This window comes from Vicia villosa, linkage group LG7 (assembly GCF_029867415.1).
Source record: "Vicia villosa cultivar HV-30 ecotype Madison, WI linkage group LG7, Vvil1.0, whole genome shotgun sequence".
In the NCBI taxonomy this organism is placed as follows: domain Eukaryota; kingdom Viridiplantae; phylum Streptophyta; class Magnoliopsida; order Fabales; family Fabaceae; genus Vicia; species Vicia villosa.
The window spans coordinates 134621005-134693093 of NC_081186.1; the positions used below are offsets into that span (position 1 = coordinate 134621005).

General features: G+C 36.0%; 4 protein-coding genes across 4 annotated transcripts; 1 reads left to right on the plus strand and 3 right to left on the minus strand.

Moving 5' to 3' along the window:
- Positions 1-37083: 37083 nt before the first annotated feature.
- On the minus strand, positions 37084-37686 carry LOC131620230 (protein RMD5 homolog). Its single transcript, XM_058891232.1, has one exon. The coding sequence runs from the start codon at positions 37684-37686 to the stop codon at positions 37204-37206; it is 483 nt and encodes a 160-aa protein (XP_058747215.1). The 3' UTR covers positions 37084-37203.
- A 9317-nt stretch (positions 37687-47003) lies between these two features.
- On the minus strand, positions 47004-51025 carry LOC131616831 (succinate dehydrogenase subunit 4, mitochondrial-like). Its single transcript, XM_058888277.1, has 3 exons — positions 50750-51025; positions 49273-49337; positions 47004-47454 (listed from the first exon to the last, which is right to left on the minus strand). The coding sequence occupies exons 1-3, from the start codon at positions 50963-50965 to the stop codon at positions 47175-47177; spliced, it is 561 nt and encodes a 186-aa protein (XP_058744260.1). The 5' UTR covers positions 50966-51025; the 3' UTR covers positions 47004-47174.
- A 6911-nt stretch (positions 51026-57936) lies between these two features.
- Positions 57937-58922, minus strand: LOC131618584 (21 kDa protein-like). Its single transcript, XM_058889774.1, has one exon. It carries the CDS (start codon positions 58857-58859, stop codon positions 58281-58283), a length of 579 nt encoding a protein of 192 aa, XP_058745757.1. The 5' UTR covers positions 58860-58922; the 3' UTR covers positions 57937-58280.
- Positions 58923-67207: 8285 nt separating this feature from the next.
- Positions 67208-67600, plus strand: LOC131620231 (uncharacterized). Its single transcript, XM_058891233.1, has one exon. The coding sequence runs from the start codon at positions 67208-67210 to the stop codon at positions 67598-67600; it is 393 nt and encodes a 130-aa protein (XP_058747216.1).
- Positions 67601-72089: the final 4489 nt, after the last annotated feature.

Genomic DNA, 72089 nt, shown 5'->3' on the forward strand with positions numbered 1-72089 from the left:
GGATTCCATTACTTAGAAAGAATTTGGCAGCAAATCTTCTTAGAAACTTTCTATCGTTAATGGATGCCCCTTCAGGGTATTCTTGGACTTCGAGATATCTTTTTACTTCATGGAACCATGGTTTTTCTTCCATTCCTTCGGTATCAATCTCATTGCAATAGGCTGGTTCATCCTGTCTGTAAATGGTGATCATTGGCGCCTCATTATCCCACCTGACTTTCAACATGGATGACATGGTAGCTAGGGCATCAGCTAGTTGATTTTCTTCGTGCGGGATATGTTCAAAAGTGATTTCTTCAAAGTAGGGAATCAAACTTAGCACATATTCTTTGTATGGAATTAGATTCGGGTGCTTCGTGTCCCATTCCTCTTTGACTTGATAAATTACAAGCGCCGAGTCTCTGTAGACCTCCAGGAACTTGATTCTTAAATCAATTGCAGCTTTGAGACCCAGAATACATGCTTCATATTCGGCTATATTATTAGTGCAGTTGAAGCATAATCTGGAAGTGAATGGTGTATGTCCTCCTGTAGGAGAAATGATCACAGCTCTGATGCCATTGCCAAGTGCATTAGAGGCTCCATCAAAAACCATAGTCCATTGGGATCCTGGCTCGGGTCCTTCCTCTGATCCTGGTTGTTTGTAGTCAGTAACTAGCATAATGTCTTCATCTGGGAAGTCAAAATTCAACGCTTGATAATCATCCACTGCTTGATGAGCCAGATGATCAGCTACCACACTTCCTTTGATCGCCTTTTGTGAAGTGTACTGGATGTCATTCTCTGTTAAGATCATTTGCCATCTTGCTATTCTTCCAGAGAGAGCAGGTTTTTCGAACACATACTTGATAGGATCCATTTTGGAGACCAGGAAAGTGGTATGGTTTAGCATATACTGCCTTAGTCGGCGAGCCGCCCATGCTAAGGCACAGCAAGTTTTCTCGAGTAGTGAGTATCTTGTTTCACAATCGGTAAACTTTTTGCTAAGATAGTAGATTGCATGCTCTTTTCGGCCAGACTCGTCATGTTGCCCTAGTACACACCCCCATTGAATCTTCTAACACTGTTAGGTACATTATCAGAGGTCTTCCTTCGACTGGGTGTAATAAGATTGGCGGTTTTTGGAGATATTCTTTGATTTTATCAAAGGCTAACTGGCATTTGTTGTTCCATATTTCCACTTGATCTTTCTTCAACAATTTGAAGATTGGCACACAAGTAGTAGTCATATGGGCAATAAATCTGGCTATGTAATTCAGACGTCCCAAGAATCCTCTGACTTGTTTCTCGGTACGGGGTATGGGCATTTCTTGAATGGCTTTAACCTTGGCAGGATCAACTTCAATACCTTTGCTACTGACGATGAAACCTAAGAGTTTACCGGATCTTACTCCAAAGGTACACTTGTTCGGAATCATTCGCAACCTGTACTTCTTGAGTCTATCAAACAGTTTGTGCAGATGACCTAGATGTTCTTCTTCGGTGTTGGACTTTGCAATCATATCATCCACGTAAACCTCTATTTCTTGATGAATCATATCATGGAACAGAGCTACCATTGCGCGTTGATAGGTTGCTCCTGCATTCTTTAAGCCAAAGGGTATTACTTTGTAACAAAAGGTTCCCCAAGGTGTTGTGAAGGTTGTTTTTCCATGTCTTCGGGCGCCATCTTGATTTGATTGTACCCTGAGAATCCATCCATAAAGGAGAATACCTTGCATTATGCAGTATTGTCAACTAGTACATCGATGTGAGGTAAAGGGAAATCATCTTTGGGGCTTGCCCGATTCAGATCTATGTAGTCTACACACATTCTGACTTTCCCGTCTTTTTTAGGCACATGCACTATGTTAGCTATCCATGGAGGATAACTCACAACTTTTAGAAAGCTAGCATTGAATTGCTTCTCAACCTCGTCTTTGATCTTCTTGGACATATCGGGCCTACTCCTCCGCAGTTTCTGTTTAACTGGAGTGCTACCTTCTTTGGACCAGGCGAATATCTCAACGTAGTCTTGTAACATTTGAACCAGTCTTTGCTTGACACTGTCTTCTAGATCAGCCCCTATCTTGACTTCTTTCTTTTCTTCGTCACTGCCCAAGTTGATAACCTCAATTGGTTCTTCATGCGGCTGTATAGTCTTTTCCTCTTGTTCTAACAGCCTTGTAAGTTCCCTTGGTACTTCACAATCTTCCTCACTTTTGTCCTCAGTTTGGTAGATCGGATTTTAAAAGTCATGACTGGCAATAGCAGAATCGTTATCAACAGGATCCAGAGTGAATGTGAATCTGCATTTATTATGTGGGTGTGTGTAAGAACACATAGCTATTTGAAAATGAATGAAAGCAAAGAAAGAAAAAGGATCACAAAATTTGAATATGCAAACGTCCCATGATTTTATTGAATGAACATGATCATGATATGACAAACCCTTATAAAAAGGACCAGTGTGCTTCGGGCAAGGCAAACGGCTTTCAAGTTCATGGTTCGATAGTACAGGAACCATTTTTATCTTTGCACATATAAACAACAAAAACAGGAAATTGCATTTACTCCTGGTCAAAGAAGATCACATCCTCAGCTTCCCAGTTGTTCAATCCATTGTTGTGAGCAGGGAGTATCCAGCTGTTCCAGTTGCAGTTATCTTCTTCGTCTTCCACAACATTGACTTCTTTGGTGGAGAAATGAGCTGTTGATCCTTCGGGATAGGCAAGATACTCTGCTGGATACGAGAGCCCAGGCTGAGATACCTCTGTTGGCTGAGCGAGATACCCGATAAGATCGTCCCATCCAGTTGGAATGATGTCTTTGAGGGAAACTTGTGCATTCTGGGGAGCAGTGTTTTGTGTCAGGAGATCATTCTCGTTATTTGGTGTTTCCCAGACTTCTTCAGGAGCGACAGGGCTTGTGAATGTCATATTGTCTTCGGAATGATTGTCCCATCCAGTTGGGGTGATGTCTTCAATAGCGATTTGCGAGCTCAGGGGAGCAGAATATTTCACCATAAAGTCATACTTACCACTTGGTTCTCCTAGTGTATCCCAGACTTCTTTTGGACTAGGTGGACTTTGGTATTGCTCAGTGATGGAACTTGTGAAACTTTTGCAATCTTCAAACTGATCACCCCATCCAGTTGGGACAATGTCTTCAATGGCAATAAAAGAACTCTGAGGTGCAGTGTATTTTACTAGAAAATCATACCCGCCGCTTGGTTCTCCCAAAGTATCCCAAACTTCCATGGAAACAGGTGGAATTTCATTTGGATATTGCTGAATAATATGGTTCAAGATCACTCCATCGTCTTCAATAGCATTCACTCCTTGGCTGATGAAATGTGACATTAATCCTCCAGAACGAGGACTTTGATCGTTCTTTTGATTTCTATTAGAATAGCCCAGGCCTAGCTTATCGAACTTGTAAGGTACATCGAGGAGCTGTCCCCATACTGTGCAACCACCTTCTTCGATCACAACTTTGGCATCTTTGAGAGAAGCCATAGTTGGAGTTATTTTTGTAGCAGGATTAACGGAAATGTGTTTGGCAGTAGAGACATCTGGAGGGACCACCTCAGAAGATTGGCAGGGAGTTTCGATGAATTCTCCATCCATCTCAACATACTTGGAGTTGCTCAGGTGGCTAACCACATACTCTTCTTCGCCATAAACTGTGACGACCTTGCCTTTTACCGGATACTTTAACTTCTGATGCAGGGTAGAAGTTACAGCATTTGCCCCATGTATCCAAGGGCGTCCTAGTAAACAGGAATATGCTGGGTGAATTTCCATTACGTAAAAGGTAGAATCAAAGATCTGAGAGCCCACTCTGATTGGGAGCTTCACCTTTCCGTACACTGTTCTTGTTGACCCGTCGAAGGCTCTTACCACAACATCGCTTGGTTGTAACACAACTCCTTCGAAGTTGAGTTTTTCCAGTACTGCTTTTGGTAACACGTTCAAAGAGGAACCGTTGTCCACTAGCACATGAGACAAAGTGGTGCCGTTACATTCAATGGAGATGTACGGGGCTTTATTGTGATTTTTCCCAGCAAGGGTTAAATCAGCATCAGAGAAACCGAGACCATTGTTCACTGTTAGACTGGCAACACAATTTTCAAATTGATCGACTGAAATCTCCTGTGGTACATGTGCAGCTTTCAGGAACTTCATCAGGGCCTTGGCATGAGCCTCTGAATATTTTAGCAAAGACAACATTGAAATCTTTGAAGCAGTGTGCCCCAGTTGTTCGACAATATTGTAATCACTTTTGCAGATGATTTTCAATATTTCCTCCATTTCTTGCTTCGACGGATCTTCAACAGTGACTTCCACCGGTACTTGAACTGGTTCAACTAGCGGCTCTTTGCCTCGAGCGTTGATATCTTGATTAGGAACTGGGACCTGTACTGGATTAATAGCAACATTTGGAGAAATTTCTGGTGAAAAGATCCTTCCGCTTCTCGTAATCTTACTAGTACCCACAATATTGTCAACAGTTGGAGTAGTAAAATTCATGGCCTCTTCAGTCAAGGTATCTTGCTTAACTCCATGGATATAAACATTAGTGTCATAACTCCACGGGAAAGCTTTGTCTGAGGAGTATGGGAATGGAGTCGGACTGGTAATGATTACAGATGCCACTTTGGGTGCATCAGAAATTTTGAAAGGAGCTTTGGTAGGGATTTTCAATGGTATGTTAGAAACCACTGAGACGTCCTCTATTCTCATCCCGTTTGAAAAAACTTCGCATAAATCCTCCATAGAAGGGAGCCTTTCAAACATAATGATACGGCGATCCATCCACTTTTGAATTACTATTTTCAGATTCTCACAACCATTGAGTAGGTGTACACAATAAAAGCAATCAGGGTCACAACCTGGAAAGAAACCAACTCGGATTAGCTTTCTTTTGACTTCAAGGAGCGGAGTTGACAATTCTCTCACATCATAGATATAAACAGTGTCTATGATAGCATTAATTGTCTTGTCGTGCTTCGGCATAGGTGCAGTAACGACATTTGGAGTCTCTGGAGGATTGAACTCAATTTCCCCATCATCTATCATGTCTTGTATTTTATTTTTTAGGGTCCAACAGTGATCTGCGTCATGGCCAGGACAGTTGGAATGGTATGCACATGTTGCATCGGGGTGATAACTCGGAGAGGAAGTGTTGACATTCTTTGGAGGATCTTTCAATGTAATCAGATCTGCTTTTAACAAGTGCTGCAATGCTTGAGAGATTGGCATATAGATTCTGGTGAAGTTTCTTCTTGGTGCATCTGGTCGACGCGTATACTTCGACGGTTGATCTTTTTGAGGTGTGGATGCAGAGATCAGAACAGCCCCTACAGATTGGTGATGCTCATTTTTGCGACCTTTCTGACTGTTCATTGTATTGACTTCATTTCTCCCACTGATGGGCCTCTTTGTAGTACCAGAGGAGGAGCCTATTTGAATTTTTCACCTTTGAATGCCGCTTTCGACATGCTCTCCTGTTAATATCAAGTCAGTGAAATCTGATGATGAGCTTCCCAGCAAATGACTGTAGAAAGGGCCAGTTAAAGTACCCATGAACATGTCGACCAACTCGCGATCAGATAAGGGTGGTTGAACCCTTCCAGCTAGATCTCTCCACTTTTGTGCATACCCTTTGAAACTTTCTTTTGGTGCCATAGACATGCCTCGCAGTTGAGTACGGGTTGGTGCAAGGTCAGCGTTGTATTGATATTGTTTGTAGAAAGCAGCAGCCAAATCTTCCCAGGTATGAACTTTTGTACTTTCCAGTTGGTAGTACCACTCGAGTTGTGTACCCGACAGACTTTCCTGGAAGAAATGAATCCACAATTTGTTATCTGCTGTATGAGGTAGTATCTTCCTTACATAGGACCTCAGATGCAGCTTTGGGCAAGAAACTCCATCATACTTTGCAAAGACAGGAACTTTGAACTTTGGAGGGATAATAATATCTGAGACGAGTCCAAGATCTTTGAAGTCTAACCCAGGTATTTTTTGTATCTCTATAGCGTTCATGCGTTCTTCCAACTGCTGGTATTTGTCATCACCCTGTTCGTCTTCGGAATGATAATCTTCTTCGTTAGAAGAGAGAGAGGGTTTGGTAGAACCCTGGTTGCTGTGATTGTCTTCTCGATCACCTTCATCGACTATTTCAGGGATCGGCGCCTTTTTGGACCTCTTGACTGGGATTTTGACCTTCCTTGCAAGGTGACTTAAGCCTACAGATCCTTTGGGCTTCTTTTTCTTCTTGATTATCAGGGCTTTCAGTTCTTGTTGCCCCTTTGCTAGCTCCAGAATTGCTACCTGAACTTGGGCGTTCTGTGCTTCGAGAATCTTGATACTTGTTTCGGAATCCATCTCTTCTAACTGAAATAAACAGCGAGGAGATGAGAAACCCATCATGTGAACCTGTTATGCAATGTTTATGAATGAAATGCATATGCAATGTTTTCAAGGATCTTAGAATTTAGATTTGTTAAAACAAAAGAGAAACAAACATTTATTAGTCAAACAATTTATTTCTTTTTTTCTCTTTATTTATTTATTTTCTTTTTTCTTTTTTTTCTTTGCCTCTTTCGGGCTTTACAAAATAAAGAAAATAAAGGATTCCTCAAGCCTCCCATGGACGCTTTCTCTTCACACATAGGAACGTGTTGATCTGCTGTTCTTCCTGGAGTTGTCTGGTGAGCACCAATACTTTCCTCTCATAGTCTTGATAGCGTGCTTTGAAGGTGTCTCTTTCTTCTCTTAGTTGAACCCAAGATTTCTGCAGCTCTTCCAGGTCAGTTGGCATGTCCGGATGTAGAATAACTCGAGGTTCGCTCCCTTCGACTTCTGGCTCAATAGTCACAGGTAGAATAGCGGGATATGGCATGATGAGTTTCTAAGCACGAGCCCGCACCCATCTGAGGTAAGGCTCCATAGGAATAGAGTTCCATTGTTCTAAAGTATTGCTTTCTACTTTATAAACACTGCCCCACGCATGTATAAACCTTCGTCGATGTCTTTGGGAATCATCTTCGTAGTCAAACACAATGCCACGGATAATCATGTCGTGAGGACCGTTTCTTCGTGTATACCCGAATTGGCGCAAAGCTAAAGAGGGGTTATAAGTGATGCCTCCCCTGATGCCAAGGAGTGGCACATTAGGGTAATCTCCACAATGGTTAATGATAGTAATGTCTCTTTGGAAGAAGTTGTTCCACCGGATATCTGAATGAGACAAAGACATAATCCTGCGAGACCATTGCATCCTTTGTTCATTTCTCAACACTGATCGGGGAAGGTGTAATGTAAACCATCTAGCCAGTAGTGGTACACAGCACATAAGAGTTCCTCGTTTCTTCATGGTACTAGTGTGTAAAGAATGTAGTATGTCTCCCAGCAAGGTAGGTACCGGGTTGCGGGTTAAGAAAATGTTGATAATGTGTATACTTATGAACTGGTCGGGATTAGGGAATAAACCAACCCAAGGTAACTTCTGTTTTTTAGTAGTAATCGAGCCTTTTCCATTAAGAACTTAGCAAGCAAACCCTGGACTCCACTCTTTGTTTCCCAATTGGACTCGATTTCTGACTTTCGCAAATGTAAGGCAGCAGCAATGATTTCAGGTTTTGGAATCTTTTCTAAACCAGTGAAAGGTAATTGATCTCGAACAGGTAATCCAATCAGTTCAGAGAACTCTTCCAAAGTGGGTACTAACTGGTAATCAGGAAATGTAAAACAATGATGTTCGGGATCTAAGAACTGTAAAAGGACCCGTATCATGTCTTCTTCAAATTTTGAGGTAACCAAATGGAGTAGGTAACCGTGCTTTTCAGTGAATTGAGCATTTATGGGAAATTCTGATATTAAATCCTTAAGTTCAGATGGTACTGTCAAGATGTTGATCTGGATATAATCTCTGGTAGTGGGAGCCATTACCTGTAAAAACAGAACAAAGGTAAACTCTTCGATCCTTGAAATGATTAGTGAGAAAATGATATGTTTATGATGCTTATGATGTCATGATGTCAAACATGTGGCAAACACAAACAAATCAAACAAATAGCCTTAGGTTTAAAGGCTTGCATGAGGTTGATAGGTGATAAAGAGCGAATAAAACTCACAAAAGTTTTTAAAATCAAAACTAATAAACTTATCAGAGATTTGGATAAGGGGGTTTATTATACAAGGAGAAGGTTTTAAGCACCCCTTATATCCATGGTACTCCATGGGAACCTCTTTGAAAATATTATTATTTTTGTGTACATGTATTTTGAAAATCATATGTGACCTTGTTTAAAATAGAGGGTGGGGATGGGAAAAGAAGTTTTTTGAAAGTGAGCTTGATAAGACATCGTATCTTAGGCCTACATACCCCTTTTAAAGAAAAGGGAAGTCAAAGCTTTTGTAGTTCCTCTTAAAAGGAAAATAAAAGGGCCAAAGTGGCCAAAATCTTTTTGGGTGTGAGCTTTAAAATACTCACAAGTTTTTAAAAGAGGGTTAAGCTTTAAAATACTTAACATGTTTAAAAGGGTTAAGCTTTGACAATACTTAACAATTTTAAAACAAGAAGGGACCAAGCTTTAATAATACAAGATCAATGGGTTAGGAGAAGTTTCACTGGGAATAATTATCCTCTTAACACCAAGGTTTTAAAACAAAGAGACCTAGCTTTAATAATACAAAGGTCAATGGACTAAGAGTAGTTTCACCGGGAATAATTCTCCTCTTAGTCCAAGGTTTAAAAAAACAAAAGGGTTTGGTTGCGATTTAACAATACAAAACCATAAGACAAGTGAAAATCTTTAACAATACTTTAACACAAAATTAAAGGAGATTGGAAAAGAGTTTGAGGACCTTGAAAATATTAATCAATACCATTCCCATTCCTTTGGATTTTCAACAAACAACTTAAGCAAACAATCAATGGATACCTCAAGTGTGTGTGTGATAACATGTGTCACAAAAGGACAAACAAGTAAGTGTCATAATCATCAATGATAATGAACAAGGATATTTGTACCTTTTGATGGATTCATATATGAATGAATGATGGATGATGAATGTTTAACTTATACACAATGGTTAGATAAACAAAGTATGATGATAACTGTAGCAACCTGCCCTAAAATTAAAGGTTTAGAGTCGCCACCTATTCTGAAGGGCGAATCGGAAACCCTACGCAGTATAGAGATCGGGGTAAGTTATTATAATCAGGTTGAGGGAAGGTGTTAGGCACCCTCAACCCTTTCCTAAGGTTTGTTCTAAGGTCAAGTTTTATGGCTAAAATATTAGGATTTAATAGCTAAAGAAATGAAAAGGGCGAAAAGTGAGATTTGAACTGAATGGAGGTTTTAGGGAAGGGGACTCGCCTTGGTTATCCAAGTGCCTACGTATCTCCTTAGGGAGAATCAGAGTCAACGTAGTTCGGGCACAAGGTTGTACGCCTTTGGATTAGTATGAGGTTGTTTGAAGGCTTTTGGAATGGCCTATCGTAGTTTTTGAAATGCGAAGTTCGAAGGTATTTTGAATTACCTTATCGTAGTTGTGAACATCGCAATATTGAAGAGATGAAAATCCGTAGTATCGTGGTTTAGTGTGTTTTGAATGTTTGGGCGTACAACCCTGATTTAATATGTCACCGTTAGTTGCGATGATCAATAGGTTTGATCATTATAGTTAACGGATTGAATTGTGTATCGCTGGTTACTCTGACCAATAGATTTGATCGTCACGGGCAGCAAATGAAATGTATTTTAATTTTATTGCTTTACTTGGATATTTGATCAGTACAAAATAGAGAGTCGACCAATTCGAAGACGGGATGAAATAGATATTCACCCGTCATTTATTCGTTAAAGGGGAGTTAGAATTGACGTTTTTATTATTGGATTTGATTAATTAAATTAATCGATTATTAACCATTGCGACTAATAGATTTAGTCGGAACGAATAACAAATTAAATCCTAATATCTTTGCCAAGTGGTCAATGGGATTGGGCGAACCCTAATGTATTGGTGAACTTCTTTACGGGTTTTTTGTGATTATAATAATTTAAAATTGATTAAACTAATTAACCGACGTAGTCGAATAATCGGAAAATAATCCTAATATTAATTATTAGCCTAATCCTATTTTAATTTCTAATCCTAAGTAAATTAACTAAACCTAAATTTAATTAAATAAACCTAAATACAATTAACCAAATCTAATCCTAATAATTAAATAAGAAAGCAAAAAATAATATATGAAAACCTGGCAGTGATCCTGTATTGTATGCCTGGGAGTGTCCACGGTGGAGGTGCGTTTTCTGGGCATCAGATCTACCGCTTGGTGGATCCTACGGTTGGTGCTTGCTGGTATACCATGCGCGTGTCTAAGTATGCTGTATGAGATCTATAAAAAAATTGTTACAAATATTAATAAAAATCTTGTGACTCGCGTGGCGTTCGAACCCCCAACACAAGAGTCACCAGCGTTTTGCAATTACCAACGGTTCCATCTTCATCTGCTGATAATTCACCCACGAATATAATAGATAAACAAAAAATATTTAAATTCCTAAATCGAAATCTCGCGCCAGGGACATCGTCTTCTCCCTTGCGTTTTTTTGAAACAGTGTAAACCTTTTGGCCACGGTTTTACTTCGTAACCGTAGGTCTTCCACCCTCTAACCTGCGAATTATCAACCAACAATGCCAAAAAATAACACAGACCAAACATATACCACCTTACGAAACCAATAGGACTATTGATTCCGGCCAATTTCTTGTGTAACTTGATACCCCCAAATCAAAGTTTTAAAACCCTAACTATGGTGATTCCTTCAACCTGCATGCAGACTTCAATTAAATGATCCAGAAAGAAGAGAAACATGGTTATAAACATAAGTGCACACTCAAATCATGCCAAGAATTCGTATATATGTGGAATCGAAGTAAACTTCTTTTGATGCAAAACGTGACTTAACAATGTCGGTTCTTGAGGCTTCTGGCTTTGTTTGCGATTGGGATGCGATCGATAATGCTTCAGGAATATGCGTAAATCTCCAAAACACCTTGAAGCAGTCTCCAAATCCAAAAACGACTTTGGCCTTTTTCTTGAATTTTCTTGAATATGTCTGTATTCGGTTTCGGTTCTAGGAGGCAAAATAAACCTCCCTCTGTCTGCAATTGTTGTCAGTTTATATATGCTCTGAATTAGGTCTTTTAATTTGAGAAAGAATCAAAGATTTCAAAGGCTGAATTCTTGATTGAAGATTTGCTTCAATTTGCATATAATTCTTTCCATTCTTGCACCAACATTTTGCCAAATCTTATCCCACGATACTGTCTTGACAATCAGCCCAATATTTGCAAATATTATTTTATTTTATATTATTTATTTTATTTAAATGAATAAAAACTTCAATATAAAAGAACAAAAATGATGAGAAATAAAATAATGGACTTATGGGCCTTTGGTGAGATTAAGATCATTTTTAGAGACCAAAATTTAGGCCCATTAATCAAAATAATCAAACTTGCTTACTTTGCATTTTATTCATTATTTTTAAATGAGTGAGAAAAATCAAATAATTATAAGATAAAATGACAAATAATCAATAATTTAAACTAATGATAATGATAATCCTATTAAAATTAATAATACTACTAATCCTAATACTACCTAATAATAATCCTATTAATATTAATATTAATAATAGAATTCATAATGCTAAAATAATAATAATAATAATAATAATAATAATAATCGAAACAAATGTCGGTAAAACCCATAATACCCCCAAAAAATGATAAAACCTTTGTAACAGTTGGGCCCAATGTTCGGGTCCTAAACATCTGTTACTTACGCCCTTGTTTTAATTCAACCTAGTTTATAAGAGAGCGAGTTTGACAATAGAAATGTCAAACCCCATGGCTCTTAATTTTGAACCTTGATGGATTAACAGACGTAAATTTGATCGGGCAAATTTCGGGGTATGACAGTTGCCCCTGTTCAATCTTCTTAAACCTGAAGAGTCAAGTAGGCACGTCTGCTATCGTGATCTAAAGGTACAAGATGATTGAACACCGAGATGCCCTGAAATTTGCATTTGTTGGGAAGAAATTCCGTGGGAGATGGGCTTAAAGATGCCACCCAAGGTGAATACCTCTCTTTTTTAATGTGAAATAGATGCTTTCGAAAGGAACCACTGTGTTTCGATTGTAGCACAGCCTAAAAAGGCAACCTAAATTTTATGCAATGTTATGATGCACGTGATGTATGATGCGGTAAGCTTCTCAAAATAAATGAGAGCGATGTATGTATATGCCTTATGTATGAATGAGGTATGCAGTTGAATGATGCATGACTGTTAGTTATGTTAGTTGAAATATGTTAGTAACTTTGAAAAAAGAAAATAAAAGCTTTGTGTGTTATTGATGATTTTTTGGAGAAGATCACTGCCGAGGGACTAACGTGATAAACCCAATTGAGAAACCCTTGAAAATCTTGTTGTAGAACCCTTTGCAAAACCCCTTTGTTTTTTTTCCGAAGTAGATCACTGCCGTGAGACTAACGTGATAAACCCCATTGAAGAAACCCTTTGTAGTCTTGGAGAAGATCACTGCCGAGGGACTAACGTGATAAACCCAAAAGGATCACTTGCTATAGCGCTAGCAAGCTTTCGTAGTTTGTGAACCCCACTTACTATAGTTCTAGTAAGTTTCCGTAGTTTGTGAATCCCACTTACTATAGTTCTAGTAAATTTCCGTAATTTGTGAACCCCAAAAGGATCACTTGCTATAGCTCTAGCAAGTGCACCTGCACCAATAGGATTACTTGTCATAGTTTTGACAAGCTCACCTGCACCATTTGGATCATTTGCCCTGGTTCGGATAAATTTCACCTACACCATTTGGATCATTTGTCCTGGTTCGGAAAAATTTCACTTGCACCATTTGGATCATTTGTCCTGGTTCGGACAAATTTCACCTGCACCATTTGGATCATTTGCCTTGGTTCGGACAAATTTCACCTGCACCATTTGGACCATTTGCCCTGGCTCGGACAAATTTCACCTACACCATTTGGATCGTTTGCCCTGGTTCGGACAAATTTCACCTGCACCATTTGGATCGTTTGCCCTGGTTCGGACAAATTTCACCTGCACCATTTGGATCGTTTTCCCTGGTTTAGACAAATTTCACCTACACCATTTGGATCATTTGTCCTGGTTCAGACGAGTTCACCTGCACCATTAGGATTGTTTGCCCTGGTTCGGACAAATTTCACCTGCACCATTAGGATCACTTGTCATAGTTCTAACAAGTTCACTTGCACCAATAGGAGTCACTTGTCCTGGTTTGAACAAGTTTACCTGCACCAATAGGAATTATTTGCTATAGTTCTAGCAAACTTACCTGCACCAAAGGAATTACCTGCCATGGTTCTGACAGGCGTAGCTGCATAAGATGAATCATTTGCTATATGTCATGCCCTCGGTTTTTTACTACCTCTCGTGTGAGATACGAACTGACTCTTCTTTTGTTTTTGAGTTTTGAAAATCAGAGAGTCGCCACCGACTTTTATTTTATCCAATTAAGGAAAGGTTTATAAAAGAAACAGAAAAAGACCTTTAAGAGATTTTGGGTAAGGGGGTAGGTTATACAAAGGGAAGGTGTTAGCACCCTTTGTATCCATGGTTATCCATGGGCTCTTAATTGCTTAGCTCACTTGTTTTGAATCATTTGTCTTGCCTTGAAATGCTTGTATGTGGTCTTAAAATTCATTTTTTGTAAATTGACTTTGTAATGTCCTTGTGCGGATGTATACAAAGTGTTTTATCTTTCGAAAGATGTTTTGAAAAAAAGATCTTTAATTTCGTAATGATCCTTGTTTGGATATATACAAAATGTTGTCTTTTTTTGAAAGTTTTGTTTTGAAAAACAACAATGATATATGAGACATTTGTTTGTTTTGATTCGAGCAAGCAATTAGGAGGTCTACCCTAAGGTTATAAGGTCCTTTCCTATTTCTTTTAGAAAATTCTCCTTTTACCGGATGTAAACAAAGGTTCGATTTTGTATTTGAAAAAGTGAAATTTAATTTTGAAAAGAGTAACAGAGGGATTACCCTAAGAGGTGCAAGTGTGATTGTGTTTTTTGATTCAGATATTTTTATCTTTGAAGTTAGTGATCTAACGCTTCGTTTTTTATCTTTGACATACACACATTTTTATATGTACTGGAATTAAAATGCGGGAATGTAAAATGCGGAAAATAAATCTACGCTATTACATCGATTGTGCGGGAAATGTAAACTACGCTATTTACATGAATTTGACAACCTATACACTTTATCTAGGAATTTAAATTGCAATAAGATAAAAGAAATATTTTTGGACTTTTTGTATGGTTGATTTTAATTAGAATTAATGCATAATTAATTTAATTAAAATGAGAAAAGGTAGAAATAAAATTTAAACCTAAAAATTAAGTCTAAAATATGTTCATATTGCTTGTTAATTAATTTAAAATAAAAACTATTTTTTTTTGATTTTTTGAAGATGTTTTTGAAAATCATTAAGTTAAATTAACATATAATTATACAAATAATTAAAACTTAAAGAGAAAAATATTCTAAATATGTACAAAATTAGTCTATAATATATAAACCTAATTTAATAAAAAGAACAAATTTTTTTCTGATTTTTTGATAGGTTGAAATAATTAAAAAGCAAATATATAAATATATACTAATTAATTAGACAAAATATTTTAATTATTAAGAAAAATAAAATATTTTTATGTCAAAAATTAATAGATTATTTTATAAACCTAAAAGTGAAATTAAAATTGTTTTTGGATTTTTGAAGGTATTTTTAATCAATTATGCAAGAAAAAACAAATTAATTAAGAAAATACTAATTTATATGATTCAGTGTGGCAAACCCTTAGGGTCTATGGTGAACCTGCAAGACAAGGAACGTTAGATGAGAGAATCAGAATGATCTGATGGTCATAGATGCGTGGCACATGGAAATAGCCTAGTAAGCGAAGCACCAGATCTGGGGATAAAACAAAACGCGCGTTTTTTAAACTGGCCAATCAAATGGCGCCACGCAGTCACCTTCAACCTCCAGCCCGTCGCCTTAGGTCTGTAACTGTAGGTAAAGGTTTTACCTATAGTTTTTGTCCGTCGCTACAAACCTGCAACTTATCAAAACTCCATACAAGCATAAAAAATTCATTATGAAACCATGGTTGAGTTCGCATGGACCTCACGAACTCATTAGAACCCTTATTTTTCTGGAATTTTGCTTAAAACGAAGACCCCTCTTTTAAAACTTGAAAACCCTAAAATGGTATCTACTTCGTTTTGCACTTAAACTTTAATTAAACCACCCAGAAAGCATCCATACTTCATCATTAGTACAAATACAAGGTTAAATTCAATTATAATGACATGTAAGTATGTGTTAGAACTTGATTTAGTTCTTGACAAACCGTGGCTTATATAGCTCAATTTGTGATGCTCTGAGGCTTGCAATTGATCTGAATATGTTCAATGATGTTCAGGGATGATGTTTGAATGTTTAGTTTAGATTGAAACTTGCTTGAACTTAAAATTCGAATTTTAATTTTCTTTGAAAATTTCAAGTTCATACAAGCATGATACAAGTATATGATAGGCTCTGAATTCGTGTCTCTCTTGCTACTGAAATGTTCTACTCCATTTATAAAACATGGAGGGACTTAAATCTTAAGCTACCAAGCATTAAGTGCCTTTGAATTTTTGACCTTTTTTAATAATATATGGCTTTGAATTCAAGCAACCATGGCTTGATTTTTCTTCACTCTCTTGCCCTAGGCCTGCTGTACCTTCATGCTGCAGAGCTTTGAATGATTCTTGGTGACTCATGCTTAAGAACAAAGCTACATAACATTATCCTTCACCATTTCTTTTTCAATTTAATTTTAAATGAAATAAAATTAAACCAAAAAAAGAAATAAAATGTTATGGGCATTAGGTTGGTCGTGGGAGGCCCTTATCATTATTGGGAACATGCTTGGATCATGTAAACTTGGCCCCTTTTGGAAAAAAAACATTTTTGATCAATGTTGATTTCATGCATTTTCCCAAAAAATAGCCAACTTCAACAAGGCATAAATCCCTCAATTTTTATCATATGAAGGAGTTCTTGTACTTTTTAGAAACCTAAAGATGTCCTCTACAAGCCACTTTGGAAACTTTTTTTCATTTGGAGAATTTATCTTGATGTTATGGCCTTTGACAAAAAACCACTTTTTGTTAACTTTGAAAAGGACCTGTAATGTCTAAGCTCATATTTTTCAAATGGTGAATCCAATGACCATGGGACCAATTGCATTTGAAAGATAATTGAATTTACTTCAAAACAAGCTTTGGTTGGAATTTTTTGAATGAACGATGAGAGAATTATGGCCAGTCAAAGTTCAGTTGACTTTTTAGGAGAAAACCCTAATTTTGAAACTTAGGGTTTTGTTGATTTTTGATCTTTCCTTGATGAATTATGATCAACCAATGATCAAATGATGAATCTTTTGACAAAATATGGATGTTGACAAAAAAAATTTAGATCAGATCCGAATTGAATCCGTAGATTTCTAGAAGACCGTACGTCAGGTCGAAGAATAAGTCGTGCGTTAGACTACTCTCATTTGCATCCTTAGATGTCTGGAAAACCGTGCGTTAGGTCGAGGAATGAGTCGTGCGTTAGACTAATCCCAATTGCATCCTCGGATGTCTGGAGTGTCGTACGTTAGGCTGGAAATTTTTGTATTGAGGAATATTTGTTGGAGATGGGCTTAAAGATGCCATCCAGATGTCGAGACTGAAGTGTTTGAGAAGTAGTTGTTTGAATGTTGATCGTATAGTAGATGAATTAGATTTTTGGAGAGTTGGTCGTGTCAGCACCGTTCATAGTAACTGAATTAGACTTTGGAAGATGATCGTGTCTACACCGTTCGTGATGATAGAATTAGATCTTTGAAGGTCGATCGTGTCAGCACCGTTCGTAGTAACTGAATTAGATATTTTTGTCGTGTCAGTACCGTTCGTAGTAACTGAATTAGATCTTGGAAAGATAATCGTGTCTACATCGTTCGTGATGATAGAATTAGATTCTCTTGTTGTGTCAGCACTGTTCGTAGTAACTGAATTAGACTGGGAAGGTCAGTGATCGTGTCTACACCGTTCGTGATGATAGGATTAGATCTCTGAGAGTTGACCATGTCAGTACCATTCGTAGTAGCTGAATTAGATCTTTGAAAATGATCGTGTCATTACCGTTCGTGGTAAATGAATTAGATTCTCTTGTCGTGTCAGCACCGTTTGTAGTAACTGAATTAGATCTGGGAAGGTCAATGATCGTGTCTACACCGTTCGTGATGATAGAATTAGATCTCTGAGTGTTGACCGTGTCAGCACCGTTCGTAGTAACTGAATTAGATCTTGGAAAGTTGGAGATTTTGTTCATTTGTCTGTACTGTGTTCTGCAATAGGTGTAGCAATTTATATAATGTCATGATGCATGTATTATGTAATGAGTCTCTCAAAATAAATGAGAAACTTTGTATGTTATGGACGAGTTCATTACGAGGTAATGTATGCAATGTATGAATATGTTTATGACATATGATATGTGAATATGATTTATGTTGTCTTGATTGAGAAAATAAATCTATTTGTCTTTGATGTCTGGTCTTATTTGAAGATGCTCAGCTGGGAATTTATGATTCTTGCTTGGGGATGCTCAGCTGGTCAAAGTTCAGTTGACTTTTCCTATGCAAAACCCTAATTTAGAAACCTTTTGATTTGTTGATTTTCGATCTTTCCTTGATGAACCATGATCAATTCTTGATAAAATGGTGGATGATACTTCAATATGAGGATCTTGACAAAAAATCAGGAGTTTTGACTTTACTTTGACCACAGTTGACTTTTAGGTTAACCTAGTCGACTGTTGACTTTCTGAACAATTGAGTGACCAATTCTTTGAGATGAGACTTGATACTTGTCATGGAGATGATGTGAGATATATTGAGCCATATGAGATGCCTTGGAGCCATTGATTTACTGATTCTCCTTTGAACAATTCAAACCCTAGTTTCTAAGCTTTGTTTAGGAGAACGTGTCTAGGAGCTTTGTGTATTGACTTGAATTTGTATAAGGAAGAATAGTATGGGCAAATTTTGGGGTATGACAGTAAGGAAAGAGGTCACGGGTGAAGAAGGTGTAGTCAAAGAAAAAGTTACTACACCTAAACCAGCGGTTAAACTTCCTTTCCCTACAAGGAATAAGAAGAAACAACAACATGAGAAAAATTTCGAGAAGTTCTTAGAGATGTTCAAGAAACTTGAGCTAAATATTCCATTCTTAGAGGCACTGGAGCAAATGCCTACCTATGCGAAGTTCATGAAAGATATCATTTCAAAGAAGCGAACAATCGACAGTGACCCAATTATTCTAACTGAAACTTGTAGTGCTATTTTGCATGGAATGAAGATCCTAGTTAAAAAGAGAGATCGAGGTTTGGTAACGATTCCATGCACAATTGGTGATAGGTCTTTCAAGAAAGCTCTGATCGATCTGGGAGCAAGTGTGAGTCTTATGCCATTATCCATTTACAAAAGATTGGGAATAGGTAAAGTACAGGATACACAAATGACACTTCAGTTTGCTGACCAATCCGTTAAAAGACCCTACGGAGTGGTAGAAGATGTGTTGGTAAAAATCGACAAGTTCGTATTTCCGGTGGATTTTGTTATTCTAGAGATGCCCGAAGATGAGGAGATACCAATTATTTTGGGAAGACCATTTCTAGAGACCGAGAGATGCTTGATCGACATAGAAGAAGGTACAATGACTTTGAAAGTTTATGATGAAGAATTGAAGATTAATGTGCGAAACACTATGAAGTACAAGGATGATGTTGCCACGAGTCAACACATTGAGGTGATTGAGCAAATTTGTGATGAAGAAAACTCTTTGACAACAAAGAAGTTACCCTTGGAGAGAGTTTTGAGTCTATCAATCTTCGAAGAGGAGGAGGTAATTGATTAAAAAGATAGTGAAGTTTTAGCCATGATGGAAACATCATTTGTCAAAGATTCTCGCCACAACCGATGGGAGGATCTAAGGCAACCGTTAGTGGAAGAAAGTAAAGATGAACCAAAGAAGGGGGCTGAACTAAAACAATTACCGGAGAACCTCAAATACGTCTTTTTAGACACTGAAAGTAAGTGCCCGGCTATCATAAGTTCTCACCTTGAATTCCTTCAAGAAGATAAGCTTGTCAAAGTCCTTAAAAAGCATAAAAGTGCCCTTGGATGGTCAATTGAAGACTTGAAAGGAATAAGTCCAACACTTTGCATGCACAAAATATTAATGGAAGATGATCACAAACCGGTTGTCCAACCTCAACGATGACTAAATCCAGCAATGAAGGAGGTGGTTAGAAAGGAGGTGGTAAAACTTTTGGACGCCGAGATGATCTACCCAATATCTGACAGTTCATGGGTGAGTCCAGTTCATGTGGTGCCAAAGAAAGGTGGAACTACCGTTGTTAAGAATGAAAAGAATGAGTTGATTCCCACAAGGACAGTTACAGGGTGGAGAGTCTGTATTGACTACCGAAGACTAAATCTGACAACAAGAAAAGATCACTTCCCGTTGCCTTTCATCGACCAGATGTTAGAAAGGTTGGCAGGTCATGAATACTATTGTTTCCTCGATGGCTACTCGGGGTATAATCAGATAGCTGTTGCACCAGAGGACCAAGAGAAGACCGCTTTTACATGCCCTTTTGGTATTTTTGCCTTCAGAAGAATGCCATTCGGGTTATGTAATGCACCGGCCACATTTCAACGATGCATGCAATCCATTTTTTCCGATATGCTTGAGAAGCATATGGAAGTATTCATGGATGACTTCTCGGTTTTTGGTAAGTCTTTTGATAATTGCTTAATTAACCTTGCTATTGTTTTAGAAAGATGCCAACAGACCAACTTAATCCTCAACTGGGAGAAGTGTCACTTCATGGTGCGTGAAGGTATAGTCTTGGGCCACAAAATTTCTCATAAGGGAATAGAAGTTGATCAAGCCAAGATAGAAGTCATTGCAAAATTGCCTCCTCCCCTGAATGAAAAAGGTATCCGAAGTTTCTTAGGGCATGCGGGTTTTTACCGTAGGTTCATAAGAGATTTCTCAAAAATAGCAAAACCTTTAACTACACTTTTAGTTAAGGACAAAGCTTTTAATTTTGACAAAGAATGTGCCGTAGCATTTGATACAATAAAGCAAAAATTAGTGTCGGCACCAATTGTTGTAGCCCCGGATTGGTCTCTACCTTTTGAGATCATGTGTGATGCAAGTGATACTGCAGTGGGGGAGGTTTTGGGACAGCGTAGAGAAAAATTGTTACATGTTATTTACTACGCTAGTCATGTGTTGAACCCTGCACAGATGAACTATGCAACTACTGAAAAGGAGTTGTTAGCGGTTGTTTATGCCTTTGATAAATTCAGGCAATATCTGTTGGGTTCTAGACTCATTGTTTATACTGACCATGCTGCCTTGAAGTATCTTTTTGCTAAACAGGACTCTAAGCCAAGACTGCTAAGATGGATCCTACTCCTTCAAGAGTTTGATGTAGAAATTCGTGACAAGAAAGGATCTGAGAACATTGTGGCCGATCACTTGTCTCGAATGTCACCGATTGAAGAGACAGAATCCACACGCCCAATAAAGGATGAGTTTGCAGATGAACATATCCTCGTTGTTATTGGTGTACCTTGGTTCGCCGACTATGCGAACTATTTGGTAGGTGGTATTATCCCTGATGATTTTGACTATAACCGTAGAAAAAAGTTTTTACATGATTGCAGGTTCTACTTGTGGGGTGATCCTTGCTTATACAAGAAAGGTCTCGATGGTTTGATTAGAAGATGTGTACCCGAAGAGGAACAACGAGATGTGATGAAAGCATGCCATGACTCAGAATACGGCAGACATTTCAGTGGTGATAGAACAGCTGCAAAGGTCCTACAATCTGGTTTATATTGGCCCACATTATTCAAAGACGCTCAAAGTATTGTGAAGGAATGCGACAGGTGTCAGAGAACGGGGAATATCTCAAAAAGAAATCAGATGCCTCAGAAGGGTATTCTTGAAGTGGAGTTGTTTGATGTGTGGGGTATTGATTTCATGGGACCTTTTCCACCATCATATGGGAAGAACTACATCCTTGTAGCGGTGGACTACGTCTCTAAATGGGTTGAAGCAGTTGCTCTTCCTACAAATGATGCCAAAGTGGTGGTGAATTTCCTCAAGAACAACATATTCTCCAGATTCGGTGTCCCCCGAACACTCATAAGCGATGAAGGTACTCATTTCTTGAATAAGTTGATGGAAAATCTACTAAAGAAGTATAATGTGAAGCACAAGATTGCAACAGCTTACCACCCTCAGACTAGTGGTCAGGTAGAGGTATCGAACAGGCAAATCAAGCAGATTCTCGAAAAGACTGTTAGCACCTCAAGCAAAGATTGGGCTGTGAAGCTTGACGATGCATTATGGGCATACAGGACTGCATTCAAAACACCCATAGGCATGTCACCCTATCAGTTGGTTTATGGTAAAGCTTGCCATTTGCCACTCGAACTTGAACACAAGGCATTTTGGGCTTCTAAATTCCTCAACTATGATATTGTAAAAGCCGGTGAGTCCCGTATCCTTCAACTACATGAGTTAGAGGAATTTCGAGATCAAGCTTATGAAAATGCTAAGATGTACAAAGAACAAACAAAGAAGTGGCACGATCAAAGAATCATCAAGAAGGATTTTTGGGAAGGACAACTAGTGTTGTTGTTTAACTCGAGGCAGAAGCTGTTTCCTGGAAAATTGAAGTCAAGATGGTCAGGGCCGTTTGTTGTACACAAAGTTTTCCCACATGGTGCGATTGAAATTAAAAACCAAGCCACTGGGGACATATTCAAAGTAAATGGATAGAGGTTGAAGCCCTACTATGCTGGGCAGGAAGCTAGATCAATTGAGCATGTGCGTCTCACTTAATGAGGTAGACGTCCGTCGAGCCATGCGACGTTAAACGAAGCGCTGAGTGGGAGGCAACCCACTATTTTTGTTATTAACAGTTTGCTTTGTTTATTGTTTTTGTTTTGTAGGTTTTTTTTGAAGCACGGCTATCGAGGAGTGAAAAGAGCAGAAAACTCAAAACGGAGAAAAAAATTTGAACGCATTGCCTGACACGGTTTGGCTGTGTTGGCCTACACGGCCGTGTCACCCTGATCCAAAATTTTGAAAGAGAAAGCTGGTTTTCCAGACCCGGACACGGTCTGACCGTGTCACATGACACGGCCGTGTCATCTGGGTTTATTTTTTTCAGAAACAGCATTGGATTTCCAGACTCGGACACGGTCGGACCGTGTCACCTGACACGGCCGTGTCAGCGAGTCAGTTTTGAAATTTTTTTAATTTTGCTTGTGGGTCCCGCGCGTCCCACCTCCCTAAACCCTATTTTTCCTTTTCTTTCTTCACTTTTTCTCTTTCTTCCTCTTTCTTTCTTCTTCTTCTCCAACAAAAAACCTACCTCCTCCATTAACCCTCCAACAAAAACCTTCATCCACCTCTCCAAATATTCGTTTTTTCCCCACACCCACTTCACAAAAAGTGCTCCATTCACCGTTCTCCATCTACCTACGGTGGCCGTTTTCACTAATTCGAATTTTGAGTTTTTGTGAATTTTTCAGGTACCCAAAATGCCCCCGAAGAATGCTTCTAGACGAAGGCCAACCGAGGATGGACCTTCGAGACCTCCAACTCGACCACGGAGGAATGTTGAACTGATGGCTGCGCAGGGTAACAAGAATGCTCATGGGATCACCTTCACTCACCCCGCCCATGAAGTCCGGTATGCCAAACTTAAGGATAGACGGTTAATTCCGAACAGGTATATGTGTCCCGCTACTTTAGCTGAATTGGGTCTGTCTGAGGATGTTCATCGACTGTTGAATAAAATAGGGCGGTTAGACTTTATGTTGCGTACCACACCCACGTATGAACGGATCACATTAGAGTTCTTGAGTACGGTGGAGTACGAGGTCCATACGGACTGGGAAAGGAGACTCCCTATGTGTACCAGTGCAATCACTTTTCAATTGTTTCAGACTCAGCACTGGTTAACCCCAGAGGAATTAGGTGCTATCCTTGGTATATCCACTGAGGGAACGGGAAAATTGCCTAGTGATTTTGAACCGGGAAGGTTTTGGGGTAAGAACACAGGAACTGAATATATCGCTAAAGACGCGAAAGCTTCCCGGATTCATAATCCATGTTTTCGTTATGTGCAAAAATGCCTGGCTTATTCTATGTTTGGCAGGGGTGATAGTCAGGGCGTTATCTCGCAAACTGAACTTTTTCTTATGTCTTCTATGATCTCGGAGACTCCAGTTAATGTGGCGGCTTTTGTGGCTGCACATTTAAGCAAAGTGGGAAAAGCGGTTTCTGGTGACATTTGTGTTGGGGGTATCATCACTCAAATAGCTAGATTCCTCGGCTATGACCCGGTGGAGCATCATCATGAGCCCGTCGCAGGTATGACTAAATTAGATATGCTTGCTTTGATTAACCAACTTGTGATACAGATGAATGGAACTACTTACGAGTACAAAGTTAGGAAAACGGTGGTCATGACTCTTCCAAACCCTGACCGAACGTCCACCCTCAGCGAGGAGAATTGGCGCTATCGGGAGATTTTTAGGAGCAATTATAAGTTTCAGCGGAATGAATAGAGTGATTACCTACAAGGAGAGACGGGTCAATCATCACAAGGTGGTAACCAATCTTCATCTTTCACAAGTGAAGAATGGAATTGGATACACGGCGAATTCGCCGATCTTAGAGGTGAGCAAGCGCGCCAAGGCCTGGAGTTACACCGTCAAGGGGTTGAACAAACCCGTAAAGGCGTGATGATGACGGAGATGCATAGCATGATGCAACAATTGATGTTGCACTTTCCTCCTCCTCCTCCTCAGTAGGATGTTCTGTAAGTCCTCTCCAGCGAGTACGAAAACATTGGGATCAATGTTTAGTGCAAGTGGGGGAGGGATTTTATCATTATTGTTTTCTTATTTTAGTTTTTCAGTTTAATTTGTTATTGTCTGAAATTTTCTTTTTAGTTGTATCAAAAGTGTAACAGGATGAAGATTGGTGTCGAAGGCATGAGTTGATGAGTGGTGAATGGAGGGACGACACAACCAAAAGCTAATGTCTCAAGGCACTTTGGAAGTAGATGTAGCCGAAAATGTCGGACGCAACGTGGTGAACGGAATTGAGCAGTTGAGTGACGAACTCAAGCCGGAAAGAGAAGTCACACGACATGAAGGGTGTGCGGAAGCTGCAAACTTAACCTACTTGGTGAGGATTATAAAAGGCCAAACACTTGCAGAGATCACCATAAGAGTAAAATCAGGTATGTCTTTATCTCCCTAATTTTGCGTTTGTCCTACCAACATAATACAGTAGTGAAGTCACACAAGAGGCAGTTGTTTGTTTTCTTTTCGTTTCCCCTGTCCTTATTTTCCGCCATTGTTGTTTTGTTTATTGTTGTCATATCCCTCGTTTACCCCGTTGAGCCATTCCCTTTGTTTTGTTTTGTTTTGTTTTGTTTTGTTGTATCTCCACCCGTCATGATTACCATTTTCGGGTAGCACTTATCGTTTTTGTTTCTCTATCTCAAAACCGTGTGAAAATTGTAAGTTTGGGGTGGTTTATATGTATGTATGAAAGTAAAGGGGCAAGTGTGCAGAAAAATAAATAAAAGAGAAAAGAGAAGTGGGTGAACCACACACAAAAAGAAAAAAAAAAAGAAAAAGGAGTTAACACACTTGTCCAAAAAGAAGTGAAAGACTCGGTGATTCTAACACTCGAAATTTCGGTGAAAACAGAGAGTCTAAGAAGAAACCCACCACACATACATAAAAAAAAAACGAGAAAAGAAACATAAGTGCAGAAAAACCCATTGTGTACCCTTTCCTTGCTTATCCAACCTCCACCTCAGCCCCATTACAACCCAAAAAGCCCTCAAATTGTGTGAATTCCTTTTTGTGTAGTGGAAGTAGGATGTTCGCAAAGTCAAGGGTTGATATCGCATATTATGATCTGAGCGAAAAACACTTTAACCAAGAGAGAATTTGTGAGAAGTGTGACAAGTTTGCAGGTGAAGCACATCTTGATATGAAGTGTGATGGGCAATAAGGCGCGATGAGTCCCAAAAGCTGACTCAGGGAAGAGATTCAAGTTGCGAATGATATCGGCTATATTGTGGTACAAAAATGAAATTCAAGGTGACCTTTGTTTGTTCACTTGCATCACTTGAGGACAAGCAATGAGATAAGTTTGGGGTTGTGATCGGTCACCATTTTACACTCAATTTCATCATGAATTCGACACACGATCGTCATGTTTGGTAACACTTTGTGTTTGTTTTCCAATATCTTCTTTAACTTATCTAGTTATAAGTTTATTTGTTTGAAATTTGTTTTTGTGCCGTTCTCATTGTCAATTAGGTGCTTTTGATCTCGTTTGTTAATGGTTTCAGGTTAGCTTCGGATTGATGGAAGATCGCATGTCCAAGAGGTGTGCAAAAAGGAAGCAAGAAGCAAAAAGGAGCAAGGAGGCAGAGGCGGACACGATCTGACCGTGTCACCTGACACGGCCGTGTCAGGCCTCCTGAAGAAATACACCCCTAAGACCAGAAGCTGACACGGTCTGACCGTGTCAAGTGACACGGCCGTGTCAGCTGTGCGGACAGAATTTCTGAATTTTGGTTTTTTCCAATTTTTAAAGTTCCAGGGGCAGTTTGGGTATTGCGGCTGAGATCTGAAAACCTAGAGGGATTAAAAGAGGATTGAGAGACAAGGAGAAGGCACTTTTGATCGTACGATAGAATTCCATAGCAGAGAAAGATAGCTTCATCAAGGTGTTGGAAGACGAAGAGATTCAACGGTGGAAACCATTGAAGATCCGAGTTCTCCTAATCTTTGTAAATGTCTAAACTTTTTGATTTTGGTTTCTTGAATATTATGAGAGGCTAAACCCCCCAATGCCAGGGGGTGTCCCTGATTTGAATTGTAATGACTCTGAATATCGTTATTCTTTAATCAAGTATTCGTATTTTGCAATTTGATTGTTTAATGTTTTTATGCTTTCTTTGTCGGCAAAACAAGATTGATCCACGGTTAACAATCTGTAGGACTACGGTTGTTAAGGTTTTTAAACAATTAAATCTTATTGTTATCACCTAGGCCTAGGGGTACCGTAAGGTTATTTGAACAATTATTGATTATTTACATCTTTGGTTTACAAACCTTTGTTTCTAAGGACTTAGGCATTGGGATTGCAAACCAAAAGGTTTTCACTAAGGACTTAGGAAAACACCCTTAAGAACAAATAGTTGCATCATATGAACTTGTTAAAGAGATCTTTTTACAGAGTCATTATAAGGCTGATCATACACCTACCTTGGCATTATTCTAAATTTATACACAAAAGCTCAACTTTACTTTCAGCTCAGTTGTTTGAATTTTATTATTTCAATATAAGAAAAAACCCCATATGCTATTTTGTTTAATTGACTGGTTACAATAATTTGTCTTTTCTACGCAATCCTCGTGATCGATACTTGGGGTAAAACCCATTATTACTACATCGGTGAAAATAGTACACTTGCTATTTTTCCGATCACATATCCTTTTCAGGAACCTTTCTAGGTTTGTCTCATTTACGACGTTTCATATCTTTTTAGAAGCCTCTCTAGGTAATCTTGTTTAAGACGTTTCATATCTTTTTAGAAGCCTCTCTAGGTAATCTTGTTTAAGACGTTTCATATCTTTTTTAGGAGCCTCTCTAGGTAATCTTGTTTAAGACGTTTCATGTCCTTTTAGGAGCCTTTCTAGGTAATCTTGTTTAAGACATTTCATATCTTTTTTAGGAGCCTCTCTAGGTAATCTTGTTTAAGACGTTTCATGTCTTTTTAGAAGCCTCTCTAGGTAATCTTGTTTAAGACGTTTCATATCTTTTTTAGGAGCCTCTCTAGGTAATCTTGTTTAAGACGTTTCATGTCTTTTTAGAAGCCTCTCTAGGTAATCTTGTTTAAGACGTTTCATATCTTTTTAGGAGCCTCTCTAGGTAATCTTGTTCAAGACGTTTCATGTCCTTTTAGGAGCCTTTCTAGGTAATCTTGTTTAAAACATATCTCAACCTCTTTAGGTAATATTCTTCAAAAAAATTATCCAATCTTTTCTAAAAAAAAGACATATCTTGCTCTTCCAAAGAGTTTCCTCAGTTAGTCTTCTCTAAGACAATTCTTCCCGAGCTTTGTTTGAAGCCTAATCTTCTTTACATCAGTCGTTGACATCCCCTATTCAGGAACCTCTTCAGGTAGTCTTATGTAAGACATTACTTCATCTCTCTTCAAATACAACTCGAACTAGGATTCCCAGATATCTCAAGAAGGTTAAACAAATTCAATGGGTGATAAGGAGATAAGGCGTTGGAGTTATCATACATACGTACTCATTTGCGTACATGCAACATTTACATGTGTAAACATTCATACATCTATATTATACAAACAACAGGTTCATGTGCATACGCATTTACAAAATAATGTTCTATATAGGTAAACTTGTCCGAACCAGGGCAAGTAATTCCTATTGGTGTAGGTGAACTTGCTAGAACTATAGCAAGTGATCCTTCTGGGTTTCACAGACTACGGAAACTTACTAGAACTATAATAAGTGGGGTTCACAAACTGCGAAAGCTTGCTAGCAATAATAGCAAGCTGATCACACAACTAACGGCAAGTCCTTGCTATGTAAGACTCAGGCTTTAGCAGGACAATTCTTTTCTCTCACACTCGAGCACTAGGTAAATTTAGGGGTCTTCCATTATTTAATAACTCTTCGATCCGAAAAGCGTGAGACATGCGTATTCTCACGCCCTTCAATCCAAGGTAATTAAATAGGGGCAGCTGTCATACCCCAAAATTTACCCGACATAATTTGCATCTATCAATTTATTAAGGGCATTAGAAATTAGGAGCCATAAGGTTTAATATACCTATTATTAAACTCGATCTCTTATAAAATTCCCGTATAAATTGGTCTAAAATAAGTGGAGGTGTAAATAGCAAATATTTTGATCCAATTTGTTTTGGGCCCGTTTGCTTCTCATTATTTACTCATTCCTACTATTATTTACTAAATACCATCATTAATTTATGTTGATTAATAAGGGCTATTATATAACTTTCGTGGTCACTTATTAATTAATTATGGGTTTAAGTTATGTATTATTATATTAAGGGGGGTGTATTCAAAAAAGAAGGGTGTGGCAAGCCCAATTAAGTTAAGCCCATGTAGAAAAGCCTTGTTTGTTTTAATATTTCTTTTGCCTTAAATTTTGCGCTAATATATATATATATTATATATATATATATATATATGCAATAAAAAAAGAAAAAAGAACATATGACTAATTTTTTTAAGCATCATTGTATTATTAAAAGATCATGTTAATATCAATTAGTTAACACTACTTGTTAATGGTATTAAGTTTTATCAATAATTTTATTAATAAGATTAACCAAATATTTGTTTAATATTTCAATATAATATCTAATTGGGTTTTCTTAATTAATTAAGGTTGACTTAGTCAACAATTCAAATTAGGGTTTTTTGGGTAGACCCTGTTCATCGACCCCTACCCCTAGTCTGCGGCGCCGCTGCAACAACAACCAAACCCTAATCTTGCAAATCAAACCCAAGCCCAGAAAACAGAATCCAGAACAAAATGCTAACAAAATTAAAACGTAAATCAAAGAGAATGAATCATTGATAATCAAATCTTAAAACGAAATCGAATTCAATGGATTACATAGAATCAATTTACAGAAACAAATCATAAACGAATCAAATCTTAATCTAATAATTCCTAAAATAAATCTAACCCTAGACTATAAAATTAAGAAAAAGAATTTGAAAGGGGGTCGGGAAAAATCTGCAGAAACCCTAAGGTGTTCTTGCTCCGTCGCGAACTCGAACCCAGCACTCGAAGCCTCGCCTTCACACCTGCAAACGAAAGAAGGAGAAGGGGATAAGAAGAAGATTCGGAGCTTACACGTTCCAGAAGTCAAGAACGCAAGGTAACCGAATTCGCCACTTAGCTTAGGGTTTTTGTTTGATTGCATGTATGTACGTTTGAATCTGGGGTTTGATAGGGTTTAGATTCATAGGTTTGGGGTTTGGATTCGTGTTCGTTAGGGTTTCTGGGTTTAGATCGCTTGAAGCTATGAGTTTGCCGGTTGAATGTCAACCGGAAAACTGGGCGTGACGGTGGCTCGCGGTGGGGGTAGCGACCGGAAACTGGGTTTGTTGAGTTTCTGGGGAAGAGAAAACGAGAGTAGAGAGAGAAAGTTCAAGAAAAGAGAGAAAAAGAAAAGGAAAAAGAGAAGGGGAAGAGAGAAACCACGTTTTGTATTACCAGCCATGCCCTCGGATGATGACAAGTGGCCCTCCCATGGCCACTTGTCTGCAACACTGTACATGATCCAGTGTGCCATCCCTTACTATGCACCCTCTAAACCAAAGATATGCAGGCCATCCGATCAAAACGAACAGCCTAGATCTTGCTCACTCACCCAACACGCGTACGCCTCGCCACACCTTACCCAGAAGGATCAAAAACTAAGTTGGGCCTAACCCAGCGCTTTTCACACCCCCAGAAATGCTATTCCTTTAACAACATACACCCCCCTTCAAAAAAAATAAATAAAATTAATAATTTAATTCTATAACTCTTTTTATTAATTGTTTATTCATCTTGTTTAATATAATTTCTTCCCGAACCGACTATACCTATTGGTCGTATTAGGCGAGAAATAATTTTTGATCAATTTAATTTATTAATAATCCGACTAATTCCGGTTTAATTCTCTCCTCAACCAGACTAAATCTATTAGTCGCATTAGACGAGAGATAAAAAAATATATAAAATTTAAAATACATTTAATTTGCTGCCCGCGACGATCGAATCTATCGGCCAGAGTAACCAGCAATACCCCATAATCCATTAGCTATAATGATCAAATCTATTGATCATCGCATCTAACGGTGACATATTAAATCGGGGTTGTACGCCCAAACATTCAAAACACACTAAACCACGACACTACATATTTTCATCCTTTTCAATCAGGCAACTCAAAATGCCTTTCAAATCACAACTTCAAAAACTACGACAGACCATTCAAAAAGCCTTAAAACCATATCATAATCAATTTTAAGGCGTACAACCCTGTGCCTGAACTACGTTGACTCTGATTCTCCATAAGGAGATACGTAGGCACTTGGATAACCAAGGCGAGTCACCTTCCCCATAAATCTCATCTTTGCCTTTTTCACTTCCTTAGCTATTAACCTCTATAATTTTGCCATAAGACTGTTACCTTAGATTCAAAGCCATAGGAAAGGGTTGAGAGTGCCTAACACCTTCCCTCGACCAGATTATAATAACTTACTCCGAATCTCTTAACTGCGTAGGGTTTCCTATTCGCCCTTCAGAATAGGTGGCGACTCTAAAAGCTTAATTTTTAGGGCAGGTTGCTACACGAGGTACCCGCGATATGGTCCCACTGTATTATTCCCCCTTTGGAGAATGTATCGGGAGGACCTGGGCATGGTGTCATCGTACGCATGATCAATGGCGAAGACGTGGATGCGGGGGAAGTAGGAGATGATCCATCCCTGAAACACAAACACGATAATGTATTAAAAATAAATACGAAACATAAATAAATGTGAAACAATTAAAATAAAATGTACCATCAGGAGTGTCGCAGATCCAGTCAACTGCTTGGTCCTCCAGTTGGAGGCTTCATTCAGCTTCTAGTATAGGTATACCAGAATAGCTGACCCCCAATTCCACTGGTGAATGGTAGTGAGGTCCATGAAGTAGCGTAGGTAGGTCATGTCGACGTAGGTTGCACTCTTGTCCATAAAGAGTGAAGTGCCTACCAGGAACATGAACCAGCATCGGAAAGCGCAGGCACGGTGATACTCCGTAAATAGGTCGTTACCCTCCTCCTCGGCCGCCGCCACCAGGTGGTTCTCATACAACTCTTTCAAGCTGGAGAACCGGATATGGGCCACATTTGTCGTCCTGCACTCAAATTTGGCCGTGTATGGGTCCATACCCAGATAGATCCCCATCCACTTGATCGCCTCGACCCTCTAGATCCGGGAATGGTTCAGCAGCATCCCCCTAATCGGAAAGTGGAGAAGACAATGCACATCGTGCAAGGTGATCGTCAACTCCCCAACAAGTAAGTGGAAAGAAGATGTCTCCCGATGCCACCGCTCCACGAAATCCCTCTGCATGCCGTGGCTAATGGTGGTATACCCGGTCATGCACAACCCACCTAGACCGGAAGCCCGCACCACATCATTAAACCACTGCGCCTCTGGTTTAAAGAGAACAAAAATCTTCCGCGTGCGATTCACCATTTTTAGCGTCGACCTTTCCTGTTACAACAAAAACAAAAATAAAAAAGATTGTTAATTAGACTGTGAAGAAAATGTGAAATAAAAAGCTAAATAAAAAACGGTTATAAAGAATACCTCTCCCTTCCAGACACGTCGAGCGACTTGCTCGTGGTAGGAAATCAGCACAGAAGTGTCCCTAGGACCCCCCGGGTAGCCCTCCTCCTCCCCGTGCGGAGGGTCAACATCAGGTATCTCCTCGCTCGCCTCCTGGTATCTCACCTCCTCCTCCTCCCGTACCTCCTCTGACGGGAAGAAGACACCCAAGCCAGCCGACTCCTCGATCCAGATGAGGAACAAGCCTCGTCCATCTACACGGGTACTCGCACTCTACCCCGTCCATGCGTCGATGCCAGTTGCGCCGCCCGCTCGCGTCTAGATGACGCTGTCTGTGTCTCTCTCCCCGGTCTGATACGTGATGGTTTGCCTGCCATTTTTCTGAAAAAATTGAAATCCATTAGAATGCGAAACAATCAAGAAAATAAAAAATAAAAACAACTCTGGGTATATTTCGAAAGTGCATTTCCGAAACTGGTCAGGGAGGTGTTTTCGAAAATGCACTTCTGAAACCCCCTGCGAACACCATTTTTGCAGCAACCCATTTCCTCCCTAAATGCTTCAAAATCAAATTTTTACTAACTAAACACATACATTGAAGTATAATAACTAAACCCTATAACATTTTACTAATTTCTAACAACCCTAAAATGCACTTCAATCCTATAGTTGAAGGATTTAAAACTTAAAAATTGAAAGCTTTGAAACTTGAAGTTTGAGTGGCCTTTGAAGGTTGTAGAACAACTTTGAAAAGCAAATTCGTGTAGTAGGATGGAGAAATGGAAGGATTTTGTGAAGATTTTGAATTTTAGGGTAAAAATGAAAATGGGGGGGCTGTTTTGTTTAAACAGCAAAACACCCATTTTTACGAAAATACATCTTCGAAGTGGTGATTTCGGAAATGTATTTCCGAAATATAAGGACATTATGGGAAATTCGCCGCGGGTGACCAAAAAGGTAGGGGTCAATAAAGAAATTCTCAAAAATGTATTCAATAACTTTTAATTTTGACAAACCATGTTTGAAACTCTAAAGCAAAGGAGGACACAAGGCCCGCGTATTACAATTAAAGACTACCAATCTTCATCGTCAACACCTGAACAGTGTTCAGTACAACTACACAAAGTGACAAACACGGTGAAAAGGTTTGAAAATTAGAAATTAGCTCCATAGCTAGATTTGGATGGTACATTGAGAATCAATTTCATTTTACTTTTTTAAGACAGAACAGAGCCAGGTGACGGTGATTCTTTTTAGTGGGTCCTCCCCTTCTCTGTTTGTATATGTAAACGGAGATCTTGGGTTACAGAAATATTGTACGAATCATTCATTCACTGCTGTCACCTTTTTTATGACGCTCCACCGTATGATATGTGATCCGTTTAGTTTTCTGAGCTCTATTATTTTATTATAGGTTTGGTCTTGTTTGGAAACATATATCTTCAATTTTGTTTTTTACTCCAAAAAAATCCTTATTCTTTGTTTATAATAATAAATTCTATAACAATCTATAAAATAAGAAAACAAGTGTACCTCGAAAATCCAATTATGCCCTTTGTTAGAAAAATGACACCTATTAATTTCAGGGTTATTTTGTGTCCAAATATTACTTTTTATGACACATTTTTCATTTGGTCCAATAAAAAGCCTTCATTTTGCTTTTTATCACACTATTGGGTCCCACTATACTAACTTTGCCTACCAAAGTTTCCAAAATCTCTACAACATCCTCTTTTTCTCTCTCTCATCCTATTTCTCAGTTTCTTATTCTCTATCTTTTTTCTCTTTCAACTTCTCTCTTGCTTCCATCTCCCTTTTCCTTTTGCCCTTCTTCTACCTTCTTTCTCTTTTGTTATCCGAAACAATAATGGTGTCTGAATCCGTTTACGGTGTGCGAATCAGTTGGATTGAGATTTTAGGGTTTCAAACTGTGCAGAATAGTTAGAAAGTTAGGGTTTTGAATTCGTAGTTAGGGTTTTAGTGGTTTATTTGATGATTTTGTGGTTTGTTTTTCAGGATATCGAGTGAATCGAGTTTTACCGCTGAGTTATGAAGCTAACAAGGTATGAGTTCTATTTGGTTTTCTTATAAACTTAGGGTTTTGATTTTGTAGTTAGGGTTCTTATAAACTTATGGTTTTGAATTTGTAGTTAGGGTTTTAGTGGTTTATTTGATGATTTTGTGGTTTATTTTTCAGGTTATAGACTGGATCGAGTTTTACCGCTGAGTTTTGAAGCTAACAAGGTATGGATTCTGTTTGTGTTCATCTTTGGGAATGGTTTGTTTTAATATTGTTGAGTCTTCGGGTTTAAACAGGTTGCCTGCAAAGTGCTCGATGAAAGTTCTAAAACAAACACTTTTTTAGTTTTTTTGTTTCAGCAAAGTGTTATTGGCATTTTTACATTCTTGACTATTAATTTTTGCATCTTAATGAAATTCTCATTTTTGGCTACAGAGCTGAACGACACTACCAGGGGATTATTGACATTATTTCCGGTCAAACACATAGTCACAGGGGCTTTCCTTTAGAGTAGCAGCACCTTCCTTAGGGCTTGAAGCCCACTTCCTATGAAATCAGGTAAGTGTTTCATTCATTTTCATAATGCTTCATAATTGAATATTAAGGTCTATGGTGTTTAATTGTTTTTGACATTATGAATTGTTTTTAAACAGATTGAAGAAAATATTATGATAGTACTACTGTGAATTAGTCGGCATCGTAGCTAAAAGGTGTTTGCCTATGGACATGGATGAACATGAACTGAGTTGAATGACTGCCCCTGAAATGATGGGCTATCAAGTTTGTTTTGCAGGTTTTGAACTCAGTTTGGCATGGGTACCCGTTGTAATGTTTGAGTCGAGTTACATATTTACTATGTTTACATTCAGCCTCTGATGGTAAATTCTTTTGTACGAAATTGATTGGTTTTTAGTAGATGGTAAATTATTTTTTACGACGATCCATGTTAATGTTAATAAGCATTTTGAATTTTATTGCTTTTTATTGTGCTGATTTTCCTAATAGAATTTTCTTTTGTTGAAGTTGCTTCGGGGTTTGAGTGAGGAGTGATTCCCCTCCATAATCACCCTAGCATGACTGTTTTCAGCAAGCTTCTATTAGGACAAATGCACATTAAGTCTTATGATCATTGGTAAGCTACTATACCTCACTTATTCTTGCCCGAATATTGTTTTCTCTGTTTGTAGGTTAAGGGAATCAGTTTTACGGTGGTGCATCAGTTGGATAGATTAGTATCAGTTTCAATTAGTTTTGCTCTTCATCATAATCATTTTAAAATATGGTTGATTATACACACAGGTTGGACATTTTTGTTTGCGGGGATCAGATTCGCAAGGTAGCTGCACTAAACGCAATCTAGACCGCCGAAATGTTGATGTGAGTTCTAATATGTCAAAGTTTTGGTACTTCAAAATTACGCTGCCACCCGCTTTTGAATCATCCAATCTGCAGCAAATGGTATTTTTGTGACTGTTCATTGTTGGTAAACATTTTCTGTTTATGTAGACTGGAGTTGTGTATGCAGTAGAGTTCTCCCACCAAAGTGAGCTCAATTAAATCATGAAAATTATTTGTTGTACAATCAGACATGGGCGTGAGGATATATTATTCGGTTTCGGGGTCAAATTCGTATAATTATTTCGCAGTTGTCTGGTTGTTCGAATGGTGTTTCATACCTGCTAATGGAAAAGATTCGAATGTTGTAGAATCAATTCAATAATTAGTTCATGTTAACATTTTCTTATTTGATATTTCCATGTTGAGGATTTCACATACTGATTTGACATACGAAATTGACTGCAATATTATTTTTGCAGGTTATCACCATGTTACAGAACCACCACGACAACAAGATGTCGTTACCAAATATACGACCTGTTATTACATTTCAGCGATTCAACATGAGACGTGAATCACTATGTTGAGACTGTTGATACCGCTGATATCGTTCGTTAAATTAATTAAATTATTTTTGTTTTGCAGCACTTCTGGTTGCCCATTTGGTTGCAGCACTTTTTGTGCCACTACAAATATGGTTATAATCTTGTGGCTCTCTTAGGGATGCAGAAATGATGCTTGATCAGCTAAGTTTGCTTGGTAAAAAAGTCACAATTTTCTTAGTCTATGAATATTTGGTTACAGCACTTTTGGTGCCACTACATGTATGTATTCCTTAACATTTGGTCTTGTCCTTTGTTTTTCTGCAGACTGGTGTCATTTTAGTTGATGAATTGCTTAATTTGCTGGACCTATCTTTGTCATCCGACACTACAAATACGGTTATAAGAGCTCGGGAGTTTTTGCCGTCAAGGATAGATCCTTTGAAACTTACATCTCAGCAGGCCAATCTCATTATGGACAGATTCTTGACACTTTTGAATTGGGGGGCTGCAACAGCAGGTCTGTTTGGTTATTCTCATAATTGAAAGTTGTTGTCATTAATAATGAAATTCTTGACAGCTTCATATTATGTAAGCAAATTTAATCATTGTTGTATATTGTTTTAATTATAGGTCGCAGATCTATGTTTGTCGTGTGTGTCGAGGAAGATAGAATTGAAAAATGTGTGTTTTGAAGGGTGACGAATGATGTTGTTATATAGAGGTTGAAGGGGAATTCAGTTTAGGAATAGGAGAGTTTGAACCATTGGATTGTGAAGACAATTAGGAAATTGGATGGAGGAGATTTGAGTCAGTTGTAGGTTTTAGAAGTTAGTTATGGGTGAGTTGTAAATTCTGTTAGAGGTTGTTATTGAAGTTGTTAGAAGTTAGTAGTAGCATTAACTGTCAGGCTAATTGAGTAAAACTGTTAGTGAAAAAAAGGTTATATTAGTTTGGATCAGGTAAGTTAGTTGCATCATAAAACTGTTAGCCTTTATTTTCCCGAACAGATTTGTTCTTCGGCTTTTGTTGAATCCTTCTCGGTTTGAAGCTATTTTGTGTAGAGTCATTAGTTGGAAAGATTTTGTGGACTGATGCAGGGCCGTTTTAAAGTTGTCGGGCCGCCATGAACTTGATTGGCTTGATCTATGGCTGGATGTGTGTGATTTGTATCGTTTGGATTTTCTTTGAATTACACAATTATTTGCCCTTACTTTGAACTGAATTTGTATGCCCTGTTTGTACTGGGAATTTGTATGCAGTGTGTCATGAGTTTTTGCCCTGTTTGAATTGTACGAATAATGCAGGGTAATTGGTTCGTAGACTGCCATTCCTGCTTCCTTCCTACCTTGACATTCATAAATTTAAGGAGAGTTGGAAAAACTCAGAACCCTGGTGCTACAGTCACGCTCAATGGACTGTTGTATGACTGTCCCAAAAGATTGCAAAAGTGCCTTTTAAGTTCCTCAGCCAGCTTATCCCAGTTAGATGGTGAAAGTAATGCATGGTATGACGACTTATCAAGCTTTCCAGACCACAAAAGACAAGTCATAAGCTTCTAGACATCAGCAATATGGCTGCTAGCAAAAGGAGAAATATGAGCACTTGCTTAGTGAAGGGCTTCATCTCTACTTCCACCATTTTGAAGAATTTTTACAAATTGCATCAAGTGAAGTTTCAATGCAATGTCAGATCCACTTTGAGCAAGTTTGTCAGATCCCAGTTGAGCAAGTTTCAATGCTTGGAGTATTTGATACATTTCCAGGAATGGAGATTTCATAATTGCAACAGATTCAGGTTCTTCAACTGCACTTAGAAAATGGTCCCCAACATAAAAAAGACCCTGACGATAAAAATGGTTGGCAATTATTTGATTTAAAGTGCGCGTATCCATGTCGATGTTTCTGTAAGCTTTGGATATATCAGGATTGAAACATTTCTCAACCTGCTTCTTATATTTGTTGAGTGCTACATTTAGCTCCTTTTGTGTACTTTCCATTTGGTCAAGTGGAGCAATTTTAACTATACTGGCCTTCAGCTCATTCAGGACAGTTTTATAATCAAGCACTTGATCAGTGTTACTGACTGACATTCTAAAGCGCCCTCAATTTCCTGTCTGATCTCATCAAGCAACTCTTGACTCTTAGAACTGGATAACTTCTACTTATTAGTAACTCGGTCAAAAGCATATTTAACATGATTTAGCTCCATGATGAGTATTAATTGTACCTACAGTTTGAAAAGCGGTAAGCTAATATTTAATACACCCACAAAGGTCCATCGTATTAAGAAAATGAACTTTTAACACTATCCTCTCATACTGCTTGTAATTCAATTAGAAAAACAAATGGTAAATGGCTTTTATGTGTATTTATGCGGCAAGTTTCAATGGCTTTTAAGTGTATTTATGTCAGTGTAGTTTTAAACGTGATGACATTAATATAAATATAAATATTTGACCAGTATATGATATATTAAGTGTCTTAGTTCAAATTCATATAGTTTAATTTTCTATTCAAAATATATTGACTAATTTAAGAAGTAGATTGTATAAGAGGTTTCATTGATATCATCCAATTGCCTCTTATTCTTATTTATGTTTAGCAAGTAAAATCTAAACAATATTTAATATATTATTTTTTTTATTAATATTAAATCATATTCTATAAATAAATATTATTTTTGATTTTTTTTGTCAATTTAATAGTTTTGTTTAAACAATATAACTTCTATATTTCAAAAAAAAAATTCATTTTTTAACTTAATAATATATGTATATGATAAACTCAGTCCAACCCACACCAGAACCCGTGCGGACGCACGGGTTTCTCACTAGTTCAAAATAATAATGCGATTCATCTTAGATATCTTCGATTGGCCTCATAATTTATATCATATATTTATACGGATGTAGATCCTAAAATATATATTATAAAGGTAATCTTTATATTGAGTACGTCTTTTATGACTAATTACTAAATTAATCCAGCAACTGGTTCACTTAATTTGACCATATAATAAACATCGAGTCCGGTAATGATAAAGAAAATTTTTTCACCCACCTCCCAACCTTCTTGCCCACCCCTGGTGAATTTACCACACTACCCCTTGTTTCGGAAGTTCATTTCCGAAAAGGTACTTTTTTGTAAAAAAATGTGTTTTCGGAAATGCATCTCCGAAAACGTGTTTTTTTTAATATAAAATATTGATTTCGGAGATGCATCTCCGAAATAAAGTTACTTTTTCAGAAAATGTGGTGTTTCGGAAGTTCATCTCCGAACGCACCCCCCTTGGGGAATTCGGAAATGAACTTCCGAAAATATGTCTGGACAGAAGAAAATGAAAAACAACAACAATTCGCTTTATTTAATCGGGTGAAGATTACAACGATAATATTACATATAATTAAAGTTACATATTGTTGATCACAGGTAGGTGGGGATGAGTCAACATTTTGATAACATCGTCCGCCGATCTTTGAAGTGTCGCGTCCAACTCGATCGGGCCTTTCGAAGAAAATCGGTCGAACGTTGTCCACATAACCGCCAAATCTTCGTCGTTCTTGATCTCAAAAGGTGTGAAGTTAATGCCTCCCTCGTCGTTAAGCGATGGCGAGCGGTACTCGAGCTTGACAACCTTTCGATTCTCGGGATAGTGCAAAAGCGTGTTGAGCGACGGTATCAACTCCGCAAACGGCGTGTCGCGCGAGAAGCGAAATTGGAATGGCATCGGGTAGCCGGTTTCAAAGTAGACGAATGCTAGGTGGGGGTAGGTTTGTGTCATTTGTGTTTTGTGGTGTGGAGAGGATGAAAAAGAGTGTGTATTTATAGACTTATTGGAGCATTGATGGCCTAACAAACCTTATCCTGCCTCAGGGGACATTTCGGAAATGAACTTCCGAAAATAGGAGGCAGACTAGCATATTTCGGAAGTTCATTTCCGAATTATGCAGAAACAGACATAAATTTTGCATTTTGTTGATTGCTTAGTGTGTTGTCTAAATTGAACATATGGAATTGACATTAACCATAAATTAGACAAGCAAGTCATAAAACATAATTATATTATACATGTATTGAATCGGTCCGATTTTACATGATAAACAACAATACATACAAAAAACGATCCGGAACAAACTAAAATTCACCGAACCAATCGGTGGATCCTAAGTCCAAAATAGGCTCATTCTTCGACCGCTCTCTATTTTGCTCGCGCTCTTGGCTCATCATTTCTTCAAACTCCGCCATTCTTGAAACAAAAGGATCCGGCCAAGTCTCCGCCTTATTTGAACGATGTGCGGTCCATTGACAACAAGTAGCCGGTATTGGACACCCCGGTTTCAAAAACACTTGGACGAAGTGCCACGATCGTAGATACCCGATGCATATGATTCGGCCCGACGAGTCCAATGGCGGTCGACTATGAAGTGGAAAGAAAGTCTCACTTAGTTCAAACCTCGTCAAATCGACGCATACAATATCATATGCACTTACTATGAGATGACCCATATCGGGGAATGACATCCACTTCGAGACCGGAGCGATACCGGTAAGTGGTGGAACAAGCAAATCCATTTTTCTTAGCTTCCTTCCGAACCCAATCAAGCAATTGTTCGCGATCGCCGAAGCTCCGATCAATTGTAAAATGTTGCCGAACATCGACCGCATTGGTCATAGGAGTAACGTCAATAACCGGATCGTTATTATCGTTGACAATTTCTGGAACTAATAGTCCATCGTCTTGCACAATGTTGTCCGGATGCACCATACCTAACAAATGAATAAATTATCAAAAGTTGGCCAAAACTTTTTTTTTTTACTGCCAGGCCTATTTTCGGAAGTTCATTTCCGAAATATGTTAGGTAACATATTTCGGAAATGAACTTCCGAATTATATCAGTGTTCAGCAGAATTTTGTTGAATCAATGTAGTGAAATAGGGAATGAAATAAGTGATGTTTACCTGAAATTGTAGCTTTCTATGCTCCCTTTAACGTGATCAACGGTTTGAAACTTGATTTTAGGACGAAAAATGGATGGAGATTGATTGGGTTTTGGAGAGGGTTTGGAAAAGTGTTGGAGAAAAATGATGAAATAGTGAAGGAGGGAAATTTGTATATGCAGAAATATTTTCGGAAATGAACTTCCGAAAATATTAACGGTTTTGACATTTTCGGAGGTTCATTTCCGAAGACAAAAAAAATTAAAAAAAAAAGCGCTTCGGAAGTTCATTTCCGAAGCAGGGGTAGTTTTGGTTTTTTGCTGGGGGTGACCCCCATAGGGAGGTGGCTAAAGAAAAAATCATGATAAATAAGCTCATAATTGTTATCAGAATAGTAAGACTACGTGACTATTGAAGTTATAAAGTTTTAGATTTCAAAAAAAAAAAGTTATAAAGTTTCACTCACATCACCGAAATATATAAACATTAGAAAAGATAAAAAAAACTTCATAGACTCAAAATCACGGATGAAAAATATTATTAAGAAGTTTACATGACACTTTCCTTTCACCCATAAAGAATTTCATGATGGCCTCGCATTAAATACAAAATCAAAGTAGGTGTTTGGTTGCAAGTTGAAGTTGAAAGTCTTCTAACCCGTGTTTACAACACAAAATGATTCTTACCTGACCTCAAAAGTTGTGAATTGTTGTTTGTAAGAGAATTGCTTTTGGATAAATAGAATTGATTTTGGAAGGAAAAAAAACAAAAAAAAAAAAAAAATCAATTTTCACAATGAAGTGGACCAGAAGTGTTTTTATGACTAGTAAAAAGTCAATCCAAACATGCACTTAATTTTAAATAGAAAATTTTGTGGACAAAAATCAATTCTTTTAAAGAATCAACCATCTCACAATCATTCTAAAGTAATTTCTATGCTTTTTGAATTTATAAAAGCTAAACCTTACCTTATTGCTTTCTCTTGATTTATTTTACTGAAAATGTTTTTTCACACATGCTTCATTTTTTTATGCTCTTTTTAGGAGAATGAATGTTGTGACCAAGTACCAACATTAATATGCTATTTTTTTTCTTCTTTTTCATAGGTTACTCCACCAAAGATAATCCTATATGATGCGTGTAAACCAGATTGTTCAAAGGAGAGAAAAAACCTATCCCCAAAAAAAGTTTATAATTAGTACAAAATAAATAGGCCATCTACTTTTTTCATCATATTTGCTTCCAAACATTTACCATTGCATAACTTTTCACTCTTTATTATTTACCACAACCATTATGAATTGAAAATTAACAACAGAATATTGTCAAGCAAAATATAATTCATCTATTAACTTTGATAAATCATGAAGTTATCATGTTACCTCGCCTCTAAGTTGAAGAAGCGGAAAAAACTATTCAACAGGTTTCTCAAGTTTGCTCCTCAGGGAGCTCTTATTGTAAGGCAATGTCAGCGGCATCCAAGCTCTATCCAATCACACAAATACGAAGTTTAAGAAAACATCCTTAATAGCTATTATCAAGAACAACCTGAGAGAAATGAAGATAAATTCCCTGGTCATTTCATGGTGAACATAATCTGCCAAAATCTCTTCGATCCCTGCATTTATGTGCCAGAATACGAAGAAATTTGCCGCGAGCAGTGAATAGGCGTTTGGGTATACTAAAAGAAGGGGAACAACTGCAGTAACTTTTAGGAGCTGCTCTCTCTTTGTCTTTATGCCTTGATTCCTCAATCCACTGTTTCGCTCCTTCCTATAAATGACAACCAATGGTTAAAGAATAAGTGCGAACTTACCAAACATCCAAACCACATCTACTAAATGCCAGATTTGATCAAACACGGAAACTCATGGAATTCACAAGTGTCATTGTTTTTCTTTTTGTCAAACAAATTCATGAAATAAGAACAACCTGATATACCCCTTTTGGCATTGCATAAACAAAACCAAATATTAAGATAGGCAAAGAAAGTGAAAGCATCTGTAAATATGTATACCTCCATACATGAAAACTAATTGCCAATGGATAAATAAAAACCAGCGACAGAAGGACTGAAACAGGCTTATTATCGAAAAACTAGTAGGAAAAAAAAACTGATCCAAAAACACAAAATTGATTAACATTGGATGTATGTATCACAACAGCCTATATGCTAAAATTCTGGTTGAAGGTAACACAAATTCTATTGCAACACCTAGCTACATAATATTAACCAAAGGTAGTACATAAATCAAGGAATATGCTCCATCCATCAACATGACCACAAAAACCCACTGAAAGAGTGGCCATGCCGCAATGGTCATCAATCCTCGTCAACCCCCATAATAAATTTTAAAAAATATATATATGTAAGGAATAAGCAATTCAATAAGCTGTATATCCTATGCTGAAAGCAAAACTACATGCTGTAAGTTTTAAACTGAATTGATCCATAGCATAATTTAATCCATAAAAGCCAACCCATGCCTCCCCTGTCACTTATAGTCCCAGGTAATTCAAGCTTAAACTCAATCACAGACTCGTAAAGGACTGATTAGGGAAGATTTTACCTTTGCATCATCGGGATAAATGGATTTATCTATTTATTATGTGATGAAGATGCCATTCTAAACGTGATGACATTAATATAAATATAAATATTTGACCAGTATATGATATATTAAGTGTCTTAGTTCAAATTCATATAGTTTAATTTTCTATTCAAAATATATTGACTAATTTAAGAAGTAGATTGTATAAGAGGTTTCATTGATATCATCCAATTGCCTCTTATTCTTATTTATGTTTAGCAAGTAAAATCTAAACAATATTTAATATATTATTTTTTTTATTAATATTAAATCATATTCTATAAATAAATATTATTTTTGATTTTTTTTGTCAATTTAATAGTTTTGTTTAAACAATATAACTTCTATATTTCAAAAAAAAAATTCATTTTTTAACTTAATAATATATGTATATGATAAACTCAGTCCAACCCACACCAGAACCCGTGCGGACGCACGGGTTTCTCACTAGTTCAAAATAATAATGCGATTCATCTTAGATATCTTCGATTGGCCTCATAATTTATATCATATATTTATACGGATGTAGATCCTAAAATATATATTATAAAGGTAATCTTTATATTGAGTACGTCTTTTATGACTAATTACTAAATTAATCCAGCAACTGGTTCACTTAATTTGACCATATAATAAACATCGAGTCCGGTAATGATAAAGAAAATTTTTTCACCCACCTCCCAACCTTCTTGCCCACCCCTGGTGAATTTACCACACTACCCCTTGTTTCGGAAGTTCATTTCCGAAAAGGTACTTTTTTGTAAAAAAATGTGTTTTCGGAAATGCATCTCCGAAAACGTGTTTTTTTTAATATAAAATATTGATTTCGGAGATGCATCTCCGAAATAAAGTTACTTTTTCAGAAAATGTGGTGTTTCGGAAGTTCATCTCCGAACGCACCCCCCTTGGGGAATTCGGAAATGAACTTCCGAAAATATGTCTGGACAGAAGAAAATGAAAAACAACAACAATTCGCTTTATTTAATCGGGTGAAGATTACAACGATAATATTACATATAATTAAAGTTACATATTGTTGATCACAGGTAGGTGGGGATGAGTCAACATTTTGATAACATCGTCCGCCGATCTTTGAAGTGTCGCGTCCAACTCGATCGGGCCTTTCGAAGAAAATCGGTCGAACGTTGTCCACATAACCGCCAAATCTTCGTCGTTCTTGATCTCAAAAGGTGTGAAGTTAATGCCTCCCTCGTCGTTAAGCGATGGCGAGCGGTACTCGAGCTTGACAACCTTTCGATTCTCGGGATAGTGCAAAAGCGTGTTGAGCGACGGTATCAACTCCGCAAACGGCGTGTCGCGCGAGAAGCGAAATTGGAATGGCATCGGGTAGCCGGTTTCAAAGTAGACGAATGCTAGGTGGGGGTAGGTTTGTGTCATTTGTGTTTTGTGGTGTGGAGAGGATGAAAAAGAGTGTGTATTTATAGACTTATTGGAGCATTGATGGCCTAACAAACCTTATCCTGCCTCAGGGGACATTTCGGAAATGAACTTCCGAAAATAGGAGGCAGACTAGCATATTTCGGAAGTTCATTTCCGAATTATGCAGAAACAGACATAAATTTTGCATTTTGTTGATTGCTTAGTGTGTTGTCTAAATTGAACATATGGAATTGACATTAACCATAAATTAGACAAGCAAGTCATAAAACATAATTATATTATACATGTATTGAATCGGTCCGATTTTACATGATAAACAACAATACATACAAAAAACGATCCGGAACAAACTAAAATTCACCGAACCAATCGGTGGATCCTAAGTCCAAAATAGGCTCATTCTTCGACCGCTCTCTATTTTGCTCGCGCTCTTGGCTCATCATTTCTTCAAACTCCGCCATTCTTGAAACAAAAGGATCCGGCCAAGTCTCCGCCTTATTTGAACGATGTGCGGTCCATTGACAACAAGTAGCCGGTATTGGACACCCCGGTTTCAAAAACACTTGGACGAAGTGCCACGATCGTAGATACCCGATGCATATGATTCGGCCCGACGAGTCCAATGGCGGTCGACTATGAAGTGGAAAGAAAGTCTCACTTAGTTCAAACCTCGTCAAATCGACGCATACAATATCATATGCACTTACTATGAGATGACCCATATCGGGGAATGACATCCACTTCGAGACCGGAGCGATACCGGTAAGTGGTGGAACAAGCAAATCCATTTTTCTTAGCTTCCTTCCGAACCCAATCAAGCAATTGTTCGCGATCGCCGAAGCTCCGATCAATTGTAAAATGTTGCCGAACATCGACCGCATTGGTCATAGGAGTAACGTCAATAACCGGATCGTTATTATCGTTGACAATTTCTGGAACTAATAGTCCATCGTCTTGCACAATGTTGTCCGGATGCACCATACCTAACAAATGAATAAATTATCAAAAGTTGGCCAAAACTTTTTTTTTTTACTGCCAGGCCTATTTTCGGAAGTTCATTTCCGAAATATGTTAGGTAACATATTTCGGAAATGAACTTCCGAATTATATCAGTGTTCAGCAGAATTTTGTTGAATCAATGTAGTGAAATAGGGAATGAAATAAGTGATGTTTACCTGAAATTGTAGCTTTCTATGCTCCCTTTAACGTGATCAACGGTTTGAAACTTGATTTTAGGACGAAAAATGGATGGAGATTGATTGGGTTTTGGAGAGGGTTTGGAAAAGTGTTGGAGAAAAATGATGAAATAGTGAAGGAGGGAAATTTGTATATGCAGAAATATTTTCGGAAATGAACTTCCGAAAATATTAACGGTTTTGACATTTTCGGAGGTTCATTTCCGAAGACAAAAAAAATTAAAAAAAAAAAGCGCTTCGGAAGTTCATTTCCGAAGCAGGGGTAGTTTTGGTTTTTTGCTGGGGGTGACCCCCATAGGGAGGTGGCTAAAGAAAAAATCATGATAAATAAGCTCATAATTGTTATCAGAATAGTAAGACTACGTGACTATTGAAGTTATAAAGTTTTAGATTTCAAAAAAAAAAAGTTATAAAGTTTCACTCACATCACCGAAATATATAAACATTAGAAAAGATAAAAAAAACTTCATAGACTCAAAATCACGGATGAAAAATATTATTAAGAAGTTTACATGACACTTTCCTTTCACCCATAAAGAATTTCATGATGGCCTCGCATTAAATACAAAATCAAAGTAGGTGTTTGGTTGCAAGTTGAAGTTGAAAGTCTTCTAACCCGTGTTTACAACACAAAATGATTCTTACCTGACCTCAAAAGTTGTGAATTGTTGTTTGTAAGAGAATTGCTTTTGGATAAATAGAATTGATTTTGGAAGGAAAAAAAACAAAAAAAAAAAAAAAATCAATTTTCACAATGAAGTGGACCAGAAGTGTTTTTATGACTAGTAAAAAGTCAATCCAAACATGCACTTAATTTTAAATAGAAAATTTTGTGGACAAAAATCAATTCTTTTAAAGAATCAACCATCTCACAATCATTCTAAAGTAATTTCTATGCTTTTTGAATTTATAAAAGCTAAACCTTACCTTATTGCTTTCTCTTGATTTATTTTACTGAAAATGTTTTTTCACACATGCTTCATTTTTTTATGCTCTTTTTAGGAGAATGAATGTTGTGACCAAGTACCAACATTAATATGCTATTTTTTTTCTTCTTTTTCATAGGTTACTCCACCAAAGATAATCCTATATGATGCGTGTAAACCAGATTGTTCAAAGGAGAGAAAAAACCTATCCCCAAAAAAAGTTTATAATTAGTACAAAATAAATAGGCCATCTACTTTTTTCATCATATTTGCTTCCAAACATTTACCATTGCATAACTTTTCACTCTTTATTATTTACCACAACCATTATGAATTGAAAATTAACAACAGAATATTGTCAAGCAAAATATAATTCATCTATTAACTTTGATAAATCATGAAGTTATCATGTTACCTCGCCTCTAAGTTGAAGAAGCGGAAAAAACTATTCAACAGGTTTCTCAAGTTTGCTCCTCAGGGAGCTCTTATTGTAAGGCAATGTCAGCGGCATCCAAGCTCTATCCAATCACACAAATACGAAGTTTAAGAAAACATCCTTAATAGCTATTATCAAGAACAACCTGAGAGAAATGAAGATAAATTCCCTGGTCATTTCATGGTGAACATAATCTGCCAAAATCTCTTCGATCCCTGCATTTATGTGCCAGAATACGAAGAAATTTGCCGCGAGCAGTGAATAGGCGTTTGGGTATACTAAAAGAAGGGGAACAACTGCAGTAACTTTTAGGAGCTGCTCTCTCTTTGTCTTTATGCCTTGATTCCTCAATCCACTGTTTCGCTCCTTCCTATAAATGACAACCAATGGTTAAAGAATAAGTGCGAACTTACCAAACATCCAAACCACATCTACTAAATGCCAGATTTGATCAAACACGGAAACTCATGGAATTCACAAGTGTCATTGTTTTTCTTTTTGTCAAACAAATTCATGAAATAAGAACAACCTGATATACCCCTTTTGGCATTGCATAAACAAAACCAAATATTAAGATAGGCACAGAAAGTGAAAGCATCTGTAAATATGTATACCTCCATACATGAAAACTAATTGCCAATGGATAAATAAAAACCAGCGACAGAAGGACTGAAACAGGCTTATTATCGAAAAACTAGTAGGAAAAAAAAACTGATCCAAAAACACAAAATTGATTAACATTGGATGTATGTATCACAACAGCCTATATGCTAAAATTCTGGTTGAAGGTAACACAAATTCTATTGCAACACCTAGCTACATAATATTAACCAAAGGTAGTACATAAATCAAGGAATATGCTCCATCCATCAACATGACCACAAAAACCCACTGAAAGAGTGGCCATGCCGCAATGGTCATCAATCCTCGTCAACCCCCATAATAAATTTTAAAAAATATATATATGTAAGGAATAAGCAATTCAATAAGCTGTATATCCTATGCTGAAAGCAAAACTACATGCTGTAAGTTTTAAACTGAATTGATCCATAGCATAATTTAATCCATAAAAGCCAACCCATGCCTCCCCTGTCACTTATAGTCCCAGGTAATTCAAGCTTAAACTCAATCACAGACTCGTAAAGGACTGATTAGGGAAGATTTTACCTTTGCATCATCGGGATAAATGGATTTATCTATTTATTATGTGATGAAGATGCCATTTATTCATTTTATGAAGATGGTGGAGGTCTGTGTTTGGCTGAGTTAAAGGTAATGGGCGATCAACGGAATCATCGAAGTGATGAAAATAATCTTGAACTTATAATCAGCAAAAAAAATAATTCATGAAGAGTTTCATGACTATGATGGAAACTTAGTACTAGTAGGGATAAAAAAGCTTCTTCTCAACAAGTGTTGAGGCTAACATTACTCTTTAGGCGGAAAATACCCATAAGGAAAATTTAGTCTTCAAATAGGTCATTCTATTAATGCTGGACTGGAAAGGGAGTTCAGCCATGCTTACATGTGGAATAGTTTATACATTTTGGATAAAGTGAAAGGAATCAAACTGGATGAAGAAGTTATTTCTATTACGCCTTTAGGCAATGCAAGGTAGTTGTTGATCCACAATTACTTCTTAAATAAATGGGGATACAGTTGGTTAATCTGGTAGGTAAGGAGGTGAAGGTGGTCTATTTCAGGTGGTAAAGGAACTTCAAGGATTAACAACAGTAAATAATGGCAGGAATTAAGGAAAGGGAATATTATGTGGTGCTTATTTTAGTATTAGGCTATCACTTTCAATGCAGATATTTTGTAGAGGGAGTTCCCTAGGAGAATTTTAGGGCAATAGTGGTGGTTCAATTTTGCAGTTTCTCCTTGGGTTGTTTTGTGTTGAGGTTTACAACGAATTTGTACTTGTTCATCATATTCATTATCACTTTTATATTGGAGAATACCTTGTCCTCTCTTGTCTTTCCCCGTTCCTTTCTAATAATACATCTATATCTATAATATAAATGACAGAAATCATGTACAATCAAACTTTCAGAATTATAACTAACATGGCTCCTAAAGAATGCTAACAGAATCAATACAATAATCAAACCCATCAGTGCGATAGTGATGCAGAAAAAAACAACAACCAGTCTTACAATCAGATACTTGTCATATTACACCAACTAACCTTTTGATGTCATCTTCTGTAGTAGCAGCAACTGTGGCATAACCAGCTACGCTATGAGGTGGAACCTGCAAGTCGTTGTTTCACATAAATAAACAAAACTTGAGCATTTATCATTACCAGTACCAGACCAGGTATAGAATGCATAATATTCAGCTCCTAAACACAGTGTAGGTCATTAAATGGATAATTACTTAACCATAGCATACAATATAACTCTTTGAGGTGCTTAATGAATCTGCTTCAATGAGAAATTATTTTCTATTGTTTGTGTTATCTCAATGCAACCCAAGCAGGGTGAACGGCTTGATAGATACATCCCAATAAAATTGATGCGCCAGTAAATGTACAAATAGATCAATAAGAAAACCTTTGGGTTAACTTGTTAGTAGTCTTATCCAAGGAAATTGTTATTAGTGTTAAGTACTCATGTGATTCAATTCATTTGCTTCAATGTGTTTCTCATAAATAGGAAGAGAAAAAAAAAAAGTTCTACAATTGCTTATGAAAAAATTCCCCCACATAACCAAGAGAGGCAGATGAAGCAAAATATCAAGGGACACCATATTGTGAATAGCAGAGACAAGGAGTTGGATTTAAGTGTCATGATGATGTATATTAAAGAGGGCCCCACAAACTCCCAATATGATTATACCTAAACATAATGGCTAAAAAGTTTCTCCTTTACTTAAAAGTTAAAACTTAACGCCACATGAGATGAAAGCCTGCAGAAATAACAGTTCCTTTGAAAGACAGACATAATGTGTTACTACTTGGTGTGTGGCTGAAACCATGAGAACTGATTTGGTTTCCATCAAATGTGATTATAGCAAGACTATAAGTGTTTGATCGGTGTTGAGTAAAATTCATTTTTCCTTCAAACCTTGGTTTGACTATGAGTAATACCGTGCTGGATTCAAAAGTTTACACTGTTTTACATCAAACTTGTTTTCAAAATTCAAAGTAAAAACATCCAAACATGAATTCATTTCCCTTCAAACTCAATATCAACCAAATTAGTTATACGAACTCAATTTAATTCAAAATCATGTTTGAGTTTTGACACAGTTGGTCCAAATAAACACTAAATATTCACCCTACTAATTCTCCTATCCTTGTTAAAGACAGTTTAATACTATACACATGCACCTACAACAGAACATTCCACTTGAAGTACTAATCAAACACAAAGTCCTATCACTATAATAAATAGATAGCAAAATATAAGATGCAACAGTAATAACATTCAACAAGACATCTATTAAGCACTAGCATTCTGCATGTATATAAGAATGGAGGGTTAATAAGAATGTAGAAACAGTCTCAAATTATGATGGAAGCATCAAATCACAGCGTAACGGTAACAAAATTACAAAGATCTTAGCATCGTATCACAGCGTAACGGTAACAAAATTACAAAGATCTTAGCATCGTAGCAAGCAATCATCTAATCGGAATCAGAGAAATGATTTAGACTTACATGAGATCCGGAGAAAGTCAATCCGCGGGTTTGAGATGCGGACCATGGAGCGGAGAGGAGGTTGTTGAGAGTGGAGGCGGCGGAGATCGGAGTTGACGGTGGGGAAGGGGAGGAAGAGGTGGTTGATGCATGAGCGAGAAGGTTTGGTGAGATTCTCCAGTGAGGCTTGGAAGCATCGGAGAGCCTCTTGCCCAGTCTGAGTGACAAGGATTGCATTTTCGTTTCTGTGAGGAGTTAGTTAATTCAAGCAGAGTTTGTGAAAGTGTTGAGAAATATTTTAGACAGTGATCAGTGGCGTATATATAATATACTCTACTTTTCAATCATTTATTGAAATGTCTGATTAGCCTAGTGGCAATGCTAGTTTGTAGAGAGTCACATGAATCGAGTTCATGTCCCGCATGCTGTCTATATATAAATTTGAATATTTATATAATATTATTTTTATACTTTGACTCTCCTCATAATGTATTGTTAAGTGAAGAGCAATATTTCAGCTAACTTTTTTTTTTTTTTGAATTAAAGCGACTTTCTTACAAAATAAATAAATTTAGTAAACATATATTAAAGTTTTTGGTAATAACCTCCCAATATACTCCTTTGTAATATGTGGTCACTTTCTTTTTATTGCTACATGATCTATGAACTCAAACTTAAAAATAAAAACTATATGCTATTTTTTTATGTCCTACCCAAATTTTAAAAATTCTATATAATTAAAAATGGCAACAATTAGTTAGACATAATCAAAATATGCTCAATCTTTGAAATTGCTAATTAATTTTATGCTCTACGTGATTCTCTCATTGACTATAAATATTGTCTAACTATATTTTTAGGATATCAATGACATATGTAATTGAAAAGTTATAGGAGTAATCTTAGCATCAAGGAATGGGACGGGCTTGCATTCTACTAATTCATACCAAGAGAATGTAAAATATTTGTGGGAGGACATCAAGGAACGAGTCTCAATTGGAAACAGACCAAGGATTGAATAAATCAAGTAAGAGTTGGCGGAATGTCGACAAACAAAGTTGACTATAGTGGCATACTATGGTAAGTTGAAAACCTTATGGGATGAACTGGAGAATTATCGACAAATTTCAATCTGCACTTGTGGAGAATGCAAGTGTGATATTGAGAAAAAGATGGAGAAACAACAAAAATGGAAAAAGTCCATCAATTTTTGATGGGTCTTGATGATGATTTATATGGTTCACTATGCTATAATCTTCTTGCAACTGATCCCTTGCCTAATCTAAATAGAGTGTATCCCACTCTAGTGCAATAATAAGAAATAGTCAGATCTATATCCCGTGAGCAGTCAAAAAGGGAGCTTAAGTGACAAGATGACAGGTAAAAATAGTTCTTAGATTATTGGCATTTGAGCCTCCAAAATTAAACTGCAATTGGATATCCATTTCTCAATTAATTGATGATATAAATTGTGTTGTACAATTCACTAATACTTTATGTGTTATGTTGGACCGCACTTCGAAGATGTTGATTGGAGCGGGTTAACGGAGAGATGGGCTATATTTTTTCAAGGGTATTCAAAGTGAGAGGCACACAAGGCTAGTAGAGTTTGACAATTTAATCTATGGCATCATCGCATGGGACATCCATCCTTAAGAATCACTAAGTTAATTTCTAATAAAGGGTATGAAAGTAGTGAGTTGAAGAATAAAGCATGTGCCGTATGTGTACGGGCTAAACATAGTAAGGATGTTTTTCTCTTAAGTATTCATAATACTACCTATATTTTTTATTTGACACACTGCGATCTTTGGGGACCTTATAGGACTCATTCAACCCGTGGTGCATTATATTGTTCGACAATAGTAGATGATTTTTCTCGTGCTGTATGAATTATTTAGTAATTGATAAAAAGGAAGTGACACCTACATTGATGAATTTATTTACCTTAGTAGAAAGACAATTTGATAGGCATGTTAACATATCGCGTAGTGATAACGAAATCTAATCCATTGTTTGAAAAGATATTTTCATGAACATGGAATCATGTTTCAAACTTCTTGTCCTAGAACGCCACAACACTATGAAAGAGTATAAAGAAAACATTACATGTTCTTAATGTTGCTCGCACTTTGCGATTCCAAGGTAGCCTTCTCATTTCCTTCTGCGGTGAATGTGTTTTGGTTGCAGGTTATTTAATTAATCGCACACCCACTTCAATTTTGAATGGAAAACACCTTATGAAATATTGCATGGACAGTCCCCTCATTGTATGACCATTTGAAAGTTTTCGGCTGTTTATGCTATGCACGAAACTTGGGGAAAATAGGTAATAAGTTTTCTAGTCGAAGTCACAAATGTGTCTTTTTTGGAATCCTTGTGGTCAAAAGGGTTGGAATTTATTTGACATTGAGAATCAGAAATACTTTGTGTTCCCGTGATGTTGAATTTTTGGAGACATAATTTCCTTTTGGTCATAAAGGTGAAGAGACTAATGACTCATCTAAGGATTCTCCAATGGTGTTTTCGTTGTTGGTGGGTGATAGTACTAGTAGGATACTCATGCTCTGATTGGCATAGAAGAAGAAAATACAGTGAATGATGTAGAAGAAACCTCAACGGTAAGTGGGTGGTGCAAATAATGAGTTAGCTATTGAAACACAAAATTAAGCATAACTCTGATGGAACCATAACAATATACAAGGCAAGGTTAGTCATCTTTGGAAATCATCAAGTGGAAGGGATAAACTATAAGGAGACAAATAAGTGGAAGGGATAAACTAGCAGCAGCAAATAAGTGGGAGATCCATTAAATGGGTGTTCATAATGCTTTTCTTCATGGCGACCTTCATGAGGAGGTGTACTTGAAGCAACCTCTAGGTTTTCGCACTTCTCAGCCTGAACTAGTGTGCGAATTAAAAAACTATTTTATATGGCTTGAAGCAAGTCCCGCATTCCTGGTTTGCCAAATTATCTTTCGTCTTGAAAAAGTTTGGGTTCCACAAATCTTATTCTAACTATTCTCTTTTCACACTTCGTGTTCATGAGTTGCAAATAATGGTGTTGGTGTATGTGATGATTTGATTGTGTGTGGAAATGACTCCGCTGCAATTCAACAGTTTAAAGCATATCTCAACAAGTGTTTTCATATGAAAGATTTAGGGACTTTGAAGTATTTTCTTGGTGTAGAAATTACAAGAAATTCTAGTGGAATATTCTTGTGTCAACGCAAGTATTCCTTATACATAATCCAAGAGGCGGGTTTACTTGGTGCCAAGCCCGTGCCCATTCTTCTTGAGTCTTAGTCTTGCTATTGGGAAGTTTATTGATCAACCTGAACAATATCGCCGTCTAGTGGGCCGCCTCATCTACTTGTGTTTCACCAGGCCAAAGTTATCCTATTGTATTCATTTCTCATCACAATTCATGCAGTAACCACGTGTAGAACATTTGAATGCAACACTCAGGGTTGTTAAATATCTTAAAGGAAGTTTAGGACAAGGCATACTTCTTAGTAACACGACTAATTTCCAATTGCATGGATGATGTGACGCAGATTGGGAAGGCTGCCCTTTTACTCGACAATCAGTCATCGTCTGGTTTGTGTTCTTGGGTCATTCTCCTATCTCAGAGAAAACCAAGAAAGAACGTATTATCTCTCGATCCTCCGGTGAAGAAGAATATATGTCAACTACCACCTGTGAGCTTAAATGGCCTAAGAGCTTACTATCTGATATTGGCAAATTGCATAAAGAACGCATGTATCTTAATTGTGACAATCAAAGTGTGCTCAATTTTTTGGATTGCTATTTAAGTTCATGCTGTACATGATTTTGTCTTTTACTGTAAATATTATCTAGCTATTTTCAGGACATCAATAACAAATGTAATTGAGAAATTATAGGAGTAATGTTACCATCTCAGATTGTATATTTTATGTACATGTTCAATGAAATAAACAAATATCTTTCCATCATATTCTCTTAACAATCTTTAAAAAATACAATTCTAAAAGTATGATCTAACAATCTCTATCAATTTCTAAACATGAGCATCCAGTGATATTATGTGTTAGGTTTATTACTTGAAATATATTATTTGTGATCATTTACACTAACCACCGTTTGTATGTATTTCCTCTCACTATTGTTATTATGCTACTATATAAATAGTATTTACATCAATCCAAATACATATTTTTATGTAAAGATTTTTACCTTTTTTTTTATTAATTTTACAATAGATGAAATATTTGAGCAAATTAAATGATTAAATTTGTTACAAAATATAATTTATTTACAAAATGTTGATAGTTGTTTGCAAACAAACTTTCTTAATTTTTACCAACCCACTGTATTACTTTTCACACTTCACAAGTCAAATGTTAGTTTATTCTTTAAAATCATTGTAATTAAATTTTTGTAAAACGTTTTCTTATGTTTAGTTGTTATAATGTCTCGAATTGAATGAGTAATTTTGCACTGAATTAAAAAATGGTTGTGATTGACGTGAAAAAACCATCTTTTTCAAATAATAAATTGGATTTGAGAAGAGGAAAATGGTATTGCATTTCACATCATTCCAAAATAAGCCAGAGTTCTCTCTTTACCAATTCTAAATTAAAAAAATCGTATATAAAATTTTGGATGCATTATATCGGTATGACATTTCTTGATTTACATTTGTAATTTTTTAAAAGTCAAAAGTTTATTGATAAAAGAATGTATAAATAATTGATTTGAGTTTTTAGAAGATAAAATACTAAATTACACTAATTTTTTAAATTAAATATATATATATATATATATATATATATATATATATTAAAATTTATTTATTATTATAGATATTTATCTAACTTTATATACTTATTGTTATTTTATTCTTATAAAGCGGTTTTGAGCTTAAGAAGTTATTTTCATTTTCTCAATCTACTTATTATCAACATTCCGTTTAACCAACCTATTGTCAATCCTATAGAGACTTCCATCAATCAAGATAATCATTGACTCATATTTTAGTTCACTGATAGTATTAGACTAGATTTCAAATATGGTGACACCTGTTTTTGAGGTCTCTCATATCATCGGACCACTGACATCCCATATGAATATTCAGATTCATCCATTTGAGTATTCAAATTCGTCTAGGATGACATTGTCATTATCATCTTTAACTGAAGAGATAGATTGCAGAGTATCTTCTCGACCTGGAGGAATGTCTCGAATTGGAGAATAAGATGGAGACGCGGCAGCGCTCAGATCGCTTCTTATATTAGACTTTCATTGCAAGTAAGAATGTGTCGTCTTTATTTGCCTGATCGTCTTTCTCCGCCAGCATGAGCACATACGGATTGCCGCTACCTTCAAATTGTTTACTCTATCGCGGGTGAGGTACTATCTATCGAAAGAAGCCAATTTTTGTTTCCGTCAACTTGCCTTCTTTGTTGTCAAGTTGCAGCATAACCCTTTTTTCTAAGTATAGACAACTGATCGATTTTATGATTTCCCTTATTTATGGTTGAATGAGCCATCTAATAAACATACCAGATGTAAGTTCTCGGACCAAAAATATGTGTACTCGGCTACTCTCATCAAAAAAGTTTCTCCTGGCTCATTCTAAAAGTCCTACTGAACTCTCATCCTACCGGAGCATTCCCTAACCCTTCTTCAAGGCTGGTGTCTCGTATTCGAATAAATTGTTAAATCCTTAGATATGAAATTCCCAATTTCAAAAATATTTTTGAGGTAAAAGATGATTTCATTAACTGTCATCGAACGAATAAGAACAAATTTATATAAATATATAGGTTTGAAAAGTATTGAAATAAGAGTATAATATTTCCTTTAATTAATTGTTAAAAAGTTTAAAAAGAGGGTTTTTATGAATGTGTGTGCATATAATCTTTTAAAAATGTTTTTAAATTTAAAATTTTCAATTAGAGATTTAAAATTAATATTCTCTTTGAAGTTATGTTTAAAAACAGGATCAAAGATTGAACTGAAAAGATTTTCGGTTTAAGGTTCATTTGGTTTAACTGGTTAAATTTACGGTGAAACCGTTTATTAGATAAATTAACAATATAAATTTAAATTTTATGGGTAAATCAAGTAATCATATGTCCACAATTAATAAAATAAATATTTTAATATCCATTACATATTTAATACTATATGATTAATAGTAGACATAATTGCAAAATATAATACTACCAATAAAAAAACTAAAATATAAGATAGTGTTATAATTTAGAATTTTGTGTTGCTCTTTTGTGTTAAAGAATAGTTTCTTTTTAATGAAAAATGATTTTAAATATTTGTTTAGGATGAGCATAACAGGTGGCCAGTAACAAACGGCTTGATCTTTAGTGATGGTTGAGAAAAAAAGGGATTGTACCTACAAGATGCTCCGATGTCAAAGTAAGAGAGAGAACAAAGGTACAACAAAAAGTATGAAGTTTTGGGCAAAGTTTGGATTACATCGCCATCTAAGCGTAGAGGGCTATTTATAGTGTTCTCCTCGGTGTGGATTAGGTCACGCTATATTTGTGGGTCTAGGCGTAATTCCAAGGCCCGAAATAGTGGAGATCGTTGAATAGGTCTTAATTCATCTGGACGGAGGGAACTAGCCATTGGCGAGTACGGTGAACTAGCGTGCTCGGATGATCCTAAGCTATTGGGGAACCAATGTGAGTTATGTTCGGCGAATGGTCTGAAGGGCAGATTTGTCCTTGGCTTGCTTGAAGAAGTGAGCCAATGCTGATTGGGCCGCCTCTGCATATGAGTGGATTGGGCTAATTGAGACAATTGGGCTAGTCCAGAACAGTATTGATGCTAATATATTAATTATTTTTAATTTTTATATAAAAAATATTAAATTGGCCAATGACAGATAATTATTGAACCGGACAATTTTACAAAACCGACTTTGATTCTTTAGTTCGAACGAATTTAAACAGTTTAATTCAATTTTTTCGATTTTACTTCGGTTTTGACTCACATATGGTTTTACAAAGCTGATCAGATGGGAGTAACCTCTGATTCCTAATTAAATCGGTTAAACCAGACGATTCGGTCCAACTTGTAAAACATTAATTCAAAATGTTAAGAGTCTCGCGCGAAACAATATGAGATTTGAAGATGTATTTATAACTAGAACAATCATCTCTTACATGATGGTTTTGTAAAATTGATCTAAGCTCAATCACATTTTAAGATGATATAAAAGATTTGTTTAAAAATCCATTAAGCCACCTATTTTCTCGTTTCCACTATAGTGCCATTTATATCTACATTTTAGACAGACCGATCCCCACCTTACAAATTGTTTTTACAACTTAGAATTAAGTCCAATCTTAAAATATGAAGCAATAACTGTTACAATCTTAAACACCTAATTACACAACTTCAGTTTCAACAACCATAATAGTTAACATATTTACTATTTTTCACACACTTAAGTTTGAGTACCAACTTCCAACTTGATGCCATATAACTTCTATAGACTTCCACTTCAATGACATTAATTTTGCTACAATTTTGAAGTTACGAAATTAACCACGTGAGTTAGCAAGTTTGTTTATCAAAGCCAAAGCATTGCTAGTCAATTGAGCTACTTGAACAATTTTGCTTCTCACTATTGTCTGAGTATTGTCCTTTGCATTAATCTCTTGGAATCCTTCGGTACAAGTGCTCTCATCCGTCAAAGCAGCACTAACCCAAGTTTGTACATCATTTATTGTTAACTCAAAATTTGAATTCCTAAGATGACTCATCTCACCTATAGACCTTCTGAGTTCATCAACCGAGTCACTCAACACTTCGACGCAATCCTTCATAGCTGCAGCCTCTCTTGGCTTCAAACCCCGGTCTCTAGAGAGCGTCGACATGAAAGCCGAGGTTGATTTCGCGGATGCAAGAGTCACGTTTAGGGCCGTGTCCGTTAAAAGCACACGGTTGGTTTGTATAAAATCGGCATGCTTCACTAGGGATGCATAGCATAGTCTTGGATAAGTTGTGCAACTACAAGAATTTCTAATAAATAAGGTGTTGGTTTCACTTGCCTGTATAGAGTGTGTGATGAAGCTAAATGCAAAAGTTACGAGAAGGAACTTTGAAGAAAATGCTTCCATTATTTTTTCTTGCTATTTTATTTTATATCACAAGTAGGACTTGGGATGGATGAGAAAGAATGGGAACGATGATAACTTATATATAGTCCTTATATTTTAGGGTAGGGTGTCAAAACGTGGTCCAGACTAAATAGAAGGATACAAACTATACGGATATTATATGGATACCAATTAAAAATAATTGGGACTAGTGGGATTTTAGTTCTTCTTTGAAAGAGTGACATTAATGTGAGTAGGACCTCAAGATCAAATTAGTGAAACACATCTTGTCCAACTTGAGCATGATTCTTTTTTTGAAGTAGTATTAGCCATCACGTTTGTGATTCTAAGTCCCCACATAGTGTTAGATATGGATCAATAACGATAAGCTTGCAAGTTTCAAATTTGGCATAAATTGACACCCTAAAATAGACCACCGAGACCGTACAAAATTGAAATTGAGTTTATCTAATCATATAAATAACTAATGTTTATGCTTAACTAAGCTTTATCTCTTTAATTTTATTTGATTCACAAAATTAATTTTCCTATTTTAAATTTATACAGTTTTAGTCTCTCATTCTTTTGCATTGAAAATGATGTCTACTTTTAATATTTTTTTAATCTATAAACTTTTACAAAAAGTTCCTAAAGGATCATTTGTCACGTTTGAGAGAGGATCAAAACAATTTGAGTTTGAAATAAAGGAACTAATTTTGTAAATAAGACAAAATAGGAGACCCACAACTATAATTAACTGAAATATTTATGATAATCAATAAAAAACAAATTATTTTCTTAAATTTTCAAAATAATTTAAGTGTTTTGGACTGATCTAAAACCCAATCGACCAATCCCCAATCCATAAGCTCACTCTATTCGACCCAAATTTAAAAACAGTTCATATGCAATGAGAAGCTACATATAGTCTCTAATCTCTAATTTCACTAGACTCATCATGAATATTGAACTAACTTTAGCATTGGAGTGCTTGTAACGCCTCGAATTTAATTAATTATTTAATTAAATTGATCAAGGATTTATTCGTTGGACTTAGTCGAAGTCGGGATTTATCGGTATTATTATAAAGGCGTAATTTGATTAATGTGTTGATTTGAGCATTTAAGTTGTGGTCGGATTAGTCGAAGAAATACAATTGCGAGTTGGTATTATTTGCGTTATGGATCGATTGTAGTTGTGGAATATTATTGGAAATAATATTCGTTATGTTATGTGATTATTTATTTATGTGTGTTATTTGGCTTAATTGAATAATTAAAGGAATATTATGAATTGGGCCTAAGTGGAAGGAATATAACACAATGGATGAGTTATGGGTTAAGCCCATTAGTAAGATAGTAAGGTTAGGGTTTTAGAGATTGAGTCTCACAACTTATTTTGGTGGAAAGAAGAGAAAGAAGAGAAAGAAGGAAAGAAAGAGGAAAGCTAGGGCTTGAAGGAGAAGAACTCCGTTGAAGAAAGTGAAGCTTTTGCTAAGGTAAGGGTGGGGTTCTTACTCTATAAGGGTTGACATGATGATGGGTATGGTAGAGATTAGGTTTCATAATTGAAATCCATGAATGTGTGAATATTTGCAATGTTGATGAATGTTGAAAATTAGTAAATGGTTTGCTGCGAATTTGATGTATTATTAGAGGTTTAAATGGGTGGATGATGTTGTGATTTGTGTTCAATCTTTTAACCTTTCAATTTCATAGTTTTGTATTGTTAGGATTTATGTTAGATTTCATGAAATTGGTGGTCTAAACATGTTTTAGTATGATTTGATGATGATAAATGATGTATACTGATCATATATGCTTTGAATTGTTGATTGGAAGTGATTTTGGGTGGAGATATAGCATTTTCGTAGGTCTATTTGCTGCTGTATTTTTCTGCATAATCGTGCGGCCGCTAAATGGGCTCTAGCCCGCTGAGCGGACCCTGCTGTCAAAAATATTTTTGAAATTTTGAAATGATGTATCTTTTGAACCGTACTCCTTTTTAAGTGCCGTTTGAACCTCCGTGAAGCTCTAATTGATGTCTTTCTAATGGATATAATTTGAAAACCTTTGGAAACCTTTTTGAATCTTTACTTGAATTGTATGTTATTGATTTAATGATGTTTTGTGAAGACGAATGCTTTGTGTATGTTTGTATGTCGTGAAGATGAATGCTTTGTGTATGTTTGTATGTCGTGAAGATGTAGTTGAGATGCAATGCCTTACTATGAATAGTAATTATAGGTGGTTGTTGTTGCTATTGTACGTATTGATATGTACGAGTCGATAAAGATGTTGTATGCTATATGTGATTAATTGTGCGTATTTGATATGTATGAGTCGATGATGATGCCATGTGATGAATTAACAATATATATGAAGTTGAATATAACGTGCTATGATGATTACTTGAATTGTGGAATATGATGAATTGTTGATGTTTGTTGTTAACATGATATGTTCGTTGTTGTTGTGGTAGCATGATGAATTTGTTGTCGTTGTGCTAGTATGTGGAATTTGTTGTTGTTGTTGTATACCCAATGGTCAATGTCGATAAATTGTAATTGTGATGTATTGTGAAGTGAAGTGATGCATTCTTATGAATGATGATGATTTTGTTGTTGTTGAAGTTCGACATTATAATGATAATGTTCGATGGTGATTTAGACGATATTGTGACGTATTGTTTGTGATGTATGTTGTGTTTGGGTGGATGTTACATTTATTGAGTCACATCTATTGCATAAAAAGCGACGGTGGCCTTAATGACAAATAGTGACAGTGTGCCCAATGGCAAATTTTGAGACGGTGAGAGTTTTACTCCAAATGGTACCACCTGAATTTGCATAAGTCGAGTCACATGTGAATTGCATTTGAGTCTTATTTGATTATGTTGTTGTGACTTGATCGAGATATGTTTGTTGTTATGTGATGACTTGATGATGAGATGGAGTTGGGAAGAGGTCATCGCTCCAAGATACCTTCATTCAAGATATATGAATATGTCTCTCTAACATTGTACAAAAATTAAGCCCATCTCAAAGTTCACCTTCTTCACAACATCCTTTAGGTGCCCCTTATCCCTAAACAAATTGTAAATTATGAAAAAGTTTCTATGCAGCATCGCAGGCTTATTGTTGCACTGACCATCGAGCATGAACCTGTCCATTGTTCTAAGGATGTGCAAAATGTAAATTGGGGACATGCAATGCAACAAGAACTTCAAGTTTTGGAGGATAATGGAACCTAGACTCTACAACCATTTTCGAAAGGGAAGAAGCCACTTGGTTTTAAGTGGGTGTACAAAATTAAGCATAACTCAGATGGAACCATAACAATATACAAGGCAAGGTTAGTCATATTTGGAAATCATCAAGTGGAAGGGATAAACTATAACGAGACATTTTCTCCTGTAGCAAAAATGGTTACAGTTTGTTTGGTCCTTGCTGTTGCAGCAGCAAATAAGTGGGAGATCCATTAAATGGGTGTTCATAATGCTTTTCTTCATGGCGACCTTTATGAGGAGGTGTTCTAGAAGCCACCTCTAGGTTTTCGCACTTCTCAGCCTGGACTAGTGTGCGAATTGAAAAACTATTTATATGGCTTGAAGCAAGTCCCGTATTGCTGGTTTGCCAAATTATCTTTTGTCTTGAAAATTTTTGGGTTCCACAAATCTTATTCTGACTATTCTATTTTCACACTTCGTGTTCATGAGGTGCAAATAATGGTGTTGGTGTATGTGATGATTTGATTGTGTGTGGAAATGACTCCGCTGAAAGATTTAGGGACTTTGAAGTAGTTTCTTGGTGTAGAAGTTACAAGAAATTCTAGTGGAATATTCTCGTGTCAACGCAAGTATTCCTTAGACATAATCCAAGAGGCGGGTTTACTTGGTGCCAAGCCCATGCCCACTCACTCTTCTTGAGCTGAATCATTAGCTTATTCTTGCTATTGGGAAGTTTATTGATCAACCTGAACAATACCGCCGTCTATTGGACCGCCTCATCTACTTGTGTTTCACCAGGGCAAAGTTATTCTATTGTGTTCATTTCTCATCACAATTCATGCAATAACCACATGAACATTTGAACGCAACACTCAAGGTTGTTAAATATCTTAAAGGAAGTTTATGACAAGGCATATCTTAGTAGCACGACTAATTTCTAGTTGCATGGATGATGTGACGCAGATTGGGAAAGTTACCCTTTGATTCGATGATCATTCACCGTCTGATTTGTGTTCTTGGGTCATTCTCCTATTTCTGGTTGGTTGGTTAATTAATAAGGCATAATCAAAATGTGCTCAATTTTTTGGATTGCAATTTAATTTCACGCTATACATGATTTTGTCTTTTACTGTAAATATTGTCTAACTATTTTTAGGACATCAATGACAAATGTAATTGAGAAATTATAGGAGTAATGTTACCATCTCAGACTGTATATTTTATCTACATGTTCAATGAAATAAACAAATACCTTTCCATCACATTCTGTTAACAATCTTTAAAAAAATACAATTCTAAAAGTATGATCTAACAAATTCTATCAATTTCTAAACATGAGCATCTAGTGATATTATGTGTTAGGTTTATTACTTGAAATATATTATTTGTGATCTTTTGATTGGTATATTTGAGTATGTTCATTTACATTAACCACCGTTTGTATGTATTTCCTCTCACTATTGTTATTATGCTACTATGTAAATAGTATTTACATCAATCCAAATACATATTTTTATGTAAAGATTTTTACCTTTTTTTATTAATTTTACAATAGATAAAATATTTGAGCAAATTAAATGATTAAATTTGTTACAAAATATAATTTATTTGTACTACAATTAAAGAAAATATCATATTAGTTATCTAGCTATGTTGATAATTGTTTGCAAACAAACTTTCTTTCTTAATTTTTACAAACCCTCAATATTATTTTTCACACTTCACAAGTCAAATGTTAGTTTACTCGTTAAAATTATTGTAATTTAAATTTTTGTAAAACGTTTTCTTATGTTCAGTTGCTATAATGTTTAGAATTGAATGAGTAATTTTGCAGTGAATTAAAAAATGGTTGTGATTGACTTGAAAAAACCATCTTTTTCAAATAATAAATTGGATTTGAGAAGAGGAAAGTGGTATTGCATTTCACATCATTCCAAAATAAGCCAGAGTTCTCCTTTTACCAATTCTAAATTAATAAAATCGTATATAAAATTTTGAATGCATTATGTCGGTTAGTATGAATTTTTTTTATTTACATTTGTAATTTTTTAAAAGTCAAGAGTTTATTGATAAAAGAATGTATAAATAATTGATTTGAGTTTTTACAAGATAAAATATTATATTACACTAATTTTTTAAATTAAATTTCAATATATATATATATATATATATATATATATATATATATATATATATATATATATATATATATATATTAAAATAATTTCATTTGTTAATTTATATTTTTTTTGCATTGCTGACACAATTACATGAAAAAGAATATCTCAGAATATGATTCAGAATGCATAGTACTTTGTATGATTCAGTTTTTAAATATGATTTGAAATATATGTTTTCTTATTTTATATTTTGCTTATAATTTTTTAATATAATAATAATATTAGCACATTTAAACAAGGGAAAAAAGTTCATACACTGACAGTGTAAAATAATTTTACACTGCCAACTAATACAACCTTGTATCAGAATAAATCACACTTTAAATTAAAAGTTCTTTTGTTAAAAAGACACTTTGTTAATTTTTTATTGGATGACAGTGTAAAATAATTTTACACTGTCAGTGCATATAAATTAAACTCTTTAAACAATACACGTCTATTTTCATTTTCAATTTTTTTATAAAAGTGTACTTATATATATATATATATATATATATATATATATATATATATATATATATATATATATATATATATATATATATATATATATATATATATATATATATATACTTATTGTAATAGATATTTATCTAACTTTATATACTTATTCAAAATTTATTTAACTTTATATATATACTTATATTCAACTTTATATACTTATTGTGATAGATATTTATCTAACTTTATATACTTATATTCAAAATTTATTTATTATAATAGATATTTATGTAATTTCATATACTTATTGTTATTTTATTCTTATAAAAGCGGTTTTGAGCTTAACAAGTTTTTTTCATTTTATCAATCCATTTATTATAAGCATTTCGTTTAACCAATCTATTGACAATCCTATAAAGACTTTCATCAATCAAGATAATCATTGACTCATATTTTAGTTCATTGATAATATTAGACTAGATTTCAAATATGGTGGCACCTCACCTTCTTGAGGTCTCTCATATCATCGACCACTGCTTTGGCATCCCATCTGAATATTCAAATTCTTCCATTTGAGTATTCAGATTCGTCTAGGATGGTGTTGTCATTATCATCTTTAACTAGAGAGATGGATTGCTGAGTATCTTCTCGACTGGGAGAAATATTTCGGATTGGAGAATAAAATGGAGATGAGGCAGCGCTTAGATCGGTTCTTATATTAGACTTTCATTGCAAGTAAGAATGAGACGTCTTTATTTGCCTAATCGTCTTTATCCGCCAGCATGGGTACATACGAATCGCCGCTACCTTCAAATTGTTTACTCTATTGCGGGTGAGGCACTATCTATCAAAAAAAGCCAATTGCTTCTTTGTTGTCAAGTTGCAGCACAATCCATTTTTCTCAGTATAGACAACCGATTCTATTGATTTCTCTTATTTATGGTTGAATGGACCTTCTAGTAAACATACCAGATATAGTTCTCGGACCAAAAATATGTGTACTAGGCTACTTCTCATCAAATAGTTTCTCCTTGCTCATTCTAAGGATCCTACTGAACTCTCACCCTAATCCTACCGAACTAACCAGAGTATTCCCCAACCCTTCTTCAAGACAGTCGTGTTTAAATAAATTGCTAAATCGTTAGATATGAAATTCTCAATTTCAAAAATATTTTTGAGGTAAGAGATGATTTCATTAACCGTCATCGAAGGAATAAGAACAAGTTTGTATGAATATATAGAGTTTGAGAAGTATTGAAGCAAGAGTATAATATTTCTTTTAATTAGTTGTTAAAAAGGTTAAAAAAACGTTTTTTTTTATGAGTGTGTGTGCATATAATATTTTTAAAATTTTTTTAAATTAAATTTTTCAAGTGGAGATTTAAAAGTAATATTCTCTTTGAAGCGATGTTTAAAAACCGGATCAAAGATTCAACTGAAAAGATTTTCGGTTTAAGGTTCATATGGTTTAACTAGTTAAACTTATGATCGATCTGTTTATTAAATAAATTAGCCATATAAATTTAAATTTTATGGATAATTCAAGTAATCATATATTCACAATTAATAAAATAAATATTTTAATATCCATTAGATACTTAATACTATAAGATTAATGGTAGACATAATTGCAAAATATAATAATACCCATAAAGAAACTAAAATATAAGATAGTGTTATAATTTAAAATTTTGTGTTTCTCTTTTGTGATAAAGTAGAGTTTTTTTATAATGAAAAATACTTTTAAATATTTGTTTCGGATGAGCAGAACAGTGGCCAGCAACGAACAGCTTGATCTTTGATGGTGGTTGAGAAAAAAAATGGGTTGTACCTGCAAGATGCTCTGATGTCAAAGTAAGAGATAGAACAAATGTACAACAGAAAGTATGAAGTTTTGGGCAAAGTTTGGATTACCTCGCCATCTAGGCGTAGAAGGCTATTTATAATGTTCTCCAAAGTAGTTTTTACTGGAGACACTATTTAAAGATTGTAAGTCATATGTGCAAGAATGCAAAAAGTGCCGGAAAATAGGTAACATTTCAAAGGAAATGTCGCTTAAAGGTATCATAGAGATTGAACCTTTTGATTAATGGAAAAATAAATTCATGGGTCCCTTCCCTCGTCCAGCTCTAATATTTACATTCTAGTTTGTGTTGATTATGTCACTAAATGGGTTTAAGCAATAGCTTGTGTCTCTAATAATGCCAAAACTATCGCTAATTTTTTTTAAAAAGAATGTTTTTTCTAGATTCGGAGTCCCTAGAGTGCTAATTTTTTATGAGGGACACATTTGCAACAAATATTTGGAGAGTGTGTTGGAAAAATATAACGGGAAGCATAAAGTACCCACACCATATCACCCACAAACATGTGGACAAGTAGAAGTTTTGAACACGAAACTTAAGCAAATCTTAGAAAAAAATTGTATCTACATCAATAAATGATTGGTCGAGAAAGCTAGATGAACCTCTGTAAAATTATAGAACAACATTCAAGACTCATCTTGGATTATCACCATATATGTTGGCTTATGGGAAGGCTTGTCATCTACCAGTTGAGTTGAAACATAAAGCATATTGGGCATTCAAGTTCTTGAATTTCAATGAAAAAGTAGAAGGACAAAAGAGATTGTTGAAGCTTGACGAGTTAGAAAAGAGTAGACCGAGAGAATATGATAATGTCGTGATCTATAATGAAAGAACCAAGAGGTATCATGATAAGAATTTGGTGAAAAAAGAGTTTCAGGTATTACATAAAGTTTTATTGTACAACTCTCGACTGAATTTGTTTCAAGGAAAGTTAAAATCTAGATGGTATGGACCATTTATTGTGAATAAAGTGTTTACAAATGGAGCTATAGAAATAAAAGATCCGAGAGATTTGCAAATTTTCACTGAAATGGGCAAAGGTTAAAGATTTATTTAGGAGGTGAAATAGCATAAGAGAAGGTTTCTTTGGTGCTTGGTAAACCTTTAACGAAAGAGTCAAGCTAGTGACCTTAAACAAGCGCATAATGGGAGGAAACTCGTCAGAGTTTAACTTTCAATTTGCACTTTTAATTTAGTTTTTTTTCTTCCTAAAGAAGAGTACTAGCCAAAATAGAAGAAGCTTTTTCCCTTATACTTTTCTTTTCTTGAAATTAATAAAATTGTTTGCTTCTGTGTTTCTTCTAGTTTTTAATTTTCTACCTTACTAGAGCCATGATGAAAAAGAAAACAAAAGTCACCAAAAAAGACTGAAAAGATCAATAATGAAGTTCCCTTGTAGATTTAAGGTTTATAAAGAAAAGGGAAACCAACTGCTTGTACTCAATCTCTAGATACCTCAGCTAGTAAGGTTTGAGCGAAATATTTCCATTGTTTTTTTTCTTCTTATTAGGCTATCCATGCATTAGTCATTTAATGGAATTTGCACTTTTTCTGTTTTCGATTCGATTGGTCTGATAAATACACGTCGAGGAGAACCTCCAAGCCTTTTTAAGCCACCCTGTTTTAATATGGTTATATCTGTTGCTTACTACTTTGAGCCTAAAATCTTTCTTTCAATGACATAACCATGCTATATAGCCAATTGACTTGAAATATTAAATCATTCCACTCTCTTTGCAGTTAGGTAGAAACTTTTAATTTCCTATTCTAATGCAAAAGAATAAGTTTGGGGTTGCTTTTGAAGTTAGCAACGAATAAGTTTGGCGTTGGGGTGCTAGAAAAATAAATAAAAAAAATTTAAAATAACTTCTTCAAAAAAAATTATGAAAAATATGACCAACGATATGCAATTTTCTAGTACAAAGTACACTACAAAAGAGTGAGATGGAAGGAATTCGATCACATTGGAAAATTAGGTACCTAACTCCAAAGATTTAAGCCTACTATCCTAAATCATCCCACCCTAACTTAAACCACGTTACAACTGATAAAAGACCTCAAAAGCGCGTGTTTAAATTAGACTTTTATCGACTAAATTAGAAAATTTTCAAATTCATTGTTAAGTGATTTTGAATGTTGATTGAGTGATTACCCTGTCAAATTGAGTGCATAATTGTGATATGAGAGACAAGTTCAGTATTTGTATGTAAGAAAAACTTTTTCAAGTTGATTAGATCGAAATTGAGAATAAATTTTTTTATAAGAAAAATGTGACATTCATTGGTAAGGGTAAACATTTCAATTCTGATGAAATGTTCAGTGTGCACATAGGTTACTTGAAGACAAGCAATAATTCAAGTTTGGGGTTGTGATGAAAATCGTTATTACGTGATTTTATGAGAAAATTCAGATGAATTTAGAAGAATATTGACCAAAAGTAAAACCAAAGTATGAAGAAATAAGTACAAATCAAATACAAGGAAGAAATAAATGAAGGATTTACTTCTAGAAATCTCGCACCCGTGATGCATCCCATCACAACACTGTGAGGCTTGCATCGTGGCACAATAATGACTTGTCTCTACACGATGGCTATTTTTTGGATGATACATAATTTTCTATTTAAAGAGTTGTTTGGCTAGTTTTTAAAGGTTTTGAATATTAGAGAGAAAGTGACAACTAGGGACATTCAAGGGGCAATTTTGGAACACATTGGAGTCTTTGGAGAAAAATTATTCCATATATTTTGATGATGAAGACTTATCAACTCATGGTATTTGTTAATTTATCAATGAGTAGTTTAGTTTCTCTAGATTAGATCTTTTTTATATGAAGCTTATTTTTACTCTGTTGGATCATATGTTTGTTTGAGATTTATTGAATACTTTAATGTTGTTATCTTATTTAAATTATTCTTGTGTTTAATGTTTTTTGTCGCTAACGGGTGTGTAAATCAATCTAGATATTTAGGGTTGTCTGACAGTTAGTCTAATTATTTGATCTAGGAAATTTATTCAACTTTGTAATTAACTAGGGATAGGTAATTATTGGTTGTTGCTTATGAATTAACGTACTTAGAGCTCCTAATTTAACTTTGAATTGGCCTAAGGAATTAGAGGATTATCATATAAATTAGTGAGTTGCACACCAAAGAATCGAGTGTATTGGATGTGTTAATTCGCAATAGGATAATAATTTAATTGAAACTCATTAAATACAGTATTAATCAACAGGTAAAAATATGGGGATTCGATAATAAGACCTAATCACTTTTCTCATATAAAATTTTGTCCTCTTACTATTTTGTTCTAGAACCAATTTTTTAACAAAACCCCCCCATTTAATTACTTAAATTCATGCATAATTATCTTGTTAAATTAGAATCCTCATGGAGATCTTTTTTTATTATTACTTTGACGTTATCGGTACACTTGTTGAAAGGTCATCAACATCTCTGAACAATTTTCGAGGGAAAATATACACAGAATGTGCTAATACGAGTTTAGAAAAGCAATAATTTGACCCCCTAATACCGTACATGAATCTTCCCGGACGGATAATTGAAGTAATGTCGCTTCTATAGGAGACATGTCCCCAACACTGAAGATTTCATTTAGGCTTTAATGAAGAAAGGTCGGCTATCTAAATATGTCAAAGGCGGTAAGAGGGACCGATAAGAGTTTCTAAAGACCAAATGTCCCAAAAAGGTTTATGAATATGGTTCCAGTGGTGAAAAGGGAGAAACTAGCAAGGGAAAACACCCGTATATTATCGCCATCACCGACGGAACGCCTCAGGAAAATATCCATTCCAAAGGGACAGTCAAGATAAAGATTATCGAGCTGATGTCTGTTTATAAGGGTGGAAGCAAATATTCATTCGCCAATCCTGATCGACCCATTATGGGGTTTCGAGACTCAGAAAAAGTTGTGGGAATTTCCAAGGATTTGTTTCCTTTGATAATCACGACCGTTGTGGGATAATTTGACGTCTCACATATTCTGATAGATGGAGGAAGTTCATGTGATATCCTCTACTCATCATTATTCAAGAGGATGGTTTTAGACTCAGTAAGCCCAATATTATATGTCAGTTTGGATTTACAAGCATTTAATGCGACTAATACTCACCCTTGGGGTTATATAGAGTTAATGATATCGGCGGGAGATGGAAGAAACATCTGGTGTATCAATACTCAGTTCCTCGTCATCCCATGCAAGAGCCTTGATAATTTCATCTTGGACAGGAACTTCAATGCAGCTTTAGACGGCGTAGCCTTACCTGTGCACCTAAAGCTCAAGTACCACAACCTTCATGGAAAGCCGACTATCTTGCTGGTTGATCTTGAAGCGGCTAAAAAGATACACAAAGAACTCCAACTGGACCAAGGGGAAAGTACCACTAAGGGGATCAACATGAACTCCCTCATATGGCAACTCCAAAACTTTGACATTCATACTCCAAACATGGTAGAGCAAGGATAATACCATCATAAGAAATAAGTGGAGGAATACCCGCTTCGTTATATTTCTTTTACTTCTTTTTTAGCATTCATATATATTTACATTTATAAGCTCCTATGTATCTTAGACATAAATTTATTCTTTATAAATAAAGTCACTAAAAGTATGAATTTTTTGTATTTTTGTGATTAATGACAGTAACAATGAAAACATGGTACAACCAGCACAGTTGACTCCCGATGCAAAAATTCAGGAGTTCTGCCGAATACGCTTTATACGTCCGACTACAAAATCAATTCCCTGCAACACCTTGTGTGGATTTATAATTCGGGGGTGCTTTTAGATACGCTTTGTAACCCGAGAACAATAATCAATTCCTCGTAGTGCCTTGTGCGGCTTTAAAATTCAGTGGTGTTGTTTGATACACTTTGTATGTACGACTACAATAATCAGTTACTTGTAGCACCTTGTGCACCTTTAGAATTCAGAGGTGTTGTTGGATATGCTTTTTATGCCTGACTACAACAATCAATTAGCGATAACACCTTGTACATCTGCAGAATCAAGGGAAGTTGTCAGAGACGCTTTGCACGTCCGACTACAACAACCATTTCCCAAAGGGTGTAATCGAACACGCTTTGCACGTGTGAATACAACATTCAAATACCCATTGGTAAATAAATACACGCATGAAGGCATAAATGGCGCACCTCCTTTTACATCTAGCTAATCCAAGGGACGCGAGTGGTGAAGCCTAGAGACGTCCACCTCAATTCGAGCTAGTACCTCGGGGTAGGGATGTGGATCCTCTATTATTTATCACGAATGGTCCTCTATAACGTGGAGTGTAGTTTAAAGCAAGGCCGCATCTAACTGGTTTCATGCCCCTTGCCCGTAAGTGTAATTTAAAAGATAATCAAAATTAACCAGACTCATGCCTTATACATATAAATGTGATTAAGGCTTATCCATGACTAGTTAGTTCGACATAAAATAGTTACAGTTACAATCGAGAGCATAAATTGCCAAAGACAAGCTCAGGTTTCATCCGTTTTGATCTGACATACAGAC

Coding starts and splice junctions, on each gene's coding strand:
- LOC131620230 (XM_058891232.1), bottom strand. CDS start 37,686: ATGTCAGTCAGTAACACTGATCAAGTGCTTGATTATAAAACTGTCCTG.
- LOC131616831 (XM_058888277.1), bottom strand. CDS start 50,965: ATGCAATCCTTGTCACTCAGACTGGGCAAGAGGCTCTCCGATGCTTCC. Junction 49,338..50,749: donor TGACTTTCTCCGGATCTCAT/GTAAGTCTAAAT, acceptor AACGACTTGCAG/GTTCCACCTCATAGCGTAGC. Junction 47,455..49,272: donor ACAGAAGATGACATCAAAAG/GTTAGTTGGTGT, acceptor TGTCATTTATAG/GAAGGAGCGAAACAGTGGAT.
- LOC131618584 (XM_058889774.1), bottom strand. CDS start 58,859: ATGGAAGCATTTTCTTCAAAGTTCCTTCTCGTAACTTTTGCATTTAGC.
- LOC131620231 (XM_058891233.1), top strand. CDS start 67,208: ATGTTGGCTTATGGGAAGGCTTGTCATCTACCAGTTGAGTTGAAACAT.